The 72,089-nt window shown below is 35.3% G+C and overlaps 4 protein-coding genes across 11 annotated transcripts in view; 2 read left to right on the top strand and 2 right to left on the bottom strand.

Annotated features, from left to right (window-relative positions):
- Positions 1–35,176: 35,176 nt before the first annotated feature.
- On the bottom strand, positions 35,177–52,953 carry gdf6a (growth differentiation factor 6a). 2 transcript variants are annotated; one of them, XM_051131739.1, is made up of 2 exons: positions 40,653–41,103; positions 35,177–37,265 (listed from the first exon to the last, which is right to left on the bottom strand). In XM_051131739.1, exons 1-2 carry the CDS (start codon positions 40,990–40,992, stop codon positions 36,385–36,387), a joined length of 1,221 nt encoding a protein of 406 aa, XP_050987696.1. In that variant the 5' UTR covers positions 40,993–41,103; the 3' UTR covers positions 35,177–36,384. The 2 variants fall into 2 exon arrangements, 1 of the variants encoding a protein (XP_050987696.1); XR_007829423.1 differs by lacking the exon at positions 40,653–41,103 and adding an exon at positions 52,816–52,953 and having other exon boundaries at positions 37,125–37,265.
- sybu (syntabulin (syntaxin-interacting)) lies at positions 45,280–60,044 on the top strand. Of its 6 annotated transcripts, none has more exons than XM_051131735.1 (9): positions 45,280–45,528; positions 45,823–45,898; positions 52,672–52,726; positions 52,907–53,084; positions 53,300–53,503; positions 55,197–55,296; positions 55,631–55,780; positions 58,014–58,166; positions 58,271–60,044. In XM_051131735.1, exons 3-9 carry the CDS (start codon positions 52,703–52,705, stop codon positions 59,400–59,402), a joined length of 1,941 nt encoding a protein of 646 aa, XP_050987692.1. In that variant the 5' UTR covers positions 45,280–45,528; positions 45,823–45,898; positions 52,672–52,702; the 3' UTR covers positions 59,403–60,044. The 6 variants fall into 6 exon arrangements, with proteins under 6 accessions (XP_050987692.1, XP_050987690.1, XP_050987691.1 ...); XM_051131733.1 differs by having other exon boundaries at positions 45,281–45,528; positions 58,011–58,166; XM_051131734.1 differs by lacking the exon at positions 45,823–45,898 and having other exon boundaries at positions 45,281–45,528; positions 58,011–58,166.
- A 3,561-nt stretch (positions 60,045–63,605) lies between these two features.
- Positions 63,606–69,623, bottom strand: ebag9 (estrogen receptor binding site associated antigen 9). The gene is made up of 7 exons (XM_051131746.1): positions 69,364–69,623; positions 68,867–68,963; positions 68,628–68,706; positions 67,169–67,327; positions 66,980–67,087; positions 66,724–66,815; positions 63,606–64,870 (listed from the first exon to the last, which is right to left on the bottom strand). Exons 2-7 carry the CDS (start codon positions 68,947–68,949, stop codon positions 64,753–64,755), a joined length of 639 nt encoding a protein of 212 aa, XP_050987703.1. The 5' UTR covers positions 68,950–68,963; positions 69,364–69,623; the 3' UTR covers positions 63,606–64,752.
- A 1,333-nt stretch (positions 69,624–70,956) lies between these two features.
- Positions 70,957–72,089, top strand: part of zdhhc3a (zinc finger DHHC-type palmitoyltransferase 3a) — a 15,548-nt gene continuing 14,415 nt past the window's right edge. The window contains exon 1 of one of the 2 annotated variants that reach the window (XM_051131742.1): positions 70,957–71,292. The gene's annotated coding sequence lies outside the window, so the exon portion shown is untranslated. The remainder of the gene's footprint in view (positions 71,293–72,089) is intronic. The other variant, XM_051131743.1, reaches the window with a different exon arrangement.

Genomic DNA, 72,089 nt, shown 5'->3' with positions numbered 1-72,089 from the left:
TATGTCTTTGCACAGGGGGAGGATGCCGGCTGTAAACGATGCTGGCGGGCTGGTAAAGAATGAGCCTGCAACAGGATTCCAGGGCCGTGGTGCTCCGTTTACACTTTCAACTCCTCCTAGCTTATCTCGCAGATTCGTCGGGATAAGAGAATTATGAAACCGCTTCTGGCATCTAAAGCTTCCTGGGGGGTCAATAGCGTGATGAGAGACAGCTATGAGGGGGCGGCTACTCAAGCCTACAGGCCCCCACGCTCTCTCCCTCTGGGCTCTCTCGTCTGAGCCCCGGACCCTCGTGGGCCTTATCAAACTGTAATCATCACCTTGGATGTTGGGCGGCAAGCTGGCCGAGTGGAAGCAGGCTGCGGAGGGGCTCGCGAGTTGATAGCCTCGCTTCTGTGAGCTCCTTCCGGAACATTCCGGCTTTTTGTGACCCAAGTTAAAAGACAAAGAGCTTTAAACAAATACAACAAAAACCTTAAAGGGACAGTTTAACCAAAAAGTGAAAATTCATAAAGCCTCATGGCATTCCAAACCTGTATGACTTCCCTTGCAGAACACAAATAAAAACAGTTTTTGTCCATACAATCAGTTGGCTCCAATTTTTGTTTTGGATCCAACTTACTGATTTTACACACAAAAATAGTTGGGAAAACTAAGGTTTTTCTTGCAACCAGGCCCTGGACTTTTATTAGAAAAGCAAAGAATCTGTAAAAAGGCCTTTATGGAAGCAAAATGGTATTTGGGCCACATAAGCAGTTACGCAAGAATGAGGTATTAATCAACCAACCATAGTTATATAATTATTGCATCTGTCAGTATAACATATGATGATTATTCCCATTCCGATTCAATATCCGGCTATTTCCATTTGTTTGCCTTTGAAAGAAAGCAGGGGAACACTGCAACGCTATAAGCAGGAGAAAAGACTTTAGGTTTTGCTGTCATGACTATGTCTGTAAGACAAGCGACAATAGCCGTGATCCAAAATGTAGTGAAATATGAAAGCTGTTCCAAATAAGTATATTGAGTAACAGATACTTCTACCCTAGGATACAATACCGCATGTATCCTTGCAGAGAAGACGATTTTACAATGCACTCCAAAGGGCTCATAAAAAGCCAAGACTGTGAACAGATGTGAGAAAGATTCAATTCTAAACATTAAGGCAGGGTAAAAATATGGATTTCTCAATTTAAACCAATTCTCATTTTTATGAAATGATACCGATTCTTAAATCCCAATAAACTATTAGTTTAGCCTGTTTTCAGTTAATGATCGGAACATTGTAGCACGCCTCCCATCCAATAAATTCAATAAGCTTTGTGCTTTGTTACTTTTGATATGAAACAAAGTCTCAGATTTCAAATTCTGTTCATTTCATTACAATATCCAAGTAATAAATTTTGGCACTGTTTAATGTGGAGCGACAGATCGCTGTAGCGCCTCAATGCAAAAGAAGTGGTAACGTGAATTGCACGTGAACTGACCATCTCCTCTGCTTTAATACCAGTTTCAGCATGAAATAAACATGAATAAACATCAGAAGGTATGTTAAAAGAAAGAGTACAACTTACCGAAATCAGCATCCTTTCTCATCACTCAAGACGTCGATATAACATCTTGCAAACAATGTCACATAACGTCACATTTACCTCCAAAAAACATATTTGGTGACTAAAAACTTAATCAACTAGAAAAATGAACTCTAGAGAGGAGCATTTTGCTAAATATATGCATCATATAACATATTCATATATAATTAGGTTTAATTTATGTTTGAATAAAAAAAAAAACACTTAAAAGTTTGTATTTTAAAAAAACTAATTGGAGTATTAATACAATTATGTAATTCTAACTTTATTATTCTAGAAACTTCATTGAGTGTGATGTAAGCATTTGTTTACAAATGAGTTAATTTTAATCTTCATTATTATAGTAAGGTAGCAATAACTGACTTATTTGAAAGATTTTTTTTCCCCTTGAGAAAATTTGGGATGTACTGTACCTGATATATACCCAAAATAATTAATATTGAATCGAATTGGAAATCAAATCGAATTCCAAGCTTGTGAATCAAAATTGAGATCCAACTTTACACACAAAAATAGTTGGGAAAACTAAGGTTTTTCTTGCAACCAGGCCCTGGACTTTTATTAGAAAAGCAAAGAATCTGTAAAAAGGCCTTTATGGAAGCAAAATGGTATTTGGGCCACATAAGCAGTTACGCAAGAATGAGGTATTAATCAACCAACCATAGTTATATAATTTTCCCCTTGAGAAAATTTGGGATGTACTGTACCTGATATATACCCAAAATAATTAATATTGAATCGAATTGGAAATCAAATCTAATTTGATCAGAGTCTAATCAGAAATCAGAGTCTAATTGTGAAATTTGTGTAAAAACTCAGCCCTAACAAGCATGTTTAAAATTAATTTCCTACAAAAAACAACAATAAAAAAAAAAATACTATTTTACCCAATACTTGTCTATGTATTTTATTAGTATGTTATTTTTAGAGTGTCACGTTATTTGCTTAGCAGTATGCTAATGTCATACTTGTATAAGAACTAATTTTATGAACTTTTGAAATTTCTGAGATTTTTGTTACGATTTAAATGAAGTTCCAAACTTGGGTTCGGGAGGAGCCTAATCATTCAGTCCTGTCAATCATCATTATGAGCCTATATAAGCAGCTCTCATTGCACCGTCCCAGCGTCAGTCCTTCCGGTATCCCTCCACCTCCCCTTCTCCTCCTCTAAGTTTCTGTTATTCTCCCTAATGGTAATATCGCAATGGGGGGTTGAACTCGGCACTCAAGCCAAGCCTCGGGTTCGAGCCTCCATTAAGGACAGCAAGCCAAGTTTGTTTACCATTGCCCATCAGGACTAGATGGGCAGGCGAACTCATGAAACAGCATTTTAAACTCCTTACCTGCCGTTTAACCCTGACGCTATGTCTACATTAATCCGGATACATTTGAAAACAAAAAAAGTTTTTCTCCATCCACATTAGCGTTTTCAAGTGTTTTCCAAAAGTTTCTCATCCACACTGAAGTGTCAGACAAAGTTAAATTCGCCTTACTGCACATGGGTAAAACCTCATAAAAGCTTGCTGAGATGATACAGGCGGAACAGACATAAGTTTTCCCGCAATTCTTCTGCCAGGATCATTTTATTTACGGAAACACTGATGCGTGTATGTCTGATCTAAAAAGCAGCTGCCCTCATGTTTTGCCACAGGACAGCAACTGAGAGTAAATCTTTTTAGGACTGTGATATAAAGAGTGTACAACGTAAATAATGTTAGCAACAGTGTGAAAGTGAATCGCACATAACAGGCACAATTACCAGTATAAACATAGATGTCTGTTGGTACAATATGTAGTTTACAAAAGACTCTGTTTTCACAGTCCACACTACAATGCAAATTTATCCACTTTGGAAAGTGTTTTCAAAAAGCTTAGATTTTCTTGACAAAAAACACAGACTCAGTATGGACTAAAGGCCAAAACTGAGAGAAAAATATGCGTTTTCAAACAAAAACGTATTAGCCTGAAAAACACAGAGTTCTGAGTAGCACTGGGCCAGGCAGTGAGTAATGCCACAGAAAACCAGTGGAACTTACTTGGCCCAGTGCTGTAACTTTGACTGAAGGTGCTTGTCATCATTGGTCGCACTAGACACTGTATACTTGGTACATGGGTGCCCTAAGCTCTAGAGAGATAAACAAATCTCAGAAACTCAGAAAGCAAGCGAGCAAGGAAGACTAGCAGACATTCGGCACTCGGCCATCAGTGATTCACCCTTACGCTCGGTCGTCTCCACTCGATGACGCCCTGAGCCTTGGGCATAATTGTGCGGCAAAGAGGAACAGGAACCGGGCCACACCTATGAGTCACCTCTCGCTAACAGAGACCCTTGTGGTCGCATCATAGGCACCCGAGCCAATATTCGCCACAAACTCCGAGATCAAACCCTCACCCCAGCCTCTGTGATTTCCCAACCCCCGCCTTTCCAGTCGCCCGCCAGCGCTACGTTGGTTTAATCCAACAACACTTCCTATAGCAGCCTGTTAATGTCATGGTGGATTTCCTCAGTGTTCTCACTGACCCAGAAAGGAGCACCACCCCAGCACTTCGCCAGGACCCTTCCTTGGTTTAGTGTTCCCAACAAATAGCAAATATGCTTCAGAACCAATAAACGCAGACCTGATATTTATTGGACTGTTATACGAGTATTCCCTCCTTGCCTGGCCAGCCCCTTCTCCGTGAGCAACCTTAACTACGCACAAGTCTTTGCGATGCTAATGAGGACATGAGATGAAAGGGATGCAGCGTTACAGTGCAAGGCTAGACTTACAGAATGCAGCTGCTAGGTGAGAGGAAGAAACGGACGGGGAGGAAATGGAGAACACGGCCTGATTAGTGCCCTCTGAAATATCTAACCTTTGACTGCATAAAGGCTTGCTTAAAACTCCAGTGACTAGATTTCATGAAACACGGCACACCTATGAGTAACAGGAGGGTTTCCCGCAGCCGTCTTGCTCACATCAACAGTCACACGCTGCCTGTTTGAACAAACGCTTAATTAGCCGGTGCTTCCTGTGAACGTAAATGTGACTGTTAAATATGGAATAATGTATCATTTTAAGCACAGTTCAAATGTTCAAAAAAATTGATTTGAATTTGAATTTTTACATTTTAAATGTAAACGTGAACATAAATACTATGAATGAATTACATTTTAAATAATAATACAAAATATTATTATTATTAAGAAATATAATTCATAAAAAATTGGAAATTGCATGTCCTGGAATTTTTTCTGCTGTTGTTATCAAGTCAAAAGGTCCATTTAAAAGGTGGAACTATCAGCAGAGCTATTTAAAATTGTAATAAAATACACATAAAATGTAAAATGATGAAAACCTAATAATGTAAAATTAATGAATGGCTAGCAGAGCAACTGTGGTAGTGCTGAAAATACATCTATGCATATACATCTATTAAGAAATATTATTATTAATACACATCATAAAACAACTGTCGTGTCAAAAATGGCATGAAACATCAGGAAATTACATGTCATGGTGTTTTTTCTGCTGTTTTAAACATCTCAAATCAAAAGGACTATTTTAAAAAGTTGAAACCATCAGCAAAGCTTTTTAAAAATTAAAAAAAAATACACATAAAATGTAAAATTATGTAAAACATAATGTAAAGTTAAAGTATGGCTAGCTGAGAGACTGGTAGTACAGAAAATAAATATATGTATGTCAAATTTTCCCTCTGAATAACAAAATAAATAATTTAAAAATATATATTATAATTATATTATTATATAATTATTATATTATTAATATACATAGTAAATCATTATCATGTGCCAAAAATGACATGAAACATTTGAAAAGTGCATGTCCTTGTGTTTTTTTCTTCTGTTTTTATCATGTCAAATCAAAAGGTCTATTAAAAAAAAACATCAGCAAAGCTATTTAAAATTTTAAATACACATAAAATGTATAATGATGTAAAACATAATACTGTAAAATGAATGAATAGCTAGCATAATGACTACGATAGTGCTGAAAATAAATTTATGCACGTCAAATTCAGCCTCAAATAAAAATTAATAAAATGGACAACTGTAAAATAAAATATGAAAGTCACATTGTGAAGCATAAACTCGTTTTTTTATGAACAAATTACAGCTGAGAATAGCAATAGTCTTAATCTGCAAAAAATATAAAGTCTTATGACTTGTGAGACATAACAAGTTACAAAAATTACTGAAAAAGTTGTAAAAAATTGTTGTTACTATGAAATCCAAAAGTCACAGAAGATATGCAATCTCTCTCAGCACACAACTGATGTGAGAATGCAACGCTCTTTTTCCACCGAGCGACTTTACGACTGCACATCCCAATTTCCTCCCTTTGACTGCATACATTGTTCTCTCTCTGCGTTTTCGCTTCTGCGGCCAAAACCGTTGCTTATCAATACACTGTCACCTCCATCATCCATCAGTCAACACAAAGCTCTCGCCTTTACACAACGACAGTCGTTTCCTCAGGCCTGTAGTCTGTTGCTAGGGCCTGGCCAAGGTTCCTTCTTTTCCTGCTTCTTGGTCTTAGGCCAATAAAAACTTTCTAGTACACAAAACCCACCTCGAGGTGTCAAGCTTGCAGTTTGTATCTAACTTATACGAAAAACCACTGACTGAGTAAATGCTAAAGATTGGGCTTGAATTCGAAACGTACATAAATCAATAAATGAGTTTGTAGTCTAGGCATGATGGATTGAATGTCCTCTGAGGGACAGCACAGATAAGAGGCAGCAGCCCATGCTAGTTCACAACAAGTTAAGCATGCACACACACACATTCTCGGGAACGGGATCTGGTCTGCGTCACATGCTGTGGGGCAGAGGAAGGGAAGTGTTTCTTGTTTTAGCAGCACTTAGGCCACCTTCATATCTCGCCATTGCACCTTTATTCAATCACTTATAAAGCATACCAAACACTTAAAAACTAAACCAGCAGAAATTCAGTTCTACCACCTTTCAACATGTTTACCAGAAGCAGGCGGCACTGCATCAAGTGAAAATGTACAGCTTCAAAGCAGCCAATTCTGTCTAACTGGGCCCTTTTAACTACAAAAAAATGCTGATGGTTAGTTTTTAGGTTAGCCGACAAAATATTTATTAGGCATTCTACAAAACGCTGTCGTTTGTGAATGTAGAAATATTTACAATATGATTAACATTCTGACGCATCTGATCAATGTGTTTTATCTCAAGATGAAGATTTTATTTGAAATTTTGCTCATTATGTCATTACCTTTTGATATCAAACATTTCCCTTGATAAAATAATGAATTATGCATAAATTAAAACTGTCAATAATGCCATCAACATCCTTTCACGGAGTTAAGCTCAAATTAAGTCCTCTTATTTTTGAATGTATTTATCTATTTTTTTTTCAGTAAGTAATTCACCAATCCTATCAGCACTCTGGTATAATAAGCATCTGTTTTAAAACAAAAAAAAACAAAAAAACAAAATGAATATTTGTCACACACTACCATAAAGAATCTTAGGTTAAGTATTTTTTTTTAACAAATTAGTATTTTTATTCAGCAAGGATGCATTAAACTGATCAAAAGTGACAGTCCAACACCATTACAACAACTATTACAACCAAAATCACCACATTATAATGATTTCTTAAAGAATATGAGACATTGGAGATGTCTGCTGGAAATTCAGCTTTGCCATCACACGAATAAATTACATTTTAAAATATATGAAAATGGAAAACAGTCATTTTAAATTGTAATAATATTTCACAATATTTCCAATTTTACTGTATTTATATACTGTCTTGGTGAGCATAAGAGGCTTTTTAAGATTTTTTTATAATAAAATAAATAAATTAAATTGAAAATAAATACTTTTATTCAGCAATGACACATTTAATTGATCAAAAGTGTCAGTAAAGACAATGCCATTAACAACAAAAAACTATTTTTTAATTTTTTTTTTTTTTAATCCTGAAGAAAAAAATAATAAGGTTTCCACAAAAAATAATAATACAAATGCTTAAACTAGGGCTATCACTAACGATTTTTTTGGTAATCGAGTAATCTGCCGATTATTCTGACGATTAATCGAGTAATCGGATAATTTTTTTTTTGTTTGTAGTAATAAGAATAGACCTAAGTGAACAATAGCCTTTAAAATGACTTAAAATACATATATAATATCAATGAGGCAATAATTATTAGTTCAAATATAGTATCAAAAGCAAGTAATCATGGCTTTATTACAGCTTTTTTATGGCTTTATTGCGCAAAACTGTCAAAATACATAATGTATTATAAACAATAGAGTTTATGTGCATTATGCATTATAACAAACGACTGCAAAGGGCGCCAACGGCCTGATGATTGTTTTTACCCTTTACTGCGCAATCTAATCCCGTCCACTTAATCCTTAATATTTGGCCATTTCTTTCTGATTTACGCCACTGTAATGTCTTGAATATGTATACAATAATATGCAGTCTAGGATTTTTTAAAATCAAAAACTCAAATAGAATCGAGGAATCGCTGCAGCCCTATCTTAAACATAAAAAGTCTGGCAGAAAATAAAAAAATCGTACAAAAAAGTTACTTAACCTAATCAAATTAGAAAACGCTGTTTCGTAGAATAGACTTCAGACTGAGAATAAAATCTGGTTTGTTTTAGAATCACTGCATTTAGATTACTTAAGCAATACTCCAAGATTGTATTAATTTTTTCATCCATTGGTTTGGGAGTGCATGCTGGGCTTTTGTAATCATGACACACAGCTCTAGCATGTGCAGTGCAGCTCTGCTGTGTTTCACGCAGACATTTCTTTCACTGGCTTTGTCGTTTTGTCTGGAGGTGGAGCGCTTGCAGAAATCAATGTATGTTTCTTTACATGTCAGACCGTGACTGTTTTAGGCCTCGTGTAACTCAATATGCATATATGCTCACTCTCAAACACACACGCTCCATACAATCCCTCATTTTCTCTAACACACATACCCTAAAACAGACACACAAGCTGGGTGAACCATATCATATGCTAAAACAGCAAGAGCCACATGTTTTTGATGTTTTTAACTAACTTGGATAATCCTCATGCTTGTTATCTACAGAATTTTTCACTGTAGTGCAATATAACACCTTAATCTCGCCAAGGGAAAACTTAACTTTAAATAAATAAATACATACATACATACATACATAAAAGATTAAACAAGAGGAGGCATAAATCTTTGTAGAGTCACGGGAAAGGAAACTTATACTCATGAACAAGAAGCACATGTAGGGCACAAGCTACCAGGAAATTGGTATAGTCTCGTATGATTTTATAGGGATCTTGGGCATGCCCTTCAGATTAATTAGGACGTGGAGTAGGGAGGTATTTTTTACAGGAAGCTAAGAATGGAACCCCTGCTGTCTGCCTTGGGGCGCAAATCATGAGTCAAAAACACGAAAGACTGTAACCAGGGTTGGGGGGGGAGGTAATGCAGGTCATATGCACACACACACACACAAACACATGCTTGCACCCTCACAAATATGTAAGGGCATGTTCAGCATCTACTTTTAATGATGTGGTCACTGCGCACTCAGGTACGGTTTCTAATTCGCAAGCTCTTTAGAGAGCTGAGAGCTTTCCATCCACTAATGCTGGTGGATCTACCTGGAAACAGGATTGTTTGGTTTACTAAACCATGGAAATGTTGCCAAGGCAATTTAGAGAAACTAACAGCTCATGGACAGTAAATACAGACCAAATGCGGTGAGCACACTTAACTCTCTTGCTGTTTCACATGTAAGCATGTGAAGATAGCTTAGTTCATTTAAAATTTTAATTGTTATTTACTCACTGTCATGTCAAACCCAAACAATTTACTAACTTCTGTGAAAAAAACAACAGAATTTTGATATTTTTTTCAATGGGGTCTGAAGCTTTCAAGCTTCAAAAATACATAAAGTATCATAAAAGTATCTTAAAAATGGCCCATACCATACTAACAAAATGTAACCTAAATGAGGTAACATCTAAATTAACTGGTTTTATTCAAGTCATAAAAACATAATTTAATATCACTGAATCAATCAAGATACTTTAAAGCAGTCATGAAATGAGAAATTGAGGTTCCCTTCATCTTTTGGTATATGAGTGGTCATTGTACTATAGAAACATGCTGTAAGTTTCAGAACATAAAACTTTCTCATTAATCTAAAAACAGCCAATCTGCCAAAACAACATGTTGTGGAATGTGACACATTATGATTATGATTAATGAAGTTCATCAGTAAGAATTTGGTCCTTTGTTCCCTTCATTTTACCACAGATTCGTTTACAAACAAGGCCAAATTCGATGCAGAATTTTCAAAAATATTGAAACTAAAAGACGATGCTGTGCTGACTATATTGGATCCGACAGTAATGTCACACCACACAAGTGTGAGTAACCATTTTCATTATATGTTACATGCCTGTTTTCACCGCTGAATAAAAAAATGTAAACAGGTAATAGCGACTTTTTACCTCACAATTCGGACTTTTTTTTTCTGATATGAAATTCTGATATAAACTTGCACTTATGAGCTATAAAGTCAGAATTGTGAGACTAACTCACACTTCTGAGAAATAAAGTCAGAATTGCAAGATTTAAACTCACAATTGTGACTTTTTCCCAGAATTGTGAGTTTATATCTTGCAATTCTGACTTTATAACACACAACCACGACTTGTAAAGTCAGAATTGCGTGATATTGCAAGTTTATACCTTGCAATTCTAACTTTATAATACACAGTTGCGATATAAACTTGATATAAACTAAGAAATAAAGTCAGAATTGCATGATATAAACTCGCAATTGCAAGTTTTAAAGTTTTTATACTTTACTTCTCAGAACTGCGAGTTTGTCTCACAACTCTGAGAAATAAAGTCAAAATTGTAAAAAAAATTAAGTCAGAATTGCATTATATAAACTTGCAAGCTATAGATTTTTACTTTACAAACTCGCAATTCTGAGAAATAAAGTCAAAATTGCAAGAAATAAACTCACAATTTTTACTTTTTTCTCAGAATTGCAAGATTTAAACTCACAATTGTGACTTTTTCCCAGAATTATGAGCTTGTGACTCAGAATTATGCAGTTGTGACTTTATAACACAACCGAGTCACAAACTCACATTTTTGAGAAATAAAGTCACAATTCTGAGAAATAAAGTACAAATTATCTCACAGTTGTGAGTTTTTTTTCTTAGAATTGCGAGTTTATATCTTTCAAATCTAACAACTGTGATATAAACTCGATATAAACTAAGAAATGTAGTCAGAATTGCGTGAATTAAACTCGCAATTGCGAGTTTTAAAGTTTTTATACTTTATTTCTCAGAACTGCGAGTTTGTCTCAACTCTGAGAAATAAAGTCAGAACTGCATGATATAAACTTGCAAGCTATAGATTTTTACTTTACAAACTCGCAATTCTGAAAAATAGTTAAAATTGCAAGAAAGAAACTCACAATTGTGACTTTTTTCCCAGAATTGTGAGCTTTTATCTTGCAATTGTGACTTTATAACACACAACCGAGTATATCACGCAATTCTGACTACATTTCTTAGTTTATAGCAAGTTCATATTGCAATTGTGTATTATAAAGTTAGAATTGCAAGATATAAACTCGCAATTCTGAGAAAAAAGTCACAATTCTGAGTTTATCTTGCAATTTTTACTTTATTTCTCAGAATTGCGACTTTATTTCTCAAAAATGTGAGTTTGTGACTCGGTTGTGTGAGATATAAACTCACAATTCTGGGAAAAAGTCACAATTGTGAGTTTAAATCTTGCAATTCTGACTGCAAGTTTCTCACAATTCTGAGAAATAAAGTCAGAATTGCAAGAGAAATTAAGTCAGAATTGCATGATATAAACTTGCAAGCAATACAACTTTTTACTTTACAAACTCCCTATTCTGAGAAATAAAGTTAAAATTACAAAATATAAACTCACAATTTTTTCTTTTTTTCTCAGAATTACTTTATATCTCACAGCTGAGACTTTTTCTCAGAAGTGTGAGTTTATATCTTGCAATTCTGACTTTATAACACACAATTGCGAGTTATTAAGTCAGAATTGTGAGATAAAAACTCGCAATTCTGAGAGCATATCAGTCTTTTTCCCCCCTTAGAATTGGACTTTAACTCGCAATTGGGAGTTTACATCTCACAATTCTGACTTTATAACCTGCAATTGTGAGTTTTTAATCTAGCGATTCTGACTTTATCACTCACATTTGTGAGTTTACATCACACAATTCTGAGAAAAAAAGAAAGAAATGTGAGATAAAAGGTTGCAGTAACATTTTCTTGTTTTTTATTCAGTTGCAGAAACGGGCTTCTATAATATAGACCATACTTATTTATAGCATTAAGTAATTATTATTCAAAAGAAGTACCTACTTAGAGAGTATGCAATTCCGGAATATAGTGCATAGGTAGTATGGATGACTTTTATGTTGACTTTTATGATGCTTATTCCTCATGTGTTCCTTTAAAAATTCACTTTTTGTCTTGCATAGAGGAAAAAAAGTCATACAGGTTCAGAATGACATGAGGGTGAACAAATGATGGCAGAACTTTCATTTTAGTCTTCAGAAAGTCTACATCAAAAGAGCAAAAAGTGGTTTGTCAAGACCGCAGGAAAGGATCATCACTGAGCTGCAGAGCACAGTGTCAGCGCTAACTGTGGATGAATGTATGTTTGCACAATCTAATGCAGCAGTGCAGAGGTGAATGGGCCAGGCTTTTAATGTTCCACTGTTTATTTACTTAGAGTTGTGCTTGGCAGAGAAACACACACCGCACTGCAGAACTCCCCCACAGGCCGACCACTGATCCTAGGGCAGTATGTGAGATCATAGTGTCCCTTGTAAAATCTCCCCGCTGAGCAGGGGTGGGAGACCCCATCCCCGGCAACATGACATCACTTAAAGCAGATTGCCACCATCCTGTTCCATGTATATAGCCAGACCTGTTTCTGGTCGAAAACGCTGTTTACAGCAATGCTGTGCGTAATGCTTTTATACACTGGAAAGTTGAGCTTTTTTTCCTAGCAAGAGAAAAAACATATCACCAGGGTAAGCATCAAGTGCTTCAGAAGTTACAGGTTTGCCTTCCCAGAGGAAAATTTTATTGCTAAAAACACTGCAATTTCATTGCTCATGAGACTTTATGTGGTTCTCAGCAACGTTTATGTACCATTTTTGTCTTAAATGTTTCTCATGCAATTCCTTAGGTGAAATATAAACAAATTCAACTGATTGTTGATATGCTGTCTATATACAAGAAGCGGTTTTAATTGGTTTAAGTGACCAAAACCATCTTAGGTTGGCTTAAGTGTAAGTTTCATCAGCTCAGGTTCAAGAAATTTAGTCTTGAAAGAATTTAATGAATAATGTTCATATTCAAATCTCAGACTTCTGATTGTAAATACGAGAACAGGTCTTTTCTGAAAACCCAAAAGTACTTCAAAAAGATCTCATTTGTGATTTTTCCTTTGTATGGGATGTTAAACTACAGTTTTATCATACGTATAACTTCATCCGGAAACATCTTGTCACACCGGCACTGTTGTAACCAAGAGCAGAGCTTTGCCACAGGCTACATAAACACTTGAGCCGTTTTATGTGACCAGCGCACAGTAAGAGAAGAGTGTTGGTCCTGCGACTGCCAACTCATAAAATTGACATGTCTGTAAATCCAGGCTTTTATTGACAGAGTTCTGTGTGCTGGAAAGCTTTTGTTTGTCTGTTTCAGGATTGTTATTATTCAGTGTTTTAAACGTGAACTCTCTGCTCTGCCGATGTCTCTTCGGATACACAAAGGACTTAATAAAAAAAGGGGGTTTAATCCTGGTGACTTGTGAGAGTTTGCTGAAAATACAGATTTACACAATTCTGCATTATTGTTTTGTATGCAGCCTGTAAAGTTGAACCACTGAATGTAGTGGAGTAGAAGTGGCTTTTTTTGGGCAATAAAATATCTTCTGGGAAAGCAAAACACACTAATTTTTTTGTATATAATGGATCATTATTCAGAAATAATAAAATAAAATAAAAAAAATAAAAAAACACAATAATTAAATTAGGTTCCTAAAAGCCAAGTGTGAATTGTCCCTCTAGAAATAAAATAAAATAAAATAAAATAAAATAAAGTAATTAAATTACGTTCCTAAAAGCCAAGTGTGAATTTTCACTCTAGAAATAAAATAAAATAAAATAAAATAATAAAACACAATAATTAAATTTAGTGCCTAAAAGCAAATTGTGAATTGTTCCTGAGAAAATAAAAAATAAACTAAAATAAATGTAAAATAAAATAAAATAAAATAAAATAAAATAATAAAATAATAAAATAAAATAAAATAAAATAAAATAAAATAAAATAAAATAAAATAAATAAAACAATCATTAAATTCAGTTCCTAAAAGCCAATTGTGAATTGTCCCTGTAAAAATTAAAATAAAATAAAATAAAATAAAATAAAATAAAATAAAATAAAATAAAATAAAATAAAATAAAATAAAATAAAATAATAAAACACAATAATTAAATTAAGTTCCTAAAAGTCAACTGTGAATCGTCCCTGTAAAAATAATAAAATAAAATAAATAAATAAATAAATAAAAATAAATACAATAAAATAAAATAATAATTAAATTAAGTTCCTAAAAGCCAATTGTGAATTGTCCCTGTAAAAATAATAAAATAAAATAAAATAAATAAAAAAACTAATAAAATAAAACAATAATTAAATTAAATTCCTAAAAGCCAATTGTGAATTGTCCCTGTAAAAATAATAAAATAAAATAAAATAAAATAATAAATATAATAAAATAAAACAATTAATAAATTAAGTTCCTAAAAGCCAATTGTGAATTGTCCCTGTAAAAATAAAATAAAATAAAATAAAATAAAATAAAATAAAATAAAATAAAATACTTAAGTTCCTAATAGCCATCAAACACCACACTAAGTGTCAAAAGCAATTTAGGAGCAATATTTTTAGCAATAAAACATATTTTGGGATGGTAAAACGCATTCAGTGCTTTCATGTATAATGTATAATTCATACACATCATTGTTTTAATAGTGTAGATTAACGTTTTTATAAATTATAAAAACATTTAGAAATAAAAGTGAATATTCTCCAAAGCAATACTGCAATCTAATGGCTACAGCTGAAATGTACCTTTTATGCAGTTTCAATACACAAATTATCACTAAAATAAAGAATTTAAGTAAATCGATTAAAAAATAAAATCAATGAAAAAAAAAAAGCCCCATAATCATTAAATGAAGTCCCCAAAAGACACTGAACACAGTTTCATGAGCAACAAAAGGCAAAACTTCTGTGCAATTAGATATCGTCTGGGAAGGCAAACTAAAAAAATAAAACAACCATCAAAAGAGGAAAGAGTGGTCTTTTTATGTAATAAAATAAAATAAAATAATAAAATCAAAGCTCTGCAATAATTCAGTTGAGCTCCTAAAAGGACACTGAACACCCAGCCATATGTTCTTAAGACGTGTCCCAGCTTCCAGAGGTCAGTGGTGCTTCACAGCTAACCTGGCTAATGGCTGTTGCACTAAGCAATGCAATTGGCCCAAGGGCACGTCATTCAGATTAGCAGCCTGTTGATGGAGCCAGCGAGCTGCTTTCAATCTCATTTTCCTCTGTGACTGCACATTACTCATTCAGTCAGAGATGCTCATCTCTTTCTACACGTCCTTTCTTGACCTTTAAGTCAACATTTGTTTGTATATTTGCATCTGGTTTGATTACAGCATTGCCTATACCTGAAGAAATGTACTATGCAACCATTAACCAGGAGTGCTCAGTATGTAAAGTAGTTTCCTTGGGTCGTTCTCTCGTTTTCTCACCACTCACTCCAGTTAATGAGACATGCCAGTCAGGAGGGCATCCTGCTGCTCGGGGCCAGTGCATTGCCTCGGACCGAAGAGAAGGAGAAGCAATCACCGATCAGCCTGGCTGGAACTCTGGAATGCCCCCTCCCCATACCAAACCCACCAGGAGCCCCCCGATCTTTGCCAAAAAGCCTGCGCCACCAGCCTGTGGGAACTCAATCACCTCTGCCAGGATCTAGACCTACCTCACAGCCCTCAAACCGGGGTTTCTCATCTGAGAAGATCCCTTGAAGGCACCTCGCTTTACCTTCCACGTGCTTTCCAGAGCATCCCGTTGAACATGTGCTCCATCCGCCCTGTTGAAGGAAGCACACGGCAGATTTATCGAGTGACCCGTCACCGTAACCGACCATGTAACGGCTCGGCGGCCCCTACGCAGTCTCTCTCTAAGCAATATCTTTTAACAAGATTCATAGACGTTTAACCGGTCCCTTGTTATGAAACCTTACCCATTATTGAGGGCTTGTTTAGGGCTTTTATTAAGAATAATGAAAAGATGTTTCACTACTGTTCTGGTATTTTTATGATTTTATTTTTATGGGTGCTCCATCTTTTTTTTCCCCCTTCTCTCTCTTTCTTTCCCTGGGTTAGCATTCCCTTTACTGCCTCTTTTCCGGAGTTTGGCTGGAAATGCTCTGTTTCCCCAAAGGCTTTTATTGCCCCCTAACACTGTGTTAGGACACAGAATACTCCACAGACCTCAGAAAGAGGGAGCAAGAGAGGAGGGGGGTAGGTTTGAGATGTCAAAAGGATGTGGTTAAACTCACCACATGATTTTCTCTGGCTCACATTTACTCTTAAATTTGAGCACAATGCCATGCGGAGCATTCCCCGGCGATCTTAGTCCTTTAACTGCTCAGATATGCAAGGACCTTAAACTTAGTTTTTCAAAACACCTTTCCTGAACATCTACGGGTCTTTCTGCCACTACATTGAAGAATTGTACTAGTTTTTTAACAGTGAGGAAGAGTCTTGAGATGCTGTCATTCAAAGGAACTTAGTGTCAGTTGCTTTAAGGTAAACTACTGTACTACTGTACAATTAAATAAATCTACACTAAAAAAAGACTACCATAGTTTTTAAACATATCGACCATATCATGTATTGTCCAAAACACTTTTTCGACATGTAAATAAAGCCTCTTATGCTTCTCAAAGGCTGCATTTGTTTGATTAAAAAATATAATGTAATTGTAAAATATTGTTACAATTTTTAAATAAAAGTTTCCCATTTTATATATTTATATATTTTAAGATGCAATTTATTGTTGTGATGACAAAGCTGAATTTTCAGCATCATTCCTCCAGTGTTCAGTGTCACATGATCCTTCAGAAATCATTCTAATATGCTGATGTTTCTAAATTGTTAAAAAGTTGAAAAGTACATCATTTACAGTTGAAGTCAAAAGTTTACATACACCTTGCAGAATCTAAAAAATGATTTTTACCAAAATAAGAGGGATCATACAAAATGCATGTTATTTTTTATTTAGTACTGTCTTGAATAAGATAGTTCACACAGACAGACATTTACATATAGTCCATAAGAGAAAATAATACTTAATAATAATACAAATGACCCTGTTCAAAAGTTCTTAAAACTGTGTTGTGACCTGAATAATCTACAGCTGTGGTTTTGTTTTTGTTTTTTTCAGTGATAGTTGTTCATGAGTCTCTTGTTTGTCCTGAACAGTTAAACTGCCTGCTGTTCTTCAGAAAGGCCCTTCAGGTCCCACAAATTCTTTGGTTTTCCAACATTTTTGTGTATTTAAACCCTTTGAAAGGAAACACGATGCAGAGCCAGGGGGTGAAAACTTTTTGAATTTGAAGATCAGGGTAAATTTAACTTATTTTGTCTTCCTGGAAACATAAGTAAGTATCTTCTGTAGCTTCTGAAGAGCAGTGTTAAATGAAGAAAAAGAGATATTCAGGCAAAATAATAAAAATGTACACTGGCTCTTAATGCATTGTTTTTCCTTCTGAAGCATCAGTGAGCATTTGAACCTTCCGTAATAGTGGCATATGGGTCCCTCAGTTGTCCTCAGCAGTGTTGCCAAGTCCGCAGTTTTCCCGCGGAATTGGGCTACTTTAACACTGTTGCCCCTGGCCTGGTTGTTTTTTCATGTTCGTGGGTTGAAGCAACCGCAATAACGTGATATTTTGCCCCTGGAATGCTTATTTTACAGAGGGAATCCCGCTAAAAAATGCACATTTTTTCAATTTTAATGCGATTTTTACCAGGGGACCCCCCCTCGAAACACCATTGTGCTAGTTTTGAGTAGTAATTGGGCGGGTTTTGTTGTAAAAACCTGGCAATCCTGGTCCTCACTGTGAAAAGATGGATCTCAAAATCATACGGTCATTGTTGGAAAGGGTTCAAATACACAAAAATGCTAAAACACCAAAGAATTTGTGGGTTTTTTCTGAAGAACAGCAGGCAGTTTAACTGTTCAGGACAAACAAGGGACTCATGAACATCTATCACTAAAAAAACAGCTGTGGATCATTCAGGTAACAACACGTTATTAAGAATCAAGTGTATGTAAACTAAATAAAAAATAACATTTATTTTGTATGACCCCTCTTATTTTGGAAAAACAATTAACATTTTGCAGATTCTGCAAGGTGTATGGAAACTTTTGACTTCAGCTGTATTTGAAAACTAAATCTTTGCAACATTAGTCTTTAGTATAATTTTTTATCAATTTAATGCTACTTGCTGAAAAGAAAAAAAAACTGACCTCGACATTGCGCGACGAAAAAAGAAAATACGTTGTGTAAACAAGTTCAGAACGCTTATTTCCTCAACGAATATGGTTGACAGCTGTTAAGGCACAAACACCGTTTTATATCGACTAACTGCAATATTGTATATGATTTCCATTCGAACTGAACGTGTAAATCTAGGCTGTGAAAACGAAAAACTGACATTTCATTCACTGAGGCGCTTCACTCATCAGCGCTAAAACCCGCTGGCAACCCGCCAAAATAAAAGCTCGCAGAGTTTAGGTTTGAAAATGTTGAATATTCATATTAAAAAATAAAAAATAAAATAAAATATATAAGCATTGTATTTTTTGAGTGTACTATAAAATAATTATATTTTTATTTAATGCTATTTTTAAATATAATAGTAGCCTACTATCAAACTTTACTTATTATTTTACTTTAAAAAAACACTATTATTACTATTTTTTAATACATTGTTATATTTACAGGTCACATTACAGTCACCAAAATTTATTTAAACACTTTCTCACATTATCCCAGTTTATTCGCTGTAGTTTAGAAAATGGTAATAAAATATGACAGTTAAACTGTCAGATCAAATTCATCTTGATAATGTCAGATAACTTTGAAAGAAAGGTATGTAATGGATTCAGACAACTGCTAGTATGACGATATATACACAACTATCAATACTGTTGACCAATGACCAAAAAATGCTTAATTTTGTTCATTCTGTGGTGTAAAAAGGTCACATTAGCCATTAAAGAAAAAACACTTAAGCAAAAAGTGGTCAGGTCAAAGTGTCCCAAAATTTGTATGAAGAGTATTTGGGTATAATATGTCACAGTTTACTTTAATTTTGCTATCCTCACTTACATAAATGAACTATAGTGTCCTGCACCCACTAGTCAAAAAAATACCGAAAATTACATTTGTTGTCTGAATAATTCTTAGTTTAACTGTATGTGCGGTGTGAGCACCAAACCAAATCACCAGGTGCTCTCATGAGAACCAGACTGAAAAACGTCATCATGGTACATGCCCAAAATATCAAATGGTACTTCTAAGCACACCATTTGTTCTGTCAAAAATACCATGGTAGTCTTAACAACATCCGTCTGATACAATCGCTTTACCATAATACCTCAATTCCTATAAGTAACACCCACTTTTCAGCATCCGATTGACTCCTGATGGATAAAATCTATTATAAAATTTCAATACTCAATTTCACTTAGAAAATACATCAAACTAAAGTAAACTGGTTTGTAAACTGCAATTCGCATTTACTTCAAGGGCATTTTTTGCTATTATTTTGTTCAGTAAACAAGTTTAGTAGTGCGCTGACTCACCACTTAATGTCTCTTCTATAACCAGAAACAACAAATTCATCTTTGTGACCAGAATGGATTTGAGTTTCCTGCAGTGTTGGCAGCATGTGAAGAATAGTTTAACCTGACCACTGTACATTTGAAGGCATGATCTGATGACCTGAAAACGCAAATTAATTGGATTCAGTGCACTATCCTTGCAATCCTAGAAGGCTGAAGGCAAATTCCAGGTCTTAATTTGGACTTGCGTTTCCAAACCCTTATGAAACAGACAAAGAGCCAATTTGCAAAGGCATCTGGTTCCCCTGACAGCATAGACTTGCCCTCCTCCCTGTCGCCCTCTGTCTCTCTGTCTCTCTCTCTCCTGCCCCCAGCCCGTCCTCGTCTGTTTATCATAGAATCTTGAAAACAGAATCAAACATGAAAGGAAGAGTGCAGGCTCGAGCTCTTTAAGATTGGCTGGAAATGTGACATCTCTGGAAGCGTTTAGCCTGTCATAGCTGCCTGTGCTCTTCAAAGAGGAGCTGGAGGAATGAATTAATGTTGCTCCTGTAACTAACATCCTTCCTCTTCCTCTCATCCCCCCTCCTTCCCCTCCCCATATTGCCGATTATGATAGCGTGCGTGTGTGTGTGTGTATGGGAAATCTTGAAGAGATCCTTATGAAGGGGTTGAAAGAGGGCACACTTAAAATGACTAATTTAAGCGTAATTGAAATCATAATGCAGTTATGATAAGTACGATAATATGATTTCAAATGAAAGCCTTGTTCTCTCATAAACAATCAGGGAATGACCCAAAGCAGTAGCAGAAAGCATACACTACAATTGAATTTTTTGTTTTTAAGTTTTTGAAAGGCAATTTACAATTTAAAATGACTGCTTTCCATTGTAATGCATTTTAAAATGTAAATTATTTCTATGATTGCACAGCTGAATTTTCAGCCATTACTCCAGTTTTAAGTGTCAAATGATCAGAAATCTTTTTTTTTTTTTCAAGAATCTTCAATGAATAAGAAAATTTTGTATATATGTATGTATTTATTTGTATTTTTTATTTTTATTTTTTTAAACAAATGTTTTGTAACATTATAAATGTCTTTACTGTCTCTTTTTTATAATAATTTGTTTATTTTTATTATTATTTTTATTAGTGTAGTTTAAGTTGTTTCTCAAACACATCTATGCGGTTTCTGCAAATAAAATTATGCCACTGAAGGATTATACTAGCAAAATCCTGGATCCTGTTCCTGGATTTTTAGTGGTTTTGGAAAAATACTTTTAAATCATTAAGCCTATGATTATTTTCACTGACATCAAAACTGGCACAGTGTGTCTTCATACACCAAGTTAGAATAAGCTTCAGAACACACAGTGCATTTTTATTTTTAGCCTTGACAGTCCTTGATCACAAAATGCATTCATTGTATGGAAATAGCTGTGTTTATTCTGCATAACATTATTCTAAATTTTCACCTTGTGTGTTCCACATAAAAAAGAACATTGAATGGTTTTGGAACAACATGAGTATTTTTTCAGTTCAGTTTAGTCTATTCTGATAAAATCACAGAATCAACTTTAAAAGTGATAAAAATGCTTACCTTATGTTTTATTGTTGATGTCAGACAGTGTTTATTTGGGTTCAGCTCTCTCTGAAACTGTATTAATACATTTCATCGCTTGATTTTAAAGTAAACAAGAAATCAAAAGTGTCCTTTTTACTTTCTTAAAGCAGACGTTCACTTCCAGACAGAAAATCTCCTAATTATGTACTCACCCTCATGTCATCCAAGTTGTTCATGTCTTTCTTTCTTCGATACACAATCCCAGTCAAAGAATAAGGGTTTTAAATGAAACAATCAATCATTTTCTAAGAAATACAAATTTATATACTTTTTAACCCAAAATGCTCGTCGTGCACTAGCTCGACTTTATACATTATTTAATCACACACGCATGACGTAGACAAAAGTAATGACCCAGTGTTTACAAAGTGAACGTGCAAAGAAAGTCAAACACCTTTTACAATTTTGAAGTTGGAAGAGAAAATCAGATACCCTACCTTTTTTAACCAAAAAGAGGCTTCTTCAACGACTTTTTTGACTTCTGCTTCTTTGACTTCGACTTTTTCTTTGACTTCTGCTTCTTCAACTTTTTCTTCGACTTCTGCTTCTTCTTCTTTTTCTTCGACTCCGACTTCATCGATGACTTTGACTTTTTCAATTTTTTCGAATTTGTCTTCAACTTCTTCTTCAACTTCTGCTTGTTTGACTTCGGCTTTTTCTTCAACTTCTGCTTCTTCAACTTCTTTGTTTGACTTCTTCTTTTTCTTCAACTTCTGCTTCCTCGGCTTCTTCGACTTTTTCTTCAACTCTGGCTTCATCGACGACTTTGACTTTTTTGACTTCTGCTTCTTCGACTTTTTCTTCGACTTTTGCTTCTTGTCCTTTTTCTTTGACTTTTGCTTCTTCTCCTTTTTCTTTGACTTCTTCGACTTTTTCTTTGACTTTTTTGTTTGACTTCTGCTTGTTTGACTTCTTCAACTTTTCTTCAAATTCTTTTCTTTGACTTTTTTCTGCTTTTTCTTCAACTTCTGCTTCTTCGACTTCTGCTTCTTTGACTTCAACTTTTTCTTTGACTTCTATTTCTTCAACCTTTTCTTCGATCTCTGCTTCTTCTATGACTTTGACTTTTTCTATTTCTGCTTCTTCAAATTCTTCTGATTTCTGCTTCTTCTGATTTCTTTTTTTGCCTTCAACTTTTTTCATTGACTTCTGCTTCTTCAACTTCTTCGATTTCAGCTTCTTTGACTTTTTCTTTGACTTTGCGTCTTCGACTTTTTCTTCGAAGCTGCAGCTTGGACCTTCAACCAGTTGGCTCCCATCGAAGTCCACCTTATGGAGAAAACCCCTGGAATGCTTTCCTCAAAAAAAAACCTTAATTTCTTAGTGACTGAAGAAAGAAACACATGAACATCTTGGATGACATGGGGGTGAGTAAATTATCAGAAAATTTTCATTCTGCAAGTGAACTTCTCCTTTAATGCACCTTTATGGTCTTAGTGAATAACATTTTGGAACATGTTAATCCAAATGAAAAACGTTATTCTCCATAATCTGTAATCAAAACATTATAACCCACTCTTCCTTTTTCTGTCATTTAGGTGACATGGGCTTTTGAATAATAGGCTTTTATAAAATAAAATGCTGAATAAACAGCTTTTGAGTAATGATAATAGCCAAATACGTCTTGTGTTTAGCAAACTTGCATTCGGCCCAGCTATATTCTGGTATGTAAAGTCTAATGTTATGTCATCAATTCCCAGTGGATAAAATCAAATCCTTCCCTCCATTTATTCTCATTGAATATCATGTTTCATTCTGAAGAACATCGAATGACAGTGAAATGGGTTGGAAACAAAAGTGTTGACTTTAAAGACATTTTTGCTGACATTTTGTAAAATCTAAGCAATGAATTATAGCCAGTTGAGAGCAGTGTGTTAGTGGCATTTGACCACTCACAGCTGGCCCTAGTTCTCTATCTCTGTCATTCTCTGAGCCAATCAAACAGGGCGGTCAGCGGCCCTCCTGCCAGCGGCCCGGGGAGGAACAGGATCAAGAAGCCGGAGAGTCTGCCTCCCAACTTCACTGAACCCAAGGGTCAAGAGGAGTTTATTACACCCAAACCAGGAGATTCAGAGTCCCTCATCTGCAGACAAATGCAGACCCACCCACTTACATGCACTATTGAACACTCAGACCCATGCAAACACACTCTCATACAAAGTGGTCCACAAAGGAAAGAATTCTGTTTGCTCACAGCACTCATCCATGTAAAAGCACCATCTCGACGGCAAAGCAGACCGTCTGTGTGTTTCTCAGCACGTCCAGTCAAACACTAACACACACACATGCACCAACAGACCCCTTACCGCCACAAAGAGAAGTGGCACGACACTTTCCTTTTCACCACAGCATGCCGACTCTCCAGCCTCCCTCCCTTTCCACCTTTGTATCAGTTGAGCAGCATATGGTTACTGCCATCTGATTCCACAGCTGAAAGTGCCTTTCACTTAAGAACAGTTCAGAAAAAGGTCAGACTTCTGCAAACAGAAATATCACGCTGGAGAGACGCTTTCTCGCTCGCTCTCATTCTTCGGTGATGGGAGACAGAAAAAAAGACAAAAGCATGAAGAAGATGAAGTTACATCTGCTTAGACAGGAAGGGGATCATGGCACACTAAGAATTTAATGGGAAAATGGGCTGTTCTGGCAAAAACTGATGCATTCTGAATCTTAATGATGCATTTCAGATGCATCCATTTCTGAAAGCTCCATGAGTTATTTGTCCTAGGTACTAATGAATTCAATTATTAGCTCAATTTTAGACTCTTTTCTATTTATCGCGAATTACTTTAAGACTGTTTGAGCTAGTCAGCATCTGTTTTGATTGATTTGTGCTGTTGTCGGCCTGTGTTTTATCTAGGACCTCACGAGCATGTGTTTGGCTCACAGAATCCTGGCTGCACCGGGCTATCTAGTCTCGCAGGTCCCCATTGTGTCACGGTGGTAAATGATTAATGTCAACTGTTCCTCCTCTGACCTTGTTGGTTAAAGACTTGTACCTGACAACTCTCAACCCTTGGAAGAGAAATGCCTCATCAGTCAGAAAAAACTGTTTGGTTTATAAGACCACCTGTTTGTAAGATTTGCAAAGTTAATGTTAAGATCATTAAATCAGTTTACATAAATAATTTTAGGTATTACCAGGAGTGCACATAAGTGGTGCACAGGTGCACATGCGCAAAATAAACAATGCGCTGGGTAGGGTAAATAAGTTTAGACCGTACCATTTGCGTACTATATGGCTCAGCTGTTAATGCACAATCACCGTTTTAGAACAACTAACTGTAATACTGTATGAGATTTAAATTCGAACTGAAAGCATAAATATAGACTGAGCAAAACACAAAACTGAAAGATTTCATTCACTGACCCGCTTCACTCCACAGCGCTAAAACTGGCAGCACATCTACTTACTTGCCAGCAACCCGTCAAACATAAATGCTTGCTGATTTTAGGTTTGAAATTGTAAAAAATTCATTGAACAGAAAAGAAAAAAAAGAAAAGAAAAGAAAAGAAAAGAAAAGAAAAGAAAAGAAAAGAAAAGAAAAGAAAAGAAAAGAAAAGAAAAAAATTAGGATGGTATTTTTTTAATTGTGTTATAAAATAACTGCATTTTTATCTAATTCTAATTTTTAGTATTATCACACTTTTTTGATTAATTAAATAAAGTGCGATAATACTATTATTACTATCAGTGTTGGGGGTAACGCATTACAAGTAATGCAAGTTACGTAATATTATTACTTTTTCCAAGTAACTTGTAAAGTAATGGATTACTTTTTAATTGACAAGAAAATATCTGAGTTACTTTTTTCAAATAAGTAACACCAGTTACTTTTTCCCCCATTTATTCATTAAAAGCTCTTTCCCCATGCTGAGAGAAATCGGGAGTGAGATGTTAGCTCTAGAATAAATATAAACATGCATTAATTCATCTCACTCACAAAAAACAGATTCAGTATTCCTCAAAATGAATAAAAACATATGATGCAAACCTGCAATAATTAAATATGTTAAATAATACAAATATGTCTTTGTTGCCGACCTTCGATGGACCAATTTAGCCATACTAATAAGCAAAAATTACTCAAGATAATTTAACATTTGTTTTCCTTTTTTTAATTGCTGAAGAGTTTATATTTTTTCTTCTGCGGTCTACTTTACAGACGTCAATTTACTTTTCTCAAAGCTTGAGGCTTTTGGTGTGAAAAGGCTTTTACATTTGCCAAAAATAGAACTTTTTATATTAAAAACAAACAAGCAAGCCCTGCCCAGATTTAAAAAGTAACGCAAAAGTAAAGTAACGCATTACTTTCCATAAAACGTAACTAAGTAACGTAATTAGTTACTTTTTTAGGGAGTAACTCAATATTGTAATGCATTACTTTTAAAAGTAACTTTCCCCCTGATTACTATTATTAAGTCTTTTATTTTTTAGTTATATTTAAGTGTCACACTGTGCAGTTTACTGTTATCTCCAACAATAAACTTGTTTGATTTCAAATACCAGACAACACAGATATACAGGAAAATCAAAGAACAACTGCAGATCTTTTCCCACTCTGAAATTAAAATAAGAAACAAATTGTTCATTTTAGCAAATTAGAGGATGATTAATGAAATGATTAATAAAAAAAATGTTTATGTTTACTGTTATCTCCAACAATAAACTGATTTCAGATGAATAATGACTGTTTACTACTGTCTTTTTAGAGCTGCTTTACAGCAGAATTGAACTCTGCTTGCATCAGAAAGAACAATAACCACCAATGAGAAAATTATGGTAATGAGAATATTTTCAATAAAAATAAATAAATAAAAATATAAAAATATTTCTGAGGGTAAATGACCTGGAATTCACTCTGGCGGATGTTTTGTTTTTATAATTTGATTACACTGTCCACTAAATGTTATGTTAAGTACAAGTTATAAAGTCTGGTATGCACTATTGCAATAAGCTCAAAATATTTAATTGCAAATCATCATTCCAAGCTTTTGCGTCTTTCAGCAACGACATCAAATATTTCGATAAACAAAGTAATGAAGAGAGCCACAAGGAGCCACAGAATCATCCATTGCTTTTGAAGACGACAACAGCATAATACTTGAAAACCTATCAAGTATGTGTTTTTTACGTCATTTGCAAACCTTCAAATAAATCTAAAGGCAAGAGAAGAAACTTCTTCAACTGATAACCACCTCCTCCCATGTCTACCCCTCGCAGGCCACATCCATTGAGAAAATCTGAAAAAGCAGCAAAACGTATATGATCATACACACAGCAAGAGATTTCGGATGAAAAACTGCTTTGTGGAATCCCAGTTCGTTCTCCAAGTCCAAATTAAGTGCATGTGGTACACTCGCTGCCGAGAGTGTCAGACCACATCATGAATGCACGCCGGCTGACTGTCTCCCAGACGGGAGCCTACAAAAACGAAACACATCCGGAACAACTCATCTGTTTGTTGTTTGTGTGTGTGTTTGTGTGCGAGGGGGGAGGGTGCGTGTGTGCTTTCAGAATTGCACTCTTGAATGGCATCGTCGAGTTACACCATAAATCTGTCCCTCATCAGGGAGACAAAATGAAAAGGGCTCCCCGCCATAAAACATCTGTAACAGTTCCATCCGCCACTAACACGTAATGGGGTAATTACCGAGCGGGGGGCGGTTGGTTTCAGGACATCGCTGAACCCCTTTTCTTTAGTGAGGCTCGGGGAATGTTCAGCCCAAGTCGATGAGACCCGGACTCCTTTCTGGAGGTGCATAATTGACGCCTGATCTTTTTTAGGAAGACTATTCGCTCCCAGCCGGCCATTCTCCGCACCTCCTAATCAAGCGCAATTGAGGTTAACTGTATTGTGCTGAGCTGAAACGCTAGACAGGTAAGCTGCAAAGCCTCATGACTAATGGATGGTGCGAGCCAGCAGGGGCTGTGACCTTTTGAGACACCCCAGGCTCCATCTACACAGCCCGGAGGTGTCCATCAGGCCGACTTACCAATCAAGTACCCGAGTTCAATCCCCGGCCCGCCCCGTTCGCGGAGGGTCTGTTCTTGCTAGCTCGCTGCTCATGCCCAGTGTTTGTTTTTCTCAGTGGATCACTTTACAGTACAACTCCAAACGCTCCATTGTTCCCGGCGGCGCAAGCTTGTTTTTATGAAATCAAGCAGGCTCGTGGGTCTCCGGCTCACCCGAACTTTAAGTCGAGTTTTAGGAGTAGCAGTCAAAGCACACGGCCAGCAGCGCAACCAGATGGAGGGTGGCAAAGAGGTCGCGTCCCTGCCCCACCACTAAACACTGCTATTGTCTGATCGGCTGTGCAAATTTACCCTGCTCTTAGCACACACTCTAACCAAACCCCAAGACAAGACGCACACACACTTAACGACAGTAACCAATACCAGACCATTGTCTCTAAACACTCAATTGAGCCGCGAGTGTGACAACGCCTAAATAGTTTCTAGAAAAATAAAGTATCTTGTCAAACAAGTGTGTGAGGCATTCATCATTGAGGACACCCTGCAAATATTTGCGTATTCTCCCTTTCTTAAACTAAAGCAACCAATCCGGAACATTCTCCACATGCTACTATTAGATTTGAAATGTTTTGCTGACGTTAACGAGATAAAAGCACCGACTCGGTTTTCAAAATGGCCCCCGGCCTGTGTTATAATGCAATTAGCAGGTAAGCTAAAGCCAGGTGCCACTCAAAAGCGTGTCAGGTTGTGACAGAGGAGGGAAAACTCAACAGATGCCCCATTAGAGGAACCTTTTTTATCATCTGTCTCTCTCTGTCATGTGCTTTCTGGTGGATCATCAGTTAACTGCGTCGGCCTGTATCGATATAAAACCTTATTCAGAATTGCCTTATTCAGAATAGCATTATTCAGAATTCCCATTTGTGTGCTCATAAAATAGAACATTATACAGGTTTGGAATAATGTGAGGATCTGTTAGTTCAGCAGTTCAGAAACCTAATAACCAGTTCAAAGTCTACTCTAATTGAATCACAAAATTGCAACGCAGGAAAATATAAATGTGTATAGTTATGTATAATCATTTTAGAATCTTTTATTTATTTTCAGAATTCCCATTTGTGTGTTTCACATAAAAAAAGATTTGTTTGGATGTTTGGAACAACTTTAGGATCTTTTAGTACAGCAGTTCATAAACCTAATAACAGGTCAAAAGGTCTGTTCTAATAAAATCACAAGACAGTAAGGCAGAAAAATACAATTGTGTATGGTTATGTATAGTCATTGTATAATCTTTTACTTTTGATGTTGGACATCGTTGATTCGGGTTCAAATCTCTGTCAGAAACACCTTTTTTTTTTTTTATTTCTCCTTTTCTGTCATACGTTTTCTGGAAAATCAACAGCCACTAATTGCTTTGACCTTTATCAATATAAAATTTATTTCAGAATTTCCTTATTCAGAATAACATTTTTCAGAATTCCCATTTGTGTTTTTCACATAAAAAACTTTTTACAAGTTGGAACAACATTAGGATCTTTTAGTTCAGCTGTTCATAAACCTAATAACAGGTTCAAGGTCTGTTCTAACAGAATCATAAGACAGTAAGGCTGGAAAATATCTTTTTTTATATATATATATATTAGACATTGTTGATTTGAGTTCAAATCTTTCTGTCAAGAACACCTTTTTTCAGCTCTCCTTCTTATTCATGTGTTGATGTTTTTTTGCCAAATCAATAGCCAATAATTGCTTTGTCTGTATCGATATAAAACCTTATTCAGAATTTTCTTATTCAGAATAATATTATTGAGAATTCCCATTTGTGTGTTCCATATAAAAAAGAACATTATTCAGAAAACCTTATTCAGAATTTTCTTATTCAGAATATCATTATTCAGAATTCCCATTTGTGTGTTCCATGTAAGAACTTTATACTGGTTTGGAGCAACATGAGGATCTTTTAGTTCAGCAGTTCATAAACCTAATAACGGGTTCAAGGTCTGTTCCAACCGTATCTCATGGCAATTCATTCATATTTTACAAGTTTTCCAATTTGTATGAATTCATATAAATGACCTACCTCTAAACCTACTCGTCACTGGGGTCTAGACAAATCCAAAATGTGAGGTTGTACGAATTCATATGAATTAACTTCCTCGCAAAATACGTATGAATTGGTCAAGAGATAGCGTTGTCCGTTTTAATAGACTCACAACACAGTAAAGTGGGAAAATATAATTATGTAAGTTATGTATAGTTACTGTATAAATGTATATTTTTGATGTTGGACTGTGCTGATTTGGGTTCAGATCTCTCTGTCAGGTACACTATTTTCTTTTTTCATCTCTCCTTTCTCTGTCATGTGTTTTCTGGCAAATCAACAGCCACTAATTGCTTTGCCTGTATCGATATAAAACCTTATTCAGAATTTCCTTATTCAGAATAACATTACTCAGAATTCCCATTTGTGTGTTCTATATACCAAAAAGAACATTATACAATTTCGGAACAACATAGAATCACAAGACAGTAAGGCAGGAAAATATAATCGTGTATAGTTATGTATAGACATTGTATAATCTTTTATTTTTGACTTTGGTCATTGTTGATTTGGGTTCAAATCTCTCTGTCAGGAACACCATCTTTTTTTCATCTGTCCATCTCTGTCATGCGTTTTTAGCAAATGATCAGCCACTAATTGCTTTCGCCTGTATTGATATAAAATTCTGAATATATATCGATATATTTTATTCAGAATATTCTTATTCAGAATAACATTATTCAGAATTCCCATTTGTGTGTTCCATATAAAAAAGAACATACAATTTTAGAACAACATGAGAATCTTTTAGTTCAGCAGTTCATATACCTAATAATGGGTCAAAAGGTCTGTTTTAATAGAATCACGAGACAGTAAGGCGGGAAAATATAATTGTGTATGGTTATGTATAGTCATTGTGTAATCTTTTATGATTGACTTTGGTTATTGTTGATATGGTTCAGTGTATGTCAGGAACACTATCTTTTTCAATCATTCCTTCTCTGTCACACGTTTTCTGGCAAATCAACAGCCGCTAATTGCTTTGGCCTGTATCAATATAAAATCTAATTCAGAATAACATTATTCAGAATAACATTATTTAGAATTTTCTCTTGTGTATTCCACATAAAAACAACATTATACAGGTTTGGAACGACACGAGTATCTCAGTTCACCATGACCTGCAAACCTAATGGGTCCCAAGTCTGTTCTGAGAGGATCGCCGAACAGTAGGGGGGGAAATATAATTGTTTATAGTAGTGTATAGTTATTGTATAATTAGATAGGATAGATTAGATAAGATCTTTAAAAGAGAGGTAAGAATGCTTACCTTATCTTTTATCATTGATGTCGGACATTGTTCATTGTTCAAAGCTCTCAGTCAGATGCCCCATTAGAGGAACACACCTTTTTTTTTTATCCGTCTCGCTGTGTCATGTGTTTTTTTTTCTGCAAATCAACAGCCACTAATTGCTTTGACCTCTATTGATATAAACCCAAAAACATTTTCAAAGAGAACAGTGCTATAAAATTAGATGAAAGATAATCTGACCTTTGACCCCAAGGCATGGGCAAGTGTATGTACTGTTTGGGTCGGTCTTTTGTCTTTGTGTCGTGTCCAGCGGATGAATGCAGGGCTACACTGGGGGTCAGTCAAGGCATCTGCCACCCTTCAAGCACGCTCTCATCCACCCTCCATCTTCCCATCTGTGTGCGCTGCAGTCCTTCTGTCTCCTCAATCGCACACTCCTCCTTACTGTCTTTTGATCTGCCTCTCTGCCCATTCAGTTTTATGAACAGGCTCCTGACACATGTGTGTCCTGCTCTTACTTTAAACCTCAAATTTAAATCATTAAAAACAAAACAACATTAAAAGTTGAATTGTGTATTTAAATGTGAACTTTTGACATTATGCATGCTTCCATATATATGACATACAGTATTTATGGTATAATGCTGGTTATTGTTTTTGCTTGTCCCTAGTTTTCTTTAAAAACGCATAAATCAAGGTTACAGTGAGTTACTTCCAATGGAAGTACAATTCCTTTTAAAATTGTGAACTATGAGCTGTCAAGTCATTTTAGGGTTTATGGTATTGCATGTATTGACGACAAAGTCGTAAAAATAGTAAGCAATTTTCTCATACTAAAATCATGCTAACGCACATATTTGAATCTTAGCGAAACTATTGATGATTATGAACTGGCCCTAGTATTTACTTCTCAGTTTCTCACTGTAAACCAGATTTAGCTTTAAAGAAAATAAGGAAAGCATTTAAATACATTTTTGTGGTAACCATTAATACGCCACAAATGCTGTCAGTTAAGCTTGGTTTAACAATTTGTCCCACCTTTGAATTACGCTTTTTTTAATGTCTATTTGATGTATCCATTATTAGTAACTGATTTGTAAGATTACGAGAGCTTCCCAGAATCAAGAAGGAATCAAAACTGTATATCTTTGAGATTAAGTATTACCACAGCCCTCCAAGTCGAAATCCTGTCTGATAGCTCCATGCACAGATGTGATGTGTCAAGGCTATTTATGAAGAACATTCCCCAAACTGCACTGAAAGGTATCTGTCCGTCTGCCAGGCATTTCACTGTACAATTTTATGAAAGAAAAACACACACACACGCACACACATTAGACATAACATTCAAATAAACAGTGATGTCTCAAGAGGCATTCCCGACAGTAGAAGATAGCTCTCCAATGACCAGGAAGAGCCATTTACTTAATGCAGCACTGAGTCCAGGAATGCACTGAGGAACCCGGAATGGTAAACTCTGCATTCCATTTTGCTAAACACCCTCTGTATCTTCTGCATTCCGTTCTCCATCTACTCTTTCTATGAACCCGGCCATTATTTCATAAATCATAATCAAATAAGAGACGGTTTCAGGTCTGCAGTCGCTCTCCGATTCTATCCCTTAATAGTTTGCTGATGTTCTACAAGGATTAAGAAACAGATTCTGATCAGTTTCATGCTCGAAAGTGCCGGAAAACCTCAAATAAGGATCCAAATGTAAAATACGGTCAAGCTGACATGAAGCCTGTCACATCTAGCAAGGCAATCCCTATTATTTTATCCAAAGTAAACTTATTCCATGTGTGCTGTCCCCTGTATACTTTTTGTGAGCAGAAACTTCAAATGAAGACGTTACAACAAGGTTCTATTATATGAAATAAGGACAATATTAATCTTCTTTGAATCTATTTTGATTTCTACATACACTAATACATTTTTAGCCTTTTAAGTTGTTCACGTACGTAATTATATCTAAATATAAATCACATTTACAACAATTATCAATCTTGGTTAATTCCTACATATACTAATACATTTTTTACATTTTAAGTTGTTAATGTGCATACTTACACTACCAGTCAAAAATTTTTAATGTTTTTTTTTCTTTCTGCTCACCAAGCCTGCGTTTATATGATCCAAAGTACAGCAAAACAGTAAGAAAATGTTTTAAATATTTTCACTATTTAAAATAACTGTTTTCTATTTGAAAATTTTAAAATGTTATTTATTCCTGGCTTTAATTATGAAATTTTAGCATCATTACTCCAGTCACACGATCAGAAATCATTCAAATTTTCTGATTTGCTGCCCAAAATCATTTATTATTATTATTGTTATGATAAAAACAGCCAGAGTAGATTTTTTTCAGGTTTCTTTGATGAATAGAAAGTTAAGAAGAACAGCATTCATCTGAAATAGAAATATTTTGAAACATTATAAATATCTTTATCATCACTTTTGATCAATTTAAAGCATCCTTGCTAAATAAAAGTAATAATTTCTATTTTGTTCTATAACTTTTATAAGCTTTTGAATGGTATTGTGTATAATGTAACAAAAGTTTTTTATTACAGATAAATGTTAATCTTAGATTCCTTCTAATCATCAAAGAATCCTGAGAGGACTAAACATACTCAACTGTACTAAATATTGATAATAATAATAATAATAAAGTTTTTTTGAACAGCAGATCAGCATATTAGAATGATATCTGAAGGATTATTTGACAGTGAAGACTGGAGTAATGATGGTAAAAATTTAGCTTTGATCACTGGAATAAATTACATTTTAATATATATTTAAATAGAAATCAGTTATTTTCAATAGTAAAAATATTTTCAAATTTCACTGTTTTTGCTGCACTTTGGATCAAATAAATGCAGGCTTGGCGAGCAGAATTATCTTACTGTTCAAAAACTTTTGACTGGTAGTGCATAATATTCACTTTAACAACTTAAAATGTAAAAAAATATAAAGCTTTTTAAGTTGTTAAAGCAGCATATATAATAAATGCTGTTAAAAATGTATGATGCCTAATGAATTAACTATGATAATGTTACATTTTGCAGAATGAGTTTTTGTGCATATCCATCTGTTTAGACAGATCTAAAAGGACCTGTAATGGGTGATGAGATCCCACCTGACACAGCACATGCTGTCTCCATCCTCATTCTGAAAGACATTATCATTGTAAGTGTCATTCGCAGAGACAGCTAAAGAGCACATTAGCATCTTTTTCCCCTCCTTGAACAAACATGTGTAGAGTGACATGATACTGTAACAGAGTCTGGACAACATATAGCATTTCAAAGCAATTTCCTAATTGCTTCCAGGCCAAGGCCGATGCCTATATGGAAGCAATCCCTCCCTTCAACCTTTTCATCTGAAGATTGGGAAACATTACAGTGTTAAGAAAACTTGACCTGTGGATGGCTAATTCATTGGAAAACAGCCTGTTGCTCATACGCTCAGATCCACGCTGGAGATGTATTTCCTTGAATCTCTGTGGTCCACATGTTTCAAACACTGAGAGGTGACTGTGCGAGGCATTACTCTACGACATATTAGCACCATTACACGGGCCTGATTATTGGAGCAGAAACGTATGCGAGGATAAAAACTCTGCTAATAATGCACTGTGAAAACGAGCCACAGAAATCCCATGGGGTTTTAAAACCGTCTGAGAGCTAATAAAAACGTGAAACAGATCAGGTGAAGAGCTGGATTATCTCAGGAGAGGATCTGTCAGTAGAATGGAAACAAAAGATGGACACATGAAAAGAAGCTGCCGAGTGAAAAAAAGAATAGAAATGTTAGACTTCACACATGGTTGAAACAACTCCGTATGACACTTTGTGTGAAACTAAATGGATAAAAAGCACAGGCATGTAAGAATGTCACTTGTGTGTTCCTAAAGCATTCAGTTTTTATGCAGAACACCGATATTATATCTAATTTACGTAGTTAAAAAGTGATATATCATTCAAAATGATGGAAGCCAACATGCAGTTTACAGGGATACAAGTTTTTTTTTTAAGTTAAGTTAAACATGGCTTTTAACAGCTGCTGCAGTGGCTTCTATGAAGTCATCTTCTCCTGTTTCCCGGGACAATTATTTAACCCCACTGATAAAATTACTTTCTCTTTTAAAGGGTTTGGGAGATTGATAACATATGATGTGAAGTTAAGGACTTCCAGTGTAGTTTATGCCATAGAATGCATGTGGGAGAAAATAAGAATCAGTCTTTCTATATGTACAAAAATATTGGGAAAAAAATTAACATGCTGAATTTTTCAGATTAGATTAAACAGTTTTAACCAAGTCTGATTTCCTGCCAACAAGCAGAATCACATTTGACATACTTAAGCATTTTAATTATTAAAAAAAAACAGTATCTAAGGGAGTCAGTTGTGCACCACAACTATTATTCCATTCATTTTTTGGATTATTGTCCATTGAGACATATGCATTTTTATATATATAGGCCTATATATATAAATATATTTTTATATGATGTATAATTCTAACTTTTTCTAAAGTCAAAAGACTTGGATCTTAGGAGTCAGTGGCACCACACAAAGTAAATTTATTCCTTTTATTAGTACAGTAATAGTGTGGATTATTATCCATTGATATACTGTATATATATTTATATATATTTGGGAAAAACCTTAAACTCTAGCTGAATGCACCTCAGAACGTAGATTCTATGCAATTATGAGGTAGACATCGATAATGGTATTTCCACCCTCAGCAATAATGAATACATTTTAAATTAAATTTGTTTTATCAGCGTAAGAAATACACGATTATCATGAAACTCTGTACATCACAAATAATAAAATAATTATAGAATAGAAATTATAGCGATTTGAGTGCATTTATAAATGTACATTAACAAAGAAATGTGGCTTCGCATTTCTTCATACGTTGCACTTTAGGTTTTACTTTACAAATATTTACAGCTCATAAAATGAACAACAGTGCATTCAAAGCTAATGTGCATTTAAATAGAATCTCGCTTTCGAGTCTTTTTTTTCCTTGTCAGTCGATAGGGAAAAAACGCTCCTTCCAGACTACTTGGACAGTTGCGGAAGTGCATTTTGTAAAGATGCAAACGTTGATGGATTTCCATTTAGTGTCTTCTCAGAAAGTACAAAATTACATTTTGTGGATTTTCACCTAACGTGCAGGCACTTCAAAGAAACATTCACTCGAGAACTTTCTCGAGTAAACTCCTCAAAAAAAGCATCATTCTCTCTGTAGGGATGAAGCGAAATCGCTTTATGCCTTATTTAGCGTTTGGTACATTCACCTTTGCCCCCAAAAGCGTTTCCAGGGCACTGCGTTCCGCTCATTCATTATTATCCATATACCATACAGTATCTTAACAGATGAGTTTGAACAGGTGCCCGTCTCCACATTCTTCTGAGTCCACAGAGATAATGGTGTAACACAATCCTCAGTGAATCCTGTCCAGACGGTTACGCACTAAATCTGGCGTTTCTTCTACCTGCCTCGTCGACTCGTTAAAGAAATATTTAGGGTTTTTTGGACACGTAATTACAAAAAGAAACCCAGCATGTGTAAGTAAAAATGACGACGAACCTCCTAAAACAAGATTTTGTTCCAAGATTAGAGAAACTGTACACGCGTTCTTGGCACAACCGTGAACAAGTGGCCGGTGGAGATCATTTAAATCGTCAAATACGTCTCTGATAAAGAATCCCTTTTGCATAGGTGAGAATGCGCAGTTTGGGCGGCTCAAGCGCGTCTGCACGCATCGTTCAAGTTTGCGTATGCCTTTTGTGCCCTCGTGTGTGATTCGCTACCTACAGCCACACTGTTCTACCACCATGTCCTCGTACTGTTTGTACACGACGTTGTTGCCGGAGTCTATGTACAGTATACTGATAGGGCTGAGTTTTGTGGGGACGCAACAGCTCGGCGGCGTGCTGTTGGGGTCCATGGAGTTCATGAGCGTCTGAATGATGGCGTGGTTGGTCGGCTCCAGGTGCGACCTCAACGGGAAGTCGCACACGCCCTCGCAGTGGTAGGCTTCGTAGTCCAGCGGAGCGATGATCCAGTCGTCCCATCCCAGCTCTTTGAAATTGACATGCAGCGCCTTTTTGCTGCACCGAGATTTGGACTTTTTGCCATGCCGTTTCCCATGGCGATTATTGAGCGCAGTTCTCCGTCTGCGCCGCGCTTTGAACTGCAGCGCGCTCTCCTCCTCCTCCTCGTCGTCTGCGCGAGACTTGATCTTCTCTTTCATCTCATTGAACAAGTTTTCTCTTTTCCTAGACCGCGTGTAGACCACCAGTATGGCCTTCTCTTGCTGCGCTCGGCCGTGCCGGTGGAAACCCAGTTGCTTCAGGTCGATTTCGGTCTCAGATTTGCCATGCGTAACCTGGAGCTGGAGACATAGCTGATTCCCTTCGTGTCTGTTTTTAAAAATTCCCCAAACGTCCAAAACCTCCCATTCTGCTTTTCGGGAATCCTGAAGATCAAGGGATCTGGAAGCCAACGGCCTCTCTGATCGACACGAGAGTAAATGAAGATTGTAGACGTCTGATGGGGACGGTTGGACATCCCCGGGCGGTTTTCGAAATATCCTTAATTCAGCACCGACCAGCTCCTCTTTGTCTGAGAGAGTCGAGACATCAAACAGATACGTTTGTCTTCGCAAAGGAGAGAGCGTGAGATCGTCTGCAAGATAAAGAGAAATAATTGCAGTCAGATTCACTTAGAGTGACTCACATTCTCATAAAGGGCCCAGGTAAATCCTTAAACCTTATTTACGGCTCTCTTTTAGTCTTAAAGTTGGAAAATACACACAAAATTGAGTATAAAACAGTAGTTAGCTGAAATAAAACAAGTAGAAACGAATATGATTAAGATGCAGTGGCTTTGTAACTCACAGTTGTTATTATAGGCTATGTTTTGCTTTTTCTTTAAGTTTGGGAACTGTAGCAATTCAACATTTTAAAATATTTAATCATTTCAGAATGCACCTTGGAAACAAAAATAAAAAGAAGATGCATGGTTAAATAAACACTCCGCTGGCTCACATTCTAATGGACCAGACTTTATTTTAGTTGGAAAGTGCGAGACTCACACAAAATCAAGTATAAAAGAGTCATCTAAAATTAGACAAGACAAGAAGCTAAATATGAGCAACCAGCTGTAGCCCACAGAAAGATAATTGATGACAGTTATTTTCAGAGAAATCATTTGTGCTTGACCAGTGGAGCAAAAATTAGTGGTTTAAACCTGCAATTCTAAAATTAAAAGTTCTTAAATATTTTACACCTTACGTGCGTTACAGAACCCTTTTCTTATAGAAAAAAATAAATAAAAAAAGAAAAAGAAAAATGATGCATGTGGGTTTTTTTTTTGGGGGGGGGGTAAAAAAAAAGTCTCAAATCAGCATTAGTTTTACGGGTCTATAAAGAATCAGTACATACATTTCAAAATCGCCAGATTTTTTTAAAAAAGTTACTTTTAGAACGTAAAAGTATACATGGATCTAAAGCGTTTTTGGTTCCATTTTAAACCTTTACGTCATTTGGGTATGCCTTTTTTGTGTGGTTTTCAAAATAATTGGTCATAAATACGCACAGGTGATAACGCAAATAAGAGAGATCTGGTGGTCATAGCGAGGAAGAGAGGGAGAAAGAGAGAGAGTGGGGGGAAAAAAAGAGTGCGCCAGACACAAAGCGACATACTGTACGTGTTGAACAATGCACAATTAATGCATTCTTTCCCCTTCAGGAATCCAGAGGCCTAGTCGCACTTTATCACCGCCTTTTATCTCTCTGACGGACCAAACGAGAAGCATTTATCTGAATTCATGTGGGCTTGTGTATGTAAGAAATTTAGTCGAACTATTAGACTATTATCGCTCCAACTACGCCTTGGGCACTGATATCATTTAGCCTGAACAAAATCCCAGATAAATACGTGCATAATTTTGAATAACACCAGACTAATTTTAATATGGCTGTTCGACAGCCGATTGCTTTTTAATGGTTAAATACAAAAAACTGCACTGCAGTTAAAACTAAATCAAACGGCATTTAATTTGTGGTTTTAATTAATATTTCCAAAGGATAAATCGAAAATGAATATTGTTATGACTTTATTTGTCCATGCGTGAACGTAATTGTCAAATAATTCAAATGAAATGTTTGTTTTCGTTCCTGTGCACGTATGGTCCACATTAGCGTTTTTATAAGACCTCAAACAAATCGAATACAAGGTCACCAAATAATTAACAGTTCTGAATTCCCTCCCACCCCATTAAAATGCACCCCGCTTATATTTCATCCCTTCCGCCAAAAACAACATCCCCGTTCAAAAGTGATTATTGTGCATATAAAATAAAAACCAAAAAAAACTTGGACGAGTTTACGCGACGGCCTAAATAGATAACCGAGACAAGTGAAGGCCACTAACAGAAATTCATAAATCACCCCAGCCGCGCAATCGCTCGCGTTTAATCAATAAACATTCTTCTCCAATAATTCGATTCTGTACGATGGGAGAGAGAGAAAAAGAGAGAGAGAGAGAGACTTGTCTTGGTGTGGCTACCGGGGCACCATCTGCGTTTTAATGAGTTACTTACAAGTGCCAAAAGTAATTTTCATACATTCCGTTTGCTCTTGTCTGATCTTGCAACCATAACGATCTAAAATTTGGGGAAATGTCTTATCTGTTTTGGAGGAAATTCCTTCCTGTTACACAGAAAGATTACTGCCTTATCATAATTGAACGGCGCTTGAGTGGAAATGATTCTTGATGACATTCAGCAGCGAATGACGCGCATGGTGCATATAGCCAAGACACTGTATTGCAGCCAGGCAACTGGAACGGTTTGATTTTGCATGATGTATTGATGGTAAGAGTTACACACCGATTGCTACAGCACTTTAAGATGCTTAGAAAAACGTTTTGATGCGTAACCCCGCGTAATGCACTACGCTATCCACAGTTTGACGGCTATAAAGCCAGCAAAGTGCCCAAAAAGCAACAGTTGAAGACCGTGTCCGGTTTTTGCTCTTCTCTTTTGGTGATGTTCCATTGGCTGAACTAGTTCATTACGGGAGAATAGACAGTGTTTGATATGTTATGACATGGACACTCAATTAGATCACCCAGTTCAAATACTCCAATCAGCGGTTTGATGCAAAGCAACCCTCAGAGGGTCCAGGGCAGGGTCATAGCCAATGACACATCAAATCAAAATCAGTGAGGAAAGTGAAGCTTTTTTCATCAAATCAGCTTGCCCTTCTGTTCTTTCTGCGAACGCATTTATCTCCAAAGGAAAAGTGCACTGTTTGCGCCGTCTTCCTTATTCGGTTGCGTGTTTTTGCGTTCGTTTTTCCCTACAACGTTCAAAAAATTACTTTGTTGCAAGGAATTCCAGTTTCACATTGTTGAAAATGAAAACTACCTTTGAATATTGAAAAAAAAGTATGTGTCGGTTGAATGCATTTGTAGTGTACAAATAAAATATTTCATTTCAGAACAATAGAGAAAATGAAATACTATTACGTTCGTATGTTTATCCTTGCATTTTTGAAAGGTTTGTGGGAACAGCTCGGACTGCTTGCGCGCGAGGATGTTAAAGGAATGATTTATTGCCTTCATTTAGAAAACGCACCAATTAGTGTTTTATTGGCATGTTACCTTAGGGTCAGCGTAAAACTAATATAACTTTATACTAGCCTAAATATGAGGTCGTGCTGACCACTAAATTGCGGCCCAGGCAGGACGAGTAATCACCAAACCCTTAACATATAAACAAACCTTCGAAAATTATTCATCCAATTTCAGGGGAAGATCTCATTATTTTTCCCTTTAACAGTAATCTAGATCTATTCATGTTTTTTGTTTAGAGCAAAATGCCTGTATTTTTATTTTTTTTTTAACTAACACAAAGTCGTTGTTTCACAAGTCTGTATTTAAAGCATATAAAATTTTAAAATAATTATATCACATAGCCTTAAACATAAAATAATGATTCAATTATTAAATATTGAGAGTGCACAATTCAGATACATAATGCATGTAAGAAAACAGAACAAAACAAACCTTTTCCTCTGTCTACAAAACTTGTTATGGTATTTGCAGACTTTGAAGAGCGGAAAAAACTTGCATTGAGCCCCAGTTTTTCAGCGGCGGAGTAAGTCCTGTATATAGAGATCATGTAATCGTGAGGCACAACCGGGTCCTTTAAAAAATCATCCCGACGAGTCGCGCCCGGAGAGGATGCGAAAATCTCTTTAAGAAATTTGGGTGACCTTTGTCCATCATACGCGCTCCTGGCACCCTTGTTCCTTTTCTGCGACAGAAGCGCAGCTGACTGGCAACACGGTAAACTCCAAAGGAAAACGAAGAGCGTGTAGAAGGCGACTGCTCGCAAGGCATCCATGGTGTTACTGTCCCCGAAAAAGTGAAGGCGAGCCGTGTCTCCCAGTGAAGCCGGGCTTTTTTTGGTTTGTGTTTGTTTCACAGGCGCGGACAGCGCGGGATCTGTGTTGCGTGTCTCAAGTGAAGTGCGCTGTACGCTCAAGAGAGCGAGGCTGCAGACACACTCGCTCACGAGTCACGCCCACTCCACAGACGCTCCTGTATTTATTGGAGAACTTCTCCAGATTCTCCATACACCTACAAAGTTTTCTTTTCTTACGTCATCATAATATTCGCTATATAAAATTAATTTTAAAACATTATTAGTAGTAGTAGTACTACTGGTAGTAGTTGCATTTTTATTATTAATGATGATGATAATGAGGCTAATAGCATACATAATAACAATGGCATATTATAAAGAATACATATTTTAATAAGTGTGTTTTACAATAAAATATTATAATAAAATATTGTAATATAGCCTAATAATTTAATATCATTAAATGCAATTTTTTATGTTTGAACCTATATATTTAAATGTTAGAAACGCTATAGGTCTCAGGAGTCTGTCTTGAAATAAAATAAGTCACTGAGGGAGGGGGTTATAGTCTTCTCTCCGTCTCTGCACCAGCAACAGGATGCCAGGCCTTCCAAGTAGACTAACATGTTGACAGAGGTTAACAGGTCGACAAAAATATTCACAGATCTACTGCACTGGCTACAAGTACCTCACTGCGGGGCACAGGACTGCAAAAGTTCCGTAGGAAATAAAAGTTGCTTATTAAATCAAGACTATTATAATGAAAGGTTGAAATTGAGGGCTTATTTGCAGGGAAAGAACAGGCTGGGTGAGAATTTAGTGTTGTGAAGCGTAATTCCACAATGATTGACCAAATAACTTGAACTTGTTAGAAGTTTAAATCTTTAATGGAATACAGTTATGTACTGTATGTATGGTCAAATTTACAGGCAGTCCTGTCTATGTAAATGTTTACTGAAATGAATTACTGGAATTGTCATGTAAAAAGTCTCATTCTGTTCTCACAAAAACTGACGGCAGACACTCGGTTAATTCTCCAGCTTCACCTGTCCCGTTATCTTGCGCTGCACTGCCTCCTTGCGGTCATAAAATGCGATAGCGTTGCATTTTGAAGAAAAAATGGCTTCTGTACACAAATTATCAAAACAAAAACAAACCAGTAAGCAGTTGAACAGTAAGATTTAAAAGAAGTCTCTTTTATTCACCAAGCCTGCATTTATTTCATCCAAAGTATACCAAAAACAGAGAAATTTTGAAATATTTGTACTATTTAAAATAACTGTTTTCTATTTGAATGTATTTTAAAATGTAATTTATTCCTGTGATCAAAGCTACATTTTCAGCATCATTACTCCAGTCTGCAGTGTCACATGATCCTTCAGAAATCATTCTAATATGCTGATTTGGTGTTTGAGAAACATTTATTATTATCAATATTTAAAACAGTTGAGTACTTTTTTCAGGATTCTTTGACGAATAGAAAGATCAAAAGATCAGCATTTACCTTTTGTAAAATTACACACCATTTACAAAACTTCTGTAAATTACACACGATTCGAAAGCTTGGAGTCAGTATAAGTCAGTAAACTTTTTTTTTTTTTTTAAACTTTCTTCTTCTGAACATTCTATTTATTAAATAAACCTAAAAAAAAATCTACTCAGCTATTTTCAACATAATAATAATAATAATAATAATAATATTAAATAATAATAATAATAATAATAAATGTTTTTATTAGAATGATTTCTGAAAGATCATGTGACTGGAGTAATGATGCAAAAAAATCAGCTTTGAAATCACATGAATAAATTACATTTTAAAATACATTCAAATAGAAAACAGTTATTTTAAATAGTAATTTCTTTTTTTTTTTTTTTTTTTTTTCAAAATTTTAGTGTTATTACTGTACATTGGATCAAATAAATGCAGGCTTGGTGAGCAGAAGAGACTTTAAAACACACACACACACACACATTAAAAATCTTACTGTTCCAAAACCTTTGACTGGTAGTGTAGGTTGATTATATCAAATAAGTTTATAACAACAAACTCCAAAGTAAGCAACATTCAGGTTAATTAGGATATTTTCCCCAGTCATTTAATTGGCAAAAATGTTCAGAATTTACCTGAATTCACAGAAAGACTGGGCTAGTTGTCACACTTTTTACTCCAGTGAATATTTCTCACTGAAAGTAAATTATATGTCATGTTCTCCATGTTTGCATTTACTATAGGTGACACAATTATGACCAATTATGAACTAACTCAGGAAGTTACTGAAACAGTGAGAATGGTTTGAGATCATGCCTGACATGTAAAGATGGTGTTTTTTTTTTTTTTGTTTTTTGTTTTTTTTTTGGTGGCAGCTCAGAGACTTTGGCCAGTGTTGGGGAAAGTTACTTTTAAAAGTAATGCATTACAATATTGAGTTACTCCCTAAAAAAGTAACTAATTACGTTACTTAGTTACTTTTTATGGAAAGTAATGTGTTACATTACTTTTGAGTTACTTTTTAAATCTGGGCAGGGCTTGCTTGTTTGTTTTTAATATGAAAGTTATATTTTTGTGAATTCATTTAATTATTGCAGTTTTGCGTCATATTCTGAGTTGAATTACACTGTTTTTATTCATTTTGAGGAATACTGAATCTGTTTTTTGTGAGTGAAATGAATTAATGCATGTTCACATTTATTCTGAACATAATATCTTACTCCTGATTTCTCTCAACATAGGGAAAGGAGAGCTTTTAGTCAATAAACTGGGGGAAAAGTAACTGGCGTTACTTATTTGAAAAAAGTAACTCAGATATTTTCTTGTCAATTAAAAAGTAATGCGTTACTTTACTAGTTACTTGAAAAAAGTAATAATATTACGTAACTTGCGTTACTTGTAATGCGTTACCCCCAACACTGACTTCGGCATCATGTATGTGATTCATTTTGTAAGTTTTATGTATAACACTTCGTAGTTTTGAAAGTGCTCTAGAAATAAAGTCGAGTTGAGAATGTAACTGGTAACATTGTTCTAGCCAACAAATTATGTAATTAATTAATTGCAAATCGCATGGCAACTTATCACACAGCTTCATTATTATCCCCACAACACAATTTTTAAATACACAGATTTGTGCAAAGAAACTACTGTCTCACAACGTAACTTTTTAACAACTGATAGTTTCTACAAATGCATCTGTACTCAAACACAGTTTGGGGGTTTATTTGACGCATTCTAACAGTCAAACGCAACTCGTCGTTCTAGTATCTACCAGCAGAGGGCAGCAAAACACCATATCAATATAACTGCGCGCCCACCATATAACATACAGCAGATACACTAGGCCTATATATTTAGTCGGTCACAGGTGTTTCATTAGACTAACTTTATTTTTTTAATCAAAGTAAAAGGTTAAACTACATCAGATCAAATAAAACCATATCTTTTGTATAAAAATAGGTTTGCTCAATCTTCTGACATGATTTGGATGTCATACTCAATCGGCTTGAGTTATCACGGAGAATCTTATCTGGAGAATGACTTCCATTCGCAATGACTTAACGCTCGTTTGGTAAGTTGACTTCAGCACCATGGAGAGCTGACGCCTCCACTCACTGCACTCAGTCTTTGCTGTCAGCAGTGCTGCTCAAGTATGAACCCTGCTGAAAATAAACATCAGAAACCAGACTAAGCTGGTTTTCTGATCTTATGGTCTCCCAGCCATTGCCTACAATAAGGTTTTAGGCACTTTTCAGCAGGTCAAAACCACATGGATTTGTTTTCAGCAGGAATAAAGCACAATTGAGAAAGGACTTGATTTGTTAATTTGAAGAAAACAAATAATGAATTACTTCGGTTTGGTGTTTTTGAAAATTAGTGAACCATTCTGGGTTCCCCAAAGAACCTTTCAGTGAAAAATTCTTAAAAGGACCATTTTTCCACTATAGTGTGATGCACATTTTAATAATCTAATAACCTTTTTCCACTATAAAGAATATTTTGTGCAATGGAAAGGTTCCATGGATGTTAAAGATTCTTCATGGAACCATCTATGTTAATAAAGAACCTTTATTTTTTTAAGAGTGTGGGTCAAACCCCAATCACATTAACCATAAAACATGGCTCTGAAAGTCACTTTTGATAAAATCATAACGTATGACAAGTTACTGTCATCAGTATAAACCAGCAAGTCACTAAATCCGACCTGTTAAATCTCATTTGGCTATGTAAGGGTTAATTCTTGCTGCTCGTTACATAACACACTTGGAACATTAGTCAGATTTACGTCGTCCTGGCGATGTCAATGTCCTCAGCCTCTTCTGCTTGAGCACATACACTGATGCACTGAGATGCGCTGCGAGGAATAATCTGGCTTCACCCGCAGACTGAGGCTGAGAGTCCATCACACCAGATCAAAACAAGGGCTGAGGAGCGAGAGCGCGCATTGTGTTGTTTTGAAGGGATACGGAGCAGCGCATCCTTCACTTTCACTTACAGGAATCCATCCAGCCCATCACGAGGCAAGTGTATTTACTTACTGCGTCACACTGTTGTTTACCATAGCGGGTTTTATACTAACGGAAATAATGCTATAGGTACATTCAGATATTAGTAGATAGAGGCTAGTTTTTAAATCGAGTACAGCACGTTCTTTGAATAGCCTCTATTCAACATGTTTGCTCTAAACTTGAATTACGCATTGCTGTTCACGCATTGTGTAAGATTAATGTTTCGTTTTAAGAAACAAGTCAAAAATGAAATGCATATTTTTGATTAGTAATGCAGTTCATATTTTTCTTTTGTTGTTTTTTTAGTCATTGCTTAGGTGGGGCAGAAGCGTCATTTGACATTTCACAGATACTTGTCTGCAGCTAAACGTCTGTCACTCAGGTACTGTCAGTCAAATTTGTTTTAACTTTACAAGCTGAAATATTAGAAAACATCTGCCCTTTGTGGGAAAATTGTTTTTTTTTTATGAGTCTAGTTTTGACAGAATATTCACAGAACGCTATAAAAGCCTATAAAGTGTTTAAAACGTTTTTTTTATTATTATTATATAATATAAAAACAACACTGAATGATTTTATTTAAAGTATATACACAACCAGTAAAAAGTTTAGCAAGATTTTTAAATTTTTTTTAAAGACGTTTCTTCTGCTTACCAAGCTTGCATTTATTTGATCCAAAGTGCAAATTTTTTTTTTTTTTTTTTTTACCATTTAAAATAACTGTTTTCCATTTGAATACATTTTAAAATGTAATTTATTGCTGTGATCAAAGCTACATTTTCAGCATCATTACTCCAGTCTTCAGTGTCACATCATCCTTCAGAAATCATTCTAATATGCTGATTTGCTGTTCAAGAAACATTTTGTTATTGTTATTATTATAATTATTAGCAATACTTAAAACAGTTGAGGACATTTTTTCAGGATTTTTTCCAGAAAGATCCAAAGATCAGCATTTATCTGAAATTAAAAAAAAGCTTTTGTAACATTATATACTATACCATTCAAAAGCTTGGAGTCAGTATAATTTATTAATTTTATAGAAAAAAAAAAAAAAAAACTTTCATTTAGCAAGAATGCTTTAAATTGATCAAAAGTGATGATAAAGACATATAATGTTACAAAAGATTTCTATTTCAGATCAGTGCTGTTCTTCTGAACTTACTATTCATCAAAGAAACCAAAAAAAAAAAAAAAAAAAAAAAAAAACTCAACTCAGCTGCTTTCACTATAATTATACTAATAAATGTTTTCTGAGCGGCAAATCAGAATATTAGAATGATTTCTGAAGGATCATGTGACTGGAGCAATGATGCTAAAAATTCAGCTTTGAAATCACAGGAATAAATTACATTTTAAAATCTAGAAAACAGTTATTTTAAGTAGTAAAAATATTTTTTAAAAATTGTACTGTTCAAAAACTTTCGACTGGTAGTATATTATAATACTGATTTAAGTAAAAAAAAAAAAAACAGCTTTTTTTTTACATTGCATTTTTACTGTAATACAAACACACACACACACTTATTACAGTATCAAGAATTTAATAAGAATTCCTTTTGAGAAAAAATGGAATTAAAATGCCAAAAAAAACCTTAGTAAAATAAAATAAAATAAAATAAAAACAAATAAAAATAAACAAATAAAAATACAAACATTTTTGAGTGATAAAATGACCTAATTTTATTTTAAAATATAAAAGAAAAGCAAAGTGAAAAAAGGAATTGCTAGATTTTGTAATCATGCACACTGACTTGTACAATGTCAGGCTGTATTTAGCCATCTTTTTTCGTAGTCAAGCTCAAATGACAACACTGAAACCAGCAAGCAGAGAAAGCACTCAAAGCCAATAGCAAATGCACTGTGCACATTACTCTTCATCTCCAGTAACATTAAGTCATCACTGCTTTAGTGGACTAATGACAGAATGAAGAGTCACTGGTGCTGAGGCAACTGATTAAAGTGTCTCTAGATGTGTTGTGTTGACTACATACAGCATTTAGCCAAAAGAAGAGCATTAGTTACATGTCTGTAGGCCTATATCAGAACTAAAAGTACTAAAAGGTTGTTCAGATTGTTGGTTAAGGAAGTTTACAATAAACATTTTGATAAAAGAACATGTACACTCTCTGAAAAAAGGTACAAAACTGTCTCCAGTACCAAAATGTAACTTTGAGGTACTAATATGTATCATTGGTTAATAAGGTAAAGTGATGCACCTATTAGCTTTTGAACCTTTTATTCTTAGAGTGTGGGATGAAGCTGATGTTTTATGCATGGAATCATTCTTCTTAATTAAATATGAGCAGTATTACATAAGGCGTTATGAGTCAACAAATGTATAACTTCTAACTCTGACTGCACTCCTGCTTTATCACCTCAAGCCAGCCATGCCATTTGCATATAGGATGGATGAGGTGATTTAAGAGAAACTGCATCGGTAACTTCTAACTTTGTCAGGCTTAAACTAGTCTCAGCTTTTTTATTAGGCTGACATGAGGTAAAAACACTAAGCTTCTTGTCCTGACACAAGACATCAATCACAGACTGAATGGCTGACTAATGTAACTGACCACTATCTGGCTTCTGTAAAGGCAATGTTCCTGTGCTGCCAAGTCTTTGTTGCTAGGTTCTGTTGCTAATGCTCTGGCTTGGGCTCAGGGAGAAAACAATCTAACTCCCAGGAGTGACAATTTGACAGTCAATCATTGTATAGCTCGTTGGCTAAGTAGGAATAAAAAGAAGTGTTCAAAAGTTTGAAGGCTGTAGGATTTTTAAATATTTTTGAAAGTCTCTTATGCCCACTAGTGCTGTATTTATTTAATCAAAAATACAGTAAAACAATTTAATGTTATTAGCATTTTAAAGGACCGTTTTCTGTTTTAATATATTTTAAAATGTAATTTATTTATTATTAAATTATTTATTCAAAGCTAAATTTTCATCATCATTACTCCAGTTTTTAGTGTAACATGATCCTTCAGAAATCATTTTAATATGTTAATTTGCTGCTCAAGAAATATTTCCTGTGATCACAGTTTACCTAATATTTTTATAGAAGCATATTTTTTTTAGGATTCTGATGAATAGCAATTCAAATGGACATTTATGTAAACTGGAAATTTTTTGTAATTTTATCCCTCTGTGCGTCTTCAGTCATTTTTGACCAAAAGAAAATTATATTTTGAAATTTTTAAAATCGTAGCTTCAACAGAATGAGATGACACTAGGTGACTTTTGTTGCATTAGCTATGTGAACACACAAAAAAAAATCATGGACATGATTCGGATATGTTAAAGGGTCACAAAAAAAAGTCACACTTGGCTCCTTCGCAGTCAAATTGACCAACATAGGAAATGAATGGGAAATACAAACAAATACGAAAACTCTGAGAATCTTTTGGTGGTACCAACTACAAATCAGCCACTGTGCAGAAAAAAAAAAAGTGCACAGCAATCAAGGGGTGACACTCTAAAATATCAAGAGTGCAAAATAGACACCCACGCACGCACACACAGACACCCACAGAAACACACACAGGCACACACAGAAATGAAATGATAAAAATGCAGCAGAGCAAATTTTGAGAATGTGAAATAAAATGAATAAATGAAAAAATACAAAAGAGTCACAAACACACACTAAAGAAGAAATTAACTGGTAAGACTGCAACAGCAAAATTGACTATATGTGAGATGGGGAGAGCAATTTTCTTGTAAAATAATTACAGTTTATATGTAAATAGTTACAATTATATTTATTTATGGTTATTTAGATTTTGATTCTTGATAATTATTGTTTTTGCTCTTATTTTAGCAGATCTGAGTAACAAAAATGCTTCCCATGTCTTCCCTTTCTGACAAAATTGTCATGTTTGATTGTCATCTTAATGCAACCTGATATTTATCTAACCAAAAATATCTAAGTCTTGACAAAAAGTAGTCTTGTAGAATGTCTAAATGTATATCTAAAAGCAAAACCTAATAAAATATGTAAAAAAAAAAAAAAAAAAAACAACAAAAAAAAAACAATGGTAATCCAAAAGCGTCTGTATATATGTATAATATATATTATGGCTTTAAATGCGTTCACTCTGTTTTAATGTGAAATGTTGCATTTATTGAAAAATAATACAAAATAATAATCGAAATAAATATATGAAGAGTTCAGATGCAAAACCAGCTAAATCCACCGTCTTTCTTTAAAAAATGCATTTTTATCAGGCTCAGATGTATAGGTTTCTATGTAAGTACCGGTACGTCTGATTGGGCTGAGGCTGGTATTTTAGCGAGTTTGAAGAAAAAGTATTTGATGGACGTATAATATGTGTTGAGAGCATTCACTCAGTATCATTATCTCATTTTTGACCAAGATGGCTTTTAGCAGGTTTTGCATCTGAACTCTTCACATATATATTAATTCTAATGGGAAAAAATAGCTCATAAAAATTGTATAAATATTGTGTATTATCATAAAATCCCCTCAAAAGTCTAAATAATAATCAAAAAATATTATTGAACAAAAATATTTTACAATGATTTTCCTGAAAAAAACAAAAAGTTACATTTTAAAGGCTTCGGTCACTTTTGACCACGAAGAAGCTGTGTGACTCCTAAAAGAAGAGGCCCAGAGGGTTAAAAATGTTTTTACTGTCATTTTTGATCAATTTAATACATGTTTTTGGAATAAAAGCAAACCGATATTGCACTAAAACTGACAAACAATTAAAGCGAATATTTTTGTCCTCTAAACAAAGCACAAAAATATAAAACAGCATAATACTTGCAGAATTTCAAAAGGATGTGGTGACATAAGACACTCAAAATCAAGTAGCATGTTTCCCATATCCGAAAGGAATGGGGCGACCTACATAAAGCTTGTGCTTTGACTTCTTTTGTAATGAAACATGGCATCTGGCCACAAAATGGAAAGAGGCAAGAACCCAGCTACGCAACAAGCATTGACCTTAAGGGGTGAATTACGTCATCCACGTTGAAAGCAACCATAACCCTTATATAACAAACCTCAAAGAGATGCTGAAAAACAAGGCACACACAACCTGAACATACACCACTAATAACAGGAAATGGACCGGTGACGTCATAATCAATCAAGCGTGATACATGGAATTAAATTATTCAGCCTGGGCTTTGGTTGTCAGTTATAAGCAGATCAGGAACACCGAAAGCAGTTAAATAAGCTAACCGGAAGGGTGGGGTTTTATCATCTCTCAACCTAGACAAGGATTAAATTGACCATATTACTTCCTTCTCCAAGTGCAAAGCCTTTTACGTAACACTGGGGAAATTCACTGATCATTAGATGAATCGTGTTAAATAATAGCACTGGATCAGTTTAATTTAGAATAAGAGTTTAATTCCAAAGATTAGTGAATTATATATAGAAGGTGGTTGAAACTCAAGTATGATAAGGCTATAAAAGGCCATAATTGTCCATAAAAGAGAAATGTTTTGGGTCGAAAACCAGATTCAATGACAATTCATAGCAAAAATGTACACTACCATTCAAAAGTTTTTGAACAGTAAGATTTTTCATGTTTTTAAAAGAAGTCTTTTCTGCTCACCAAGCCCGCATTTATTTGATTCAAAGTACAGCAAAAACAGTAAAAATTTTAAATACATTTACAATTTAATATAACCGCTTTCTATTTGAATACATTTAAAAATGTAATTCATTTCTGTGACTTCAAAGCTGAATTTTTTAGCATTACTACCAGTCACATGATCTGTCAGAAATCATTCTAATATTCTGAATTGCTGCTCAAAAAGCATTTATTATTATTATGTTGAAAACAGCTGAGCATTTGATTTTTTCAGGTTTCTTTGATGAATAGAAAGCTGAACAGCATTTATCTGAAATAGAAATCTTTTGTAACATTATAAATATCTTTATCATAATTTATAACTTTGATCAATTTAAAGCATCCTTGCTAAATAAAAGCATTAATTTCTATAATTTCTTTCCAAGAAGAGAAAATAAATAAATTAATTAATATATATATATATATATATATATATATATATATAAATCTTTTGTAACATTATAAATACCTTTATCATCAATTACAATAAACAATCAGCATTAATTTCTATAATTTCTTTCCAAGAAGAAAAAATAAATAAATAAATAAATAAATATATATATATATATATATATATATATACATACACATGTATATATACATATATATATACACTAGGGCTGTCAAACGATTAATCGCGATTAATCGCATACAAAATAAAAGTTTGAGTTTGTCTAATATATGTGTGTGTACTGTGTGGAATTATTATGTTTATATAAATACACACAAACTAATGTGTATATTTAAGAGAAATATGTTTTTATGTACAAAATATTTTTATTTATAGATAATATAAATTTTATAAAAATTATAATAAATACATATACTTGTAAATATTTCTTGTATATAAATGTATACATTAATGTGTTTGTATTTATATATACATAATAATTACACACAGTACACACACAAAAATTAGGCAAACTCAAACTTTTATTTTGTATGCGATTAATCATGATTAATCATTTGACAGCCCTAATATACACACATATATACATATATATATATATATATATATATAATACTGACTCCAAGCTTTCGAATGGTATAATGATATATAGTGTATAATGTTACAAAATCTTTTTATTTCAGATAAATGCTGATCTTTGCATCTTCTATTCATCAAAGAATCCTGAAAAAAATGCAACTGTTTTAAATATTGATAATATTAATAATAAATGTTTACTAGCAGGAAATCAGCACATTACATTTTATAATATATTTAAATAGAAAGCGGTTACAGTATTTCAAATAGTACAAATATTTCACAATATTTTTGCTGTATTGTGGATCAAATAGATGCAGGCTTGGTGAGCAGAAGAGCTCACCAAAATATTAAAAATCATTAAAAAAAAAAAAAAAAGGATGTATGTATGTAAGTATTGCAGCCTGGCACTCTAATCTATTTAAAGAACCATTCATAAACTAGGTTAAACCAGCCTGACATTTTGCGTCATGGCCTCATTCATTTTTACACTAATGTCATTCTTTGTTCTGGTTTGTTTATGAAACCAAAATATCATATTCAAGGAACCTGTTTTCTTTCTTACAGCTTTACTTGAAGTATTCCCTGTTTAAGAAGAATGGGACCTTTTCAGACATACGAGGTGCGGAACTATCTTAACTTTAAATCATTTCAATAATTTCAGCATAATTCATCTCAATACCATCTCTTAAAAAAGATTAAACGGCTCACCTCAGATGCTGACTGTAGCTAGTCAGAGACTGTATCTGTAGCTAGTCGTAGCTCCATTCCCTGTTCCCAATTACTTATTTTTCGTCTGCAGGTGAAGGAAAAGGGAAGCATGCGCAGCCGTATCCCTCGATTTGTCCTCCACCCTTTGCGTACCACATCAAAGGAGTCATCAGCGTCCAACATGCCACTGTCAGAAGAGGACAGCAAGGATTTTGACATCAGCTCCCAGCACTCAAAAAGAACCATCAGTCCAAACAGCCTGTCCTCAGGTAGGCCACACAAGGTTGTCATGACTTCACACCATCTTGATATTTGATATTTGAGAATTTAATTGAGTATCCATGCTGAAATGGCATTATTTGCTCTGTGATGGCTTTTACGTGTTGATGGCCTAGTACATTTTGACCTCTCTGATAAGGAAAAGCACACTAGTGTGACCTTGAAACAGGTGTTGCATCATTTCCACTCGGTTCTGCCTTCTCAGATGATACTGGATGCCCAAGCAGTCAATGTGCGTCGCCAACCAAGACCCCCTCAGGCTCTGACAACAGCCCACTGGGTTCACCCGCTCTGGGAGAGCGCAAGGTCAAAGTGAAAAGAGTTCGGATGAACGTTGTGGCCGAGTGGAGCGCACCCACACAGAAGCACAAGCGAGAGAAGCAACAGCGTTCACCAATCAAGAATAAAGGTAGTTTTATATATGCTATTATTACAACTTTTATATTTTTTTTAGATTCTAAAAGTGCATTTTTAAAAATAATAGCAATAATAAATGATTATTATTATTATTATTATTTATTATATTGGCTTTCCGATGCAAAAACACATCAATTAATCAGAATGTGTAAGTAAATGTAGTATTTACAAGAATATGACTATGAATGCTTACAGAACTGCTTGTTTTTGGCATTTGAAAATGTAGAGAATCACGTGGTTTAGAAATCTAATGTTTGGTTTGTTACATAAACAACTGTGACTGGAGTACATACAAGGAAAGTTTGCACATAGGATCTTTATCAGCTTGTGTGCAAGTTTGCACATTCACTGTGGTGGAAGTTCAAACACAAAAACACATTCAGTTCTCCAAAGTTTTCTTTTGAAACAAGGGTGTGATGAGTAATTAATTTATGTGATGTCATGGTCACACCTGCCTGTTGTTCTTTGGATTCTGCTTGGATTTCTCTGAAGTCTTTTCATGAAAACAAAAAATGGAAACAACACAATATAGGAAGTAGCAGGTGCCATGTACTTGATTGCACTTCCTCATAGAGGTCAATGATTGGTTGGCTTGTAGATGGCCAATCAGTGCAATTTAAAGTAGTTGGCTCCTCCCACCGCCTGTGAGAATTCACAGCATTTGAGCTTGATTTGTATTGAGCAACTTGCACAGTTTCGTAATTGTTAGCTAGTTAGTCACATTTGTTTGGTTAGTTAGATAGTAGCACGGTTGAAAAAGTGCACACTTTAGCATGGTTTTGTCAAAAGGAAAGAGATGCTTCTCAGGTGTGTATATTTTTGGAAAGGTTACTAGTAAAATCAAGGTATTGAATTATCTTACCCCTACTTTAGCATATCTTTGACTTTCAGTCACCTCCTATTGTATTTCATGCTTAATACATTTTATTTAGATTATTTTTCTTCCCTAAAATATTCTGTTATCTAAAATATGTCTTAATCTGATACAAGGATGTCTCATATAGTTCTTAGAGTTATCTTTTTGCATTTTCACTTAATTCAAAGGTATTTTTTAGGAAGTATATAATCGGTATTGTGTCTCTTTACTCTAATTTACAAGAAAACACAATAATTTAAGAATATTTCTTGCTTTTAAGAGCCCTTTTTAATACATAAATACATAAATACATGATAATTTTGCAATTAACATGTTGCAAGATGGAATAACATGGCTACTTGTGAATGGCTGTCAAAGAAATGGTGTAGTTATGGCATTTACCTGCAGGGTCTTAGTGCTAAAGCTAACTAGAAAAGTTAATGGCTGCAGGTAAGGTGATGTCCCTGACATAAAAGCGCTGAGAAAAACTGAATTGTGAATGTGAAGGATTCCTCTGTCACTGAAAGATTCGTGCTCTTGCTCCCCAAACCGTACTTCTTCCATAATGTAGGCAAACGATGTTCATCACAGAAGTCTCTAACCTTATATCCCCTGACAAGCCTCTTTGATCAAGCTACTGGAAATATGCTAATTGGAAACGTGCTTGGGATGTGCATTTAGTGGGTTTGAAGTCTCTACATCCACAGTCTTCTTAGATACCCTTGAATGGATACGTTTTCCTAATGCTGAAGTCTTTTTTTAGAGGAAACTTAAAATTTTTGATCCCCATTTTTTTTTTTTTTTTTTTTTTTTTTTTTATGCACTGTAGGCAGTGAGACAGATTTCAGCTCATCTAGCAGCACTGGGAGCTACAAGACGCATGAAAAACTGCCCAGCAACTCTGCGGGGAAGAACTCATCTTCTCGCAGGTATGGTTTTAATGCTTTGTTTCTGAAGCCTAATTCAAAATGGTTGATATGTGTTTTTGTTTGTTATTCTCTGTCAGATTTGATTTGATTTCATGCTAGGTGACTTACGATATAAAATTTGCATGTTAAATATAGTGTGCAAAACGGTGTGATACAGTATGCTACAATGTCACATGATCTTCAATGTCCAGTTTAGTAAATGGCATGCAGTTGCAAATTCACAGTAGAAGGGTGACCGTATATTGCATGCTTGCATGTGGTTCCAAACATAGCCTATGTGTCTTGCCTGTCATGACACTGTACTATCTTATTTGCTTGCTCTTATCTCGCTCAGCCGTGGGCCCCACATTAGAAGCCTGCCAGTGTTTAAGCCCGCAGGAAGCCCTACCGCCCCTCGCGACGCAGAGCTTTATGCCCCATACAGGACGCCCCCCAAAGCCCCTTCCTTTACCAACAGCAGTAGCAACTCCAGCTCTACCAGAAGGTATGGACAAAGAGGCAGAAGCAAACTGATTCAATATGTTCTATGCAGGGCTCAGATAGAGAGTGTTATCGTGTTCTCAACCTCTTCACAGAATAAAGGATTAGATTGGTCATGGTTTGGCTGTGCCAGGCTTTGAGGGGATTTTGACAAAATTGTCTGCTCTCATTTTGCCCACGCAGACTGCAAATCCGTTGGCTGGTTGATAGGAGTAAAGTGTTTTTCAGTGCTATATTTTTGTAGGGAGGTTGAGGGGGGCATTAATATTTCATATGCACACAGTTAGAGTGTTTGAAGATATTTCAGCTTTGTCATCTGGCTTAATTGCATGTTATGGTGTTACTGGTGGTGTTTTAGTTTTGCCTTTTATGTGATGGAGTGATTTTGGTTTATTGTATATGTAGTTTGCATTTCTTTTTCTTCTTTTTTTTTGTCAATCCAAGCACAGAATGTGTGTTCTGTGCCTGCCTGAGCTTCTCCAGGGTCCTTGTTTGTTCTTCCATTGTGCCATCTCTGGCACAGATGCAAATTTGACTTCAAAGCAACAAAGCAGGTTGCTAGGATATTGTGCTTCTAGTTTTACTGCCTGGTAACAGGCATATTGCCTTTTTCTTTTATACTGTATTTTTTCTGTTGTACTTTTATAATTTTTGTACTTTCTTTTTTTTTGTACTTCAGTTCATGATGTTCTTTAAATATTAATATTTGATTAATTTTATTTGCCTTGCTATCCTGTTTTGTGGTTTGTTGCATTTTATTATTTGCTTTTAGCTTTTATTTTTTCTTTTACTTGGTTGATCACGACCCAATCAAATCAAACCTGTGGTCTATATTTGGGTCACATCCCAGGTGTTGAAAACCACTGACCTAAACAAAATTTAATGGACCAAATAAAGAGCAGTTATGGAGACTTACAGTTGAGGTCAAACGTTTACATCTTGCAGAATCTGCAAAATGTTAATTATTTAACCAAAATAAGAGGAATCATACAAAATGCATGATATATATTATTATTTTTTTTTTAGTACTGACCTGAATAAGGTATTTCACATAAAAGACGTTTACATGTAGTCCACAAGAGAAAATAATAGTTGAATTTATAAAAATGACCCTGTTCAAAAGTTTACATATGCTTGATTCTTAATACTGTGTTGTTACCTGAATGATCCACAGCTGTGTTTTATTTATTTATTTATTTATTTATTTTTTATTTTTGGTTTTTTTTGTGTGTGTGTCTAGTGATGGTTGTTCATAAGTCTCACAGATTCCAGAATCCCAGGTCCCACAAATTCTTTGGTTTTTCAGCATTTCTGTGTATTTGAACACTTTCCAACAATGAATGTATGATTTTGAAATCTGTCTTATCACACTGAGAACAACTCGTATGCAGCTATTACTGATGCTTCAGAAGGAACCACAATGCATTAAGAGCCAGGGGGTGAAAACTTTTTAAATTTGAAGATCAGGGTAAATTATTTTTATTTGATTAGGGTAAATTAAATTATCAGGGTAGCTTATTTTGTCTTCTGGGAAACATGCAAGTAACTTCTGAAGGGCAGTACTAAATGGAAAAAATATGATATTTAGGCAACATAAGAAAAGTTTACACCCCTAGCTCTTAATGCATCGTTTTTCCTTCTGGAGCGTTAGTGAAATTTAAACCTTCTGTAATAGTTGCATATGAGTCCCTCAGTTGTCCTCAGTGTGAAAAGATGGATCTCAAAATCATACAGTCATTGTTAGAAAGGGTTCAAATACACAAAAATGCTGAAAAACCAAAGAATTTGGACTATATGTAAACATCTTTTACGTGAAATATCTTCACAGGTCAGTACTAAATAAAAAATAACATGCATTTCGTATTTTGGTAAAATAATTAACATTTTGCAGATTGCTCAATGTGTATGTAAACTTTATGCACTTTATTTAATGTATGCCGTATGAGGCTTTTCATTTTTTTTATATATATTAGTAAAGCTTTTAGCTTTTGCATTTGGATAGAAACAGTAATTTGTAGGGATGCGTTATATTAAATTTGCTGATATTTTTCAAAACGTTTTGGCTGATGGCCTGTACCAATAATTTTCCCTTTGTTTTGTTTTTTTTTAAACAAGTCCTGAGCACGTTACAGACACAACAGGCCTGTAGAGTTCATTACTTTAGCTCTTGTTGTAGCTTTCATATTAGCATGCTTCACTGAATTTAAAAAGCTAAACTTGCTTTTTACTTTCAGAAGAACCACTCCTGTACGCTACCATTCCTGCGGAGACAATCATGGCATCAAGCCCCCCAATCCAGAGCAGTACCTTACCCCTTTACAGCAGAAAGAGGTAGCCATACGACACCTCAAGACAAAACTTAGAGACTCTCAGAACACCGTTTGTGACCGGTAAGAGTCTGTTTTAAATTCCATTACTGAATTGCAGTTCCCTTGAGAGCTCTGACGCAATTCGAAAGCTGATATCACATTTTTTTCACATTGATGGGTTACAGGGAGGCTGAGATTGAGGAACTGAAGTCCCAACTGGGGCGTATGCGGGAGGACTGGATAGAGGAGGAATGTCATCGTGTGGAAGCTCAGCTAGCTCTCAAAGAAGCACGCAAAGAGATCAAGCAGCTGCGCCAAGTGGTAGAAACCATGAAGAACAGCCTCATGGAGAAAGACAAGGGCATCCAAAAGTACTTCATTGACATAAACATCCAAAACCGAAAGCTGGAGTCCTTGCTTCACAGCATGGAGTTGGCACAGAATGGCTGCAACTTGCAAGATGAGCCGACGCTGGACTTTATATGTGAGTCTCCAGAAAGGTCCACTGGAGGCAAGTTGGAGATGGAGCTCCATGGTGAGGAACAAGCGGTGGAAGAGATGGCTGATAGTGAGCTGCTGGCCAATGACGAGATGGCCAACAGAGCTGAAATTCTCGAGCAGGTTCTCATGTCCACTGCGGTTGATTCCCAAGATTCCAAGATCATTCCCCAACCAGGACTGTCCACCTTGGAGCCGAGCGTCTCGGAAAAGAGCACAGACGAGAATATCTCAACCGACCCCTTTGGTTCAGAAGATAAAGGTGTCCAGACTGATGACATGATCTACACCACTGATCTCCAAACCCTCCTTTTCCAGCTTCTAAAGCTCCAAGGTGGTGGCTTCCCTGGCCTCCTCATTTCTTCTCCCCACCAATCCCAGGAATCCCCTTCAGCACAGGTTCCCAAAAAGCTTGAGGACTTGCCTGAAGCACAAAAACCTACAAAGAAGGAGATACCCGAAGCACAAGTTGAAGATGTTGGCCCCATTTGCACTGCCCAAGACGGCATTAGTGATTCCGGTTTGGGCTTTTCCGAGTCCAAAATGAGTCCCCAGTTTATGGAAGAGCTGAATTTCGACTTGAAGAATCCCAAGAACACCTCTAGCATGGAAGTGGTGGGAAAAAGCCACTGGAGCAACAACTTCTTTGTCGATCTGGTTGCTGTGGCAGCACCTGTTCTGCCCACCGTGGCGTGGCTGTACTCACAGCACGGTTTGGTTGGAGGGGCTCCTGTGTACAACATTGCAGCTTTAATTCGAGGCTGTTGCATTATGGGATTGCACTCGCTTCGTCATGTCTCGCACGGGCCGGACACTTAGTGGCCCTCACCCACGATTACAACAAGAGCACTTAAACATCATCTTCAAGTAGAAATTGTGTTTATGTACACCTGTGATTATACACTTATTTTCCGTTTAGTTGCGACATTCCTACTTTGCACTGTGTTTTTGCCATTTGAGGCACAAAGGATGAATTTAAGGGGATGTAAAGGGATGTTTTTCGTTATTTATTGCCCTTATGTTTGTGTGTGTATATATATAAATATTTTTGCATAAACTGATCATCTGGGTAGGTGATTATGTTGCTCAAGTCTTGTTCTTTGCTGACTGCTATTCCCTGCTTTTTATAAAAGGGTCATTTAGAGTGACAATAGGGGTTGACTGTCAGTTGGCCATTGTTTTTGTTGTAGTTTAAATGTCACCTGTGTTCCAAAAGAACCAAAACCTTCTGCCAAAGCTTAAATGTGTTCAGCGTTTTGTGTTAAGTGGAACTGTATTTCTCTCCCTGGAGTTAGAGCTTTTACATGTTGCTCTGTAAACTAACATTTTCCTGAAAGGCAGCAGCGAACACTTGTTATGTGCCTGAGCTATGTGCAATATTTTTGTTTATATCAGATGTATATCATTATATTTATTATTAAAGCATGGAAAACCCCTCCAAATCTGGACTTTTATTGTGTTTTAGAGCATGGGAAAGGTATTGCATAAATTCTAAACTTGTGTTGATTGTCTAAGCCCACACTAAATCAATGCCCACAAAAAGCTGTAAAAATTTGAACAAATGACATTTACAAAGTACTACAAATCCTCCAACATTAGCATGTTTGCATATTAAACATTTTGGATATTTGATAATGCTTTCAGCTAAGAGTAATTTAGTGCTGAATGTGCACAATAGTCTGATTACGTCTGGTCCTGCTTTTCAGCTATATCTCATATTAATAAAAATAAATAAATATTTGTAATAAAACCTCCACAAACCCATTATGAAAGGTGTTTTGTTGGGCGAATAGGTTTAATTCTGTGACGTGCCAAGCAAAGTGAGTTAAGTCAGTAAAGTGAGCCTTAATCTTTAATCCTTAATCTTTAATCCTAGATTAATACAATTTAATTCTTTGCTGTTCACAAGTTTCTTTGGACAGCTACTTGTTTATAAAAAGCTATTTTACCAAGCCAGAAAAGTTTCGGCCTACAAGTGTAGTCTACTTTTAGTGTCATTTACACTATTGTGTTTAATAACATTTTGTGATGGAAATTACATTCCAAATAATAAAAGTATATTAATAAAAAGTAGCATTTTCACATTTTTTTCATAATTTGACATTATAGCCTTATAGAGTGTTTTCATAACGCGTCATCAATCAGCCATATTGGTGACACTGAGTGTAAACAATGCCACTGAACCAAATAAAACTCTCATTTTTTTGCTGATTATTGCTGCTGAAAATGGTCAATTATCATCATGTTTTGGGCTGTACTAATCGGTCAGACCGGGAAAAACATTAGGAGTACTACAGAATGCCAAAAGTTGTAACAAATCAAGGAGAAGAGTGCAAAAAACTAAGGAACAAAAGGCGTTTGTGGTTGGACAAATTGAACCAGGATTTCCAGGGCAAGAATCTTGACAAGAATGCTTGTTTTAAACAGTATCAGCTGTTGAAAGCAAAAATGTCAAAAGGTGATGAAAAAATCTCACCATTTCATTCCTGAGTCATTCCTGGGATTCTGTGCCTTTTGTGCCACCAGGTAAGATCATGATATTATTGCCTTAAAATTTTCAACAACATCAATTTTAAATTGTCTCTTGAACTTTAAACTTTTTTTTAAATAATTCTAAACATTTCACAGCATTTTAAACACCAAATATCACCATTTTTCCTGTCTCCAGTCTGCCATTTTGATGATAAATACAAGTGATTTTTTTACACATTGTTTGATATGTTATTAATAGATTACTCTAATGTATATATATACATTTTTTTTTCTCGCTCATACTTATCAGTAATGGCTGATTTTAGGTCAAAATGTCCACTCTGTTAATGTCCACCCTGTTAAGTCAGAAAACCTAACAGGGTGGACACATTTAGTAAATAAATCGTTAAAAATGATGATATTTTGTGGTTTAAAATGCTGTAAAATGTTTAGAATCGGCAATATTACATCAGGATGTAAGAACAAGAACAACCATTTACAGATAATGTACTCACTCCCTTGTCATCCAGATGTTCATGTCTGTCTTTCTGCAGTCATAAACACAAATATGCAAATAAGAACGATAACCCAGAGGTTAGAAAAGAACCATGTGAAATGTCCATTTATGATTTACATCCAGGATTATTATTAATCCCCTGGTAAATTATAAGCAGTGTGAAATGTAAAGCAAGATAACCCAAGATTTGATGTACCCGGGTTTACATTAGAATAAACCAGGGTTAACTGTTAAACACAATGCATTAAAGAGCTAGCGAATGAAAACATTTTGAATGTGAAGATCAGTGAAAGTATCAACATGTAAGTTTCTTCTGTAGCTTCTGAAGAGCAGTACTATATGAAAAATATTATATTTAGACAAAATAAGAAATATATACACATCTTCATTCTGTTTTCACTCCCCTGATTCTTAATGCACCGTTTTTCCTTCTGGAGAACCAGTGAGCGTTTGAACCTTCTGTAATAGTTGCATATGAGTCTGTTGTCTTCAGTGTGAAAAGATGGATCTCAATCTACAGTCACTGTTGGAAAGGGTTCAAATACACCAAAATTGCTGAAAAACCAAAGAATTTGTGGGACCTAAAGGATTTTTCTGAAGAACAGCGGGCGGTTTAACTGTTCAGGACAAACAACGGAACAACTATCACTAAACAAACAAAGAAACGAACAAACAAAAAACACACAGCTGTGGATCATTCAGGTAACAACACAGTATTAACTGTATGTAAACTTTTGAAAGGGGTCATTTTTATAAATTCAACTAGTATTTTCTCTTGTGGACTATATGTAAAAATCTTTTATGAGAAATATCTTATTCAGGTCAGTACTAAGTAAAAAATAACATGCATTTTGGTAAAATAATTAACATTTTGCAGATTCTGCAAGGTGTATGTAAACTTTTGACTTCAACTGTACACAAAATTGATTTAAAAAAAAAATAGCAAAAATGAATTAAAAAAATTAATGAATTAAAAAAATCAGTGTAAGACATTTACAAAACAGGGGTAATGTGACCTTTCATAATTAACTGAATAAATAAATAAAGTTGTTGCATTTAAATCTAATAAAAATCACCCCCCTCTACAACACAAAAGTGCCCATATCTGAAGAAAAAAAAAAAGGTTTTAAATTGTAATATGTTTTAGGAGAAATCCTGTCAGCGACAGTGGAAGTGCATTAATGCTTCTTTAATGGACCTCCTGGGAACCAAACACACACACATGAACAAGAACTTTATATAATACAAAATATATGGAGTATATGAACCTCGGTGCTGCTATATTCAGAAACTGAGATTACACAGCAAGCGTGGACCCCTGGGCTGCCTGAAACTCACAGTACATCTGTTACCAGATGGGACTTGACTATTGCATAACGTGCAACCATGCATGCATGAAATGCCAAGACTGAGCAAACACTTACTGTTATGTACTGTTAGACACCACAGTTAGCTTTTAGCTCTGTTCCAGACTATTGTAAATGTGTTAATATGATTTTACCAAAGGGTTTTTGCACCCAATGGTGCATAAAATCTTTGAACAGTGTTTATATACATTTTATTTAATGAACATGGTTCAAAAATCTTGATTACAGAGACAAACGCATGTGAAAATCAAGTGTGATAAGGATGTGCATAGCTGCAGAAGACAGCAAGCATGTAATGTATAATTCAGTCAGAGTTTATTTTCCTCTCTCCGTCTAAGTGGGTCAGGCTCTGGGAGGGTCGGTCGGCCGGGGGCGTTGCTGAGGCAGATGGGGATTATGACGTCACATTCTCAGAGCTGGAATATTCCACCGGTCCGGACAATGCGTCTGACCTTGAATAACACAAATGATAACGCACGTATTCCAGAGACAACTTTATGATGCTGATTAAACATCTTAACAGTCTGGGTACAAACAGATAGAATGAAGTCTTGTATTGCTGATTATGTTCAGAGACCCAGAGACATCATCTTTACCATGGTACGATGAGCATGTGTTGTGGCTAGGTTATGACAGATTCTGAAAGCCTCTGAATAAAAATACAAATTGAAGAGATGAAATGTTTATTACAGCTAAGGCTGCATTGTGAAAATTTGTTAAAAACATAAAAAGGCATGAGCATGCATGAGTGGGAAGCATAAATCATAGTAAAGGTGTGATTTTATTTTATCATTTTCAATGTTGTCGGTACCTGTGGCTCTCATGGCTTCATGTTCCTTAATGATCATAGCATGCAGAAAGTAATTTCAGCACCATCATCATCAACAACATCATCTTCTTCATCAATAAACATGATCAATTTCTATATTTTCAAGAGATAAGAAATTCTTTAATAGTTAAAGACAAGTCGCCCTGGTGAACTGCTTTAAAATAAATGGTGAATGCTTTTCTCTTAGTCAATGTTCTTCTCAGTAACACAGTCTTGCTAAGGATAAAAGATGGTTTCTTTGCCAATTTGGATATTTTAAAAATGCCAGCGTTTCCATGACGACCAACCCACATCTCTTAAAAGCTCTCTCTTCGAGCCTCAGTACATACCGAATATCTCCGCTCTCCATTCCCACCTACAATTAATTCCTTACCCAAATGACTCAAATTTTTGTCTTTAGAAAAACTAAGATCAGTGTATAAGGTCTTGCAGGATTATTCCCAAATAAGCCCATGATTATCAAGTAAACAGAATGGCAACAGATGGCTAAATAGAAAGTGGAGAGCGAAAACCCAAGGTTGCATAAATTTGATTCTTTCGAAATATTGACTTATCACCCATTTCTGGTGAGGTCCAGTGTTTAAAGCACAGATACAAAACAAAACAGGTGGGAAAAAGGCAAAAAAGCAAAATCAAAAATGAACGGAATTCCTTGTCTAAAATCTTCCAGGACAAAATCGTTCAAGTGTTATAAATACTGACAGAAAAAAACATCTAGTTTTTCTTTCATCGAGCGCGCAGTAAGAACAGTCACAATAACGCATAAACAAAAGGGACGATTCTTTGTGCTGTGTTCAGTTCGATACAAAAAGAAAACCCAAATAAACAAACAAACAAACAAAAATTCCCAAAATGGATGATGGACTAAAAAAATATCCCGAAGAGGTGAAGACAGCAGTGTGGTGGGGAGGACATAACCAGGTAAAATGTAATGTGAGCAGTTGTTTGGCTCTTGCTTTGAGTGTCCGGTGCGCTGTATTAATGTTACGAAAGTTTGACAGCAATCTTCTGCTCTTTTTTCATCATTCTCTGTGCCTCTTTCTCCATTTTCTTTCTCTGTTGCTCCATGGCACGTCTCTCTCTCTCAGCCAACTTCTGCTGCCTGTGTTCACGATAGACAGAGAAAGATGGCAAGTTTAAAGACATATTGTCGATGTAAATCAGTAATCTGCTTTATTGTATGCAGGCAGTGTTGCACATTAGAATAAAAGTAAGAATGTTCATTTTGGTAAAATTCTTAATTACAATTTAAGGTCAATGAGAAAGTACACCCTTATTTCTACTGAACACAAAAGAAGATATAATGAAGAATGCTAATAACATAGCAGTTTTTTTGTTCACAGCAACATCCATTGTGTTTTTAAATTCACACAATGATAGTCAATGGAAAACTGAAACCTTAAAATATCTGTAATGTACCACAAAAAGAAATAAGTGCATAAAGATTCGGAATGACATGAGGGTGAGTAAATGATGACAGAATTTTAATTTTTGGGTGAACTATCCCTTTACTCAAGATCTGGCACAATGCAGTGTAGGTTGAAAACAACTATGCTTGTACACTGACACCTAGTGGACAAAACCAGAAAGCCCAAACAGAATCTGCTCAGCTGATGCATACACATCATATGCCAGTTACCAAATATGGAACACATTACATCTTGTTCAACTCCATTCCAAAGATATCATCCCAGAATCAAAAATAAATGATCTGGACCTTGATATTAGCACTGCACAGTTTTATATATATGTGTGACCCTGGACCACAAAACCAGTCATAAGGGTCACTTTTTTTATTTGTACATCACCTGAATAAAGGTGAAGCTGAATAAATTTGAAAATGCTTTCATCAATGCCTTTCATTAATGAATGGCTTGTTAAGACAGGACAATATCTGGTCGAGATACAACTGTTTTTCAGAGAAAAATCGCATTTAAAGTTGTCCAAATGAAGTTCTTAGCAAAGCATATTACTAATCAAAGATTAAGTTTTCATATATTTACGGTAGGAAATTTACCAAATATCTTAATGGAACATGATCTTTAGCTAATATCCCAATGATTTTTGGCATAAAAGAAAAATCAATAACTTTCACCCATACAATGTAGCCATGTGACCAAAATTATTAGAACACTAGTAATATCATCAGCTGAAAAATGGTTTTAAGTCAGTTATTTCTATCTTTTGATAGTCTTTTGTGTCAGTAGGAAATATCAGTTTACATTTTGCTATTAATTGTAATAATCCAGTGAGATTTTTGTTTGCACAAGAAGTCTGACAACAGCCAGTGCTCTGCACAGAGATCTGATCTCACCATCATCCAGTCTGGAATGACATTAACAAACAGAACAAACTGAGACACACCAAATCCAGAAGAACTGTAGCAACGTCTCCAAGATGTTTCGAGAGACCTACCTGCAAAACTACCTGAGAACTCTGCGCAAGTGCACCTAGGGCAAAAGTGGCTTAAACGCAAAGAATGCTCACACCAAATGTTGATTTAATTTAGGTAATAGAAGCTAATTGATAAAGAAAATCTATTTGTGACATTATTTTTGACAGCATCCTCATTTTACAGCATTTTTACACGAGTGCCTAAAACTTTTAATAGTACTGTGGCTTTGCAGGTAGGTCTCTTGAGGCATCTTGGAGACGTTGCCACAGTTCTTCTAGATTTAGTCTGTCTCAGTTTGTTCTGAGACGACAGGTATCTAAGAATGGCTCGATTTGAAGAAGAGGATATTATTTTTACAGATCAATTAAAAACCACTGCATGGATTCTGCCGACACACATTAATGTTCAAACAACATGTAAAAGTGATCTTTGCATCCGATGACCCTTTAAATGTCCACATAAGTGATTTAATATTGCAGTAATCAAGGGAAACAAATAGAACCAGAAACATTTTTATGATGTTAAGGATGACCTCATAGTCAGCTAGTAATGTAGCTTACCTCAGCACTTCCTCTGCCTCCCAGGCTGCATCTGCCTCGTCCTCCCAGGCATTTGTGTCCTCCTGCCAGGTGTCCAAGTCTCCCAGCTCGGCCTGCAGCACACAGAGACATGGTGTATTCTGATCATCATATCATTTGGTCCAGCATATTAAAGTGACATGATTTGGTGTAGTTGGAGGATGCCCAATAAATCTATTTTTGTTGATTTAAACTGTTGATCTTTTTGTGATTATCATTGTTACACTCTATCACTCACAGAAGGCTGGATGAAGGACATGTCCTGAGTGGCGGCTAGTCGGCTGGAGAAACCTGAGGAGCTGTCTGGCATAGAGAAATTTAGAGGTTCCCTTTTCTTCAAGACAATCTGGAAAAACAGAGCACAAAATGGAAATGATAGATAGATAGATAGATACAGGTAGATAGATAGACAGATGAATGAACCTACTTTTTGTGTTTTCCTGATGGTGGGAGCCATGTCTTTGAAATAGTCTGGCTCTTCCTCTTCAGCTTCATTCTGTGGAGGTGGAACTATCCCATTACCGCCTTCAATTTTGATACTCGTGGGAGCTTCCTCATCCCATGAGCTCCACTCCTCAATCTCTGGCTGAATTCAAATACACAACAAACATTCACTGATTTCATCAAGCAGTGGTTGTAATAGCCATGTGTCCAGTTTCATCAAGTGACTGTGCTTTTTGTCATTCTCATAGAGTGGCTGATGCATGGCTTCTTTTTGTGAAGGACCTCAATGGCAATTTAATTACTCTGACATGCTCGGCTTTAAAAAGCTCTTTAACTTCATACAGAGAGGAATGCTTCACCAACATACACTCCGAAACTGTGACTTGCAACAGTATCAATGAAAAATGCGGCTTCTGATGCTAATGGCATTTCGTTCATATATATTCGTACACATAACCAATATAATATAATTCTTATACACTACCAGTCAAAAGTTTTTTGGACAGTAAGATTTTTAATGTTTTTAAAGAAGTTCACCAAGCCTGCATTTATTTGATTCAAAATACAGCAAAAGCAGTAATATTGTGAAATATTTTTACTATTTAAAAGAACTGCTTTCTATTTGAATATATTTAAAAATGTAATTTATTCCTGTGATCAAAGCTACATTTTCAGCATCATTACTCCAGTCTTCAGTGTCACATGATCAATCAGAAATCATTCTAATATGCTGTTCTGCTGTTCAAGAATTGTTATCAATATTTTAAAGTTGAGTGCATTTGTTCAGGATTCTTTGATGAATAGAAAGATCCAAAGGTCAGCATTTATCTGAAATAAAAAGCTTTTGCAACATTATACATTATACCATTTAAAAGCTTGGACTCAGTATAATTATTTATTTTTTTATTTTATTTTTTTTTTTTTAGAAATTATTACTTTTATTTAGCATGGATGCTTTAAATTGATCAAGAGTGATGATAAAGACATTTATAATGTTACAAAAGATTTCTATTTCAGATAAATGCTGTTATTCTGAACTTTCTATTCAACAAAGAAACTTGAAAAATTCTGTTTTTAACATAATAATAATAATAATAATAAAAGTTTTTGAGCAGCAAATCAGAATATTAGAATGATTTCTGAAGGATCATGTGACTGGAGTAATGGTGCTAAAAATTCAGCGTTGAAATCACAGGAATAAATTATATATTAAAAACAAAAAGTTATTTTAAATAGTAAAAAGTTTAAAGGAACAGAATTGATGTAAAATGTGTTTTTTTTAACAATGCATTTTTATTTAGAATTTGTATTATATGAAACTGTCCTAAAAATGTTACTTTCTCTATGCAAAATGTTTTACTTATGACCCATTTCTCAACCAATCACCGTGGTAAATATTCCAATATTCATGATACAGACTCCAATGTAATGCATCCTCTAACCTGTTTTGTTGCAGAGGAATAATCAACTGTGGTCGGGAGGGTGATCTGATCCCCACTCAGCTTGCGTGACCTTCCAGTCCTACATTAACAAAAGACAATAGTCAAAACACAGTGTACCACAGCATCACTTCTGCAAAAGAGACACATTCATCTCTGGATTCATTTATGTCAATAGGCTTCAGATTGGCAGTCTATGAAATTAATATGCAAGCAACTGAACACAAGACGTGTGTACTCACCTGCAAATCAGTCTTTTCAAGAATGAGAGAATAGATGCCAAGCAGGTGCATATTTTAAAAAGGCGAAACTGTGTGATGGCCATGTTATGAGTGATATCTAAAGAGAAAAAGAATAGAGGGGGAAAGGGCATACATTATTTATAATTTCAAAACAGAATCATCAAATCTCAAAAATTAAGACTAGCAACGTCAGCAATTCATACATGTAGTTTACGTACAAGCACAGTCCTTGGACACTAATGTTATTTGCATAATTTGCAATCCATACATTTATATAATGCTTTTTTGCTTCACTCAGTTTGCCATATTGACCTTTACCAGCAACAATCAAGGAAGCAAATGTACTACAATAGCAATTGCTAATGTTAGCTACAAGCAAAGCCAGCTAACTTAATCATACATGTTACCTAATGAGCTTACTTCGCTTTAGTTTACATTTATAGAGCTTGTACGCGTACATGTATTATGAAACGGTGAATATCCATCTAGTTACTCACCGGTCAGGTTAATTAAATAGAGTTGATGTAGACAGAATCATAGCACGGGGCTAGCAGACTGAGGCAAACACAACACTTGGTCTGTACAGATGGGACGAAACAGGGAGATTAGTGTGTTTTGGCAAAGAAAGCGTTCAGGAAAGCAGAACCAACATGAATAGCTGTCACGGTGGTCATTCTCATCCATATTACTCTGATGCAAGCAGCCATCGTCCCTTCATTGTACCACCTCACACCAACAGGGAACTGGAGACCGTGGGTTGCCAGATTGTCCGCTTATATTCCTGGGTGAATTATTTGTGGTGCCAGCAAAAGACGTAAATACACAATTTGTGTTTATGGACAATTAAAGAAAAACGAAAAAAAAGAAGAAAAAAAAAAAACATTCGTAATTCTCGTTCTGTATTTGTGTCCCATAGGCCAGTGATATACGCAACAACATTAATCATGGTTATTTTGTATGAGCTGTTCTTGCAGATAATGTACAATATAAATATAAAATAAAATTACAGTTTGAAATAAAATTCAATAAAATTACCTGTAAGGTTCTGTCAAATAACATACATTTGATTAACAGTGTGGTTTAGATTGAATGGCTATTGCAACTTGGCAACCCACATGTTAGGTTCTCCTGCGCAAATTTTAAGGGACGCTTTACATTTTCAGCCATATCACAGAATAAAAGTCAGTGATGAAATGTACTTTTTGGTATAAAAAGAAACAAAAATCTAAATATAATTGATATTGCACCCAGTGAAAATCAAAAGAGATAAAATCATAACTTATTCTGAAATATGCATATGTTCTACAATAGAAAAACAAAATGTCATTCATTTATGTTTATCGTCATTATAAATTGTATTATATTAATTATTAATTTTAGTTTGTAAATTCTGTCTATCTATCTATCTAGGTAAACTGAAGTGTATAGGCTAACACACAATTATTACCATCAATTATAAATAAGTAATGAATTAAACAGAACTCAAATCCTTTATTTATATCTGTTTTATTCATTTATTTATTTTTATTATATTTTATTTTTCAAGACTTGCTCTGTTTGGGTTTTACCAAAATAGAGCAAAATATTATCAAGCCCTCCAATCACAATTTAACTAGAATGGCAAACAGCAATCATTAAATATGAGCAGGGCGTAGGTCTAAATAATAGTTCCCTACATTGACTTTTCAATGTGTATTACATTTTTATTTGTATTTATTAATTTTATTTAATTTTTGTTTTCTCAGTGTCCAGAAGCGCCAGGTGGACGGAGAGGGTGCTCGCTGCGACGATATCAAAAAAAAAAAAAAAAAAAAACAACGATATCACGAGGTATCTGTTTACTTTTCTCTGCGCTGGGAGGTCGAACCAATCAGAGTCGTTTGTGATTACTGGTAGGGCTGTATTTAAAAGTCCTTTTACAAGACACTATCGCGCTGACTTTAATTGTTGCACCGGATTTTAATTCTAATGAAGTCATAGATTTAAATGATTATACTTTCAATTCTACCAAAAAACTCCAATAGTATAAAAACAGCCTGATATTTGAATGCATCTCAATGGAACATTGGGCTGTCTGAGCCTCCAAGCTCTCCCAAATAAAAGACCTCGAGTTTCAATCTCCCAGGCAACGCCTAGCAAATCCAACGATTCATTTTCTAGAAGTGGTTTCCATTTCGGATCGTGATCCGGTTGCGCTTCTAGTGAAAGGGAGGTGTGGCTATCAGTTTCTCCAGTGAAGGGAGGAGCTGGCACCGCACAAAAATGCAGCATTTCACTAGCTCCTGTGCAATAATCGGGTAAAGCACATTTTTTGTTAAAACACAAATCTGGAACATGTTCCCCCGTTAGCGTGATCCATGTATTATTGGATCTTTTCGGCCTTGAGTGGGCGAGCAAACGCGAGGAGCACCAGTGTCGCCAAATATGTGAGTATCGCCATGGCCAGGTAGCGGCAGGTTTCTATACACAGCTGGCTTATTAAATTCAATTTCATTGTGTTTTTATGAGCTGTTATGCCATATACGTTTTATTCCACGAGATTTAATAATACGATAAATAATGCACTAGGATGTTGTATGTGTTATTGATGACATCTTGGCACAGTCAAGACGTAATTTACGCCATTGTGTTAAATGTCCTGTTCTTGCAGCTTTATAACCAGTTTGGTGAAGTAGCTGATTTTGTTTTTACACATTATGAAACGCATAATGCTACTGCTAAATAATGAACAATGCATGACTGTCTCATTATGGACCCAAGTACATAGGAATGTCAATCAGTAGGCTTAAAAGTTGGATGTAGTAAGGATTTGTGGGCCATAAAGGGGAGAAAAAAAAAACTGGAGCTACAGTGTGTCCTCTAGTGACATTGTTGGTTCTGCTCAAGTGACTGTATCTGTCAGACCGCAGCTTCCATACTGCTGCGTCCACTAAATATGACCTTCTGTGTCTCCAAAACCAGTGGTCCTCAACATTTTTGACTCCAGAGCCCTCACAGTTTACACTTTTACACCTATTGGTACTGGTATTGGTACTATAAATACCCTATTTAGTATTCATTTCTATGACTTTTCCAGGTTTAGAAGTCACGTTTTTAAAATTCCCTTAGTTTTCCAAATACGTAGGAATCCTGGTTCCTAAATAAAAATGAGTCATTCACTATACTTTATTCTGCTTATCATGGATTGTAAACTCTAAATAGACTGTGCACTAACTTTTGTGAT

This window comes from Labeo rohita, chromosome 16 (genome assembly GCF_022985175.1).
Source record: "Labeo rohita strain BAU-BD-2019 chromosome 16, IGBB_LRoh.1.0, whole genome shotgun sequence".
In the NCBI taxonomy this organism is placed as follows: domain Eukaryota; kingdom Metazoa; phylum Chordata; class Actinopteri; order Cypriniformes; family Cyprinidae; genus Labeo; species Labeo rohita.
This window is presented reverse-complemented; position numbering and strand designations above follow the sequence as displayed.

Excerpts from the sequence above, each read along its gene's own strand:
- gdf6a (XM_051131739.1), bottom strand. The coding sequence starts at position 40,992 with ATGGATGCCTTGCGAGCAGTCGCCTTCTACACGCTCTTCGTTTTCCTT. Across the intron at positions 37,266-40,652 it reads TTTTGTAGACAGAGGAAAAG|ACGATCTCACGCTCTCTCCT; the intron begins GTTTGTTTTGTT and ends TTTATCTTGCAG.
- sybu (XM_051131734.1), top strand. The coding sequence starts at position 52,703 with ATGGGACCTTTTCAGACATACGAG. Across the intron at positions 52,727-52,906 it reads GACCTTTTCAGACATACGAG|GTGAAGGAAAAGGGAAGCAT; the intron begins GTGCGGAACTAT and ends TTTCGTCTGCAG. Across the intron at positions 53,504-55,196 it reads TTCACCAATCAAGAATAAAG|GCAGTGAGACAGATTTCAGC; the intron begins GTAGTTTTATAT and ends TATGCACTGTAG.
- ebag9 (XM_051131746.1), bottom strand. The coding sequence starts at position 68,949 with ATGGCCATCACACAGTTTCGCCTTTTTAAAATATGCACCTGCTTGGCA. Across the intron at positions 67,328-68,627 it reads ATTCCTCTGCAACAAAACAG|CCAGAGATTGAGGAGTGGAG; the intron begins GTTAGAGGATGC and ends ATTTGAATTCAG. Across the intron at positions 67,088-67,168 it reads CCATCAGGAAAACACAAAAA|ATTGTCTTGAAGAAAAGGGA; the intron begins GTAGGTTCATTC and ends CTGTTTTTCCAG.